General features: G+C 45.2%; 4 protein-coding genes across 5 annotated transcripts; 3 read left to right on the top strand and 1 right to left on the bottom strand.

Annotated features, from left to right (window-relative positions):
- Positions 1-14,105: 14,105 nt before the first annotated feature.
- LOC125707678 (uncharacterized) lies at positions 14,106-16,816 on the bottom strand. 2 transcript variants are annotated; one of them, XM_048974961.1, is made up of 3 exons: positions 16,413-16,816; positions 14,913-15,669; positions 14,106-14,852 (listed from the first exon to the last, which is right to left on the bottom strand). In XM_048974961.1, the coding sequence occupies exons 1-2, from the start codon at positions 16,418-16,420 to the stop codon at positions 14,952-14,954; spliced, it is 726 nt and encodes a 241-aa protein (XP_048830918.1). In that variant the 5' UTR covers positions 16,421-16,816; the 3' UTR covers positions 14,106-14,852; positions 14,913-14,951. The 2 variants fall into 2 exon arrangements, with proteins under 2 accessions (XP_048830918.1, XP_048830917.1); XM_048974960.1 differs by having other exon boundaries at positions 14,106-15,669.
- A 12,782-nt stretch (positions 16,817-29,598) lies between these two features.
- Positions 29,599-31,796, top strand: LOC125707671 (germinal-center associated nuclear protein-like). The gene is made up of 8 exons (XM_048974954.1): positions 29,599-29,688; positions 29,855-29,938; positions 30,013-30,403; positions 30,507-30,758; positions 30,842-30,971; positions 31,160-31,339; positions 31,435-31,585; positions 31,679-31,796. The coding sequence occupies exons 2-8, from the start codon at positions 29,888-29,890 to the stop codon at positions 31,763-31,765; spliced, it is 1,242 nt and encodes a 413-aa protein (XP_048830911.1). The 5' UTR covers positions 29,599-29,688; positions 29,855-29,887; the 3' UTR covers positions 31,766-31,796.
- A 57-nt stretch (positions 31,797-31,853) lies between these two features.
- On the top strand, positions 31,854-32,789 carry LOC125707674 (nuclear pore complex protein Nup214-like). The gene has a single exon (XM_048974957.1). The coding sequence runs from the start codon at positions 31,854-31,856 to the stop codon at positions 32,787-32,789; it is 936 nt and encodes a 311-aa protein (XP_048830914.1).
- Positions 32,790-33,010: 221 nt separating this feature from the next.
- LOC125707646 (germinal-center associated nuclear protein-like) lies at positions 33,011-42,789 on the top strand. The gene is made up of 28 exons (XM_048974914.1): positions 33,011-33,254; positions 33,336-33,565; positions 33,680-33,761; positions 33,890-34,028; positions 34,409-34,611; positions 34,700-34,839; positions 34,936-35,133; positions 35,213-35,481; positions 35,563-35,725; positions 35,809-35,963; positions 36,083-36,306; positions 36,401-36,597; positions 36,687-36,787; positions 36,880-37,011; positions 37,095-37,208; positions 37,294-37,446; positions 37,529-37,726; positions 38,715-38,783; positions 38,860-38,994; positions 39,097-39,250; positions 39,461-39,725; positions 39,878-39,975; positions 40,050-40,440; positions 40,544-40,795; positions 40,879-41,008; positions 41,197-41,376; positions 41,472-41,622; positions 41,716-42,789. The coding sequence occupies exons 5-28, from the start codon at positions 34,467-34,469 to the stop codon at positions 41,872-41,874; spliced, it is 4,173 nt and encodes a 1,390-aa protein (XP_048830871.1). The 5' UTR covers positions 33,011-33,254; positions 33,336-33,565; positions 33,680-33,761; positions 33,890-34,028; positions 34,409-34,466; the 3' UTR covers positions 41,875-42,789.
- The last annotated feature ends 11,110 nt before the right edge of the window (positions 42,790-53,899 follow it).

Here is a 53,899-nt window from a genome sequence, read left to right on the forward strand (position 1 = left end):
CGGTTTCCCCCCACAGTCCAAAAACATGCTGAGGCTAATTGGGCTTGCTAAATTGCCCATAGGAATGCGTGTGTGAGTGCATGGTGTGTGAGTGTGCCCTGCGATGGGCTGGCCCCCCATCCTGGGTTGTTCCCAGCCTCGTGCCCATTGCTTCCGGGATAGGCTCCGGACCCCCCGCGACCCAATAGGATAAGCGGTTTGGAAAATGGATGGATGGATGGATGGATGGTTCTTTATTTCTGAATGCCAGCTTGTCCCTGATAGACGTTCATTCATTTAAAAGGAGCTCTACCCCGTCCCAAGATGGCGGCTCTGTTGACGCATTCGCTCCCAAAGACGGCTGTATTCAACGCGACATCCAGTGTTTTTATCTCTGGTACTGATCTAGCTGTAGTTAGATTAAATACAGTACAACTCTTCACGTAAACCCGCATTAGAAACAGAGGTACAGAGAGAGTGTAAGGAAGCTAAACTTCATCCATTATTATAAAAAGAATAAAATACATTACTCCAGATTGCAGTGTTAGTTTGGCCTCCTTTGCATATTTTCCTTTTCCTTCACAATTCATTTATAAAAATAGATCCAGAAAAAGGAATAATTGGAATGTTTCCTTATAGAAACAGTGGGACAAGATAACACTGTGGCCGTTATGAAGCCAGGCGCCGAAAGTTGGTGACGTATCCCAGCTAATAAATGTTATTTATGAGAAAACTACAGTAATGTGGATGTCAGTTCTTCTTTATGCGTGAAGGATGGCGCAATGGCCCTGGTGGACGGCGTGGCCAATGCTGCTGACAGCCTTCGGCTATGATACAGTCCCAATGACCGAGCTGGAGCACACTTCCACTTTTAGGATTGGATGGAGAAGCAGCATACAAGATCGACAGCAAGACAACTTCACCTGTCCAGCAAACCAACCATGCTGAACTGGCCCCTACTAATGGAAGTGAGATGTACTTCTGCAGGGGGTGTTATAGGGGGAAGAACATCCTTGCGTCTGCCGGAGTGCCCCCTCAAGTGGCTGTGACCGAACTCGATGGATGCATGTACTATGGCTATGTTAAATGCCAAAATACAACGAAATAATGTTCAACGAATGTTATTGACATCTAATCATAGTGCATGGAAGCAACTGTGGAGTATTAGTTCTACTATGTGGTTACATCTAAAGCCTGAAATACCTCAGTGTAATGATACTTTATGCACTGGGCATGGGGGAATGTATAATGTAGCTACACACCAAGCTCAATGTAGATTCCACGGGTTGTCCATAATAGCTGGAGGGGCATAATGGTGTCGTGGATCGCCCAGGGGAAGCCCCTATGATGTCACGCGGGACTCCCCTGCCACACCCCCGCTGGTTTCCCTAGGAGGGAGTTGAGCAGCGGCCGTAGCGCTTCTACACCTGTCCCGAGAACCGGCAGGACCGGTTACCGTTTGCCCTCCTCTACCAGCTGATGCCCGTCGGGGTAATCGGCGAGCCTTTTTATTCGTGTTTGGCACACCTGCCGGTCTTCAGCCCTCCGTGCTAAGTTCCAGCGTTTATTCCCTGACCTGTCTCCACCTCTGTTCTGCCTCTTCCGCCCTTCGCTTATAGCCTAGCCCTCTCACTGCCGATGCCGATCGCCTGACCACCTGTCTGTTTTCACTACCTCGATTTTGGATTTTTTTTGTCTCTGTCCTGTTGCTCTCTCTCCCGGAGTTGACGGAGAAGATAAATATTGGACTGATCCGCTATAGCGTCCTCCTTATTTTCCGCAACCCCCGCCGTGATTAATGGACTCTACAGGTAAAGGGAGAATAGCTAGATACCTATACTAACAAAAGGTATGATATACGAGATTGTGATAAAACTGATAGAGGATATATATGCTCACTACGAACACGTCATACTAACCCATGTTTTGATACGAAGGGAAACGTGTGCCAATAGTACTATTGGCCCCCCCGAGATATGCTATTTGAAGTCGGTCCTCACATCCTTTGTGTGAGTACCATCCACGTCCATGAACATCTACCATACGTGCCGTATTCCGGATGTTAGAATAACACATATATTTGGAAATGGCAAAACAAAACATATTGGTTAAAAATTCGAACACCTTATGAAAGTATAAACCAAACGCAAATGTCACAAGCAACGCAGTTACTGAATATTTTTGAATGTGTGAAACTAACGTCAATATCTGTCATTACTTGTTGCACATGCTTGAAAATTAGTCAGAAATCTGTCCACTTAAAACTACGTAAATAAATTCTCTACTTGATGGGCTGGTGCTGAATGAATAGGCCAGCTGGCCAACTTGTGTCTGTGCCACTGACTGGCATCCTGACATATAATGACTTTTCCCCCCTCACTGTAAAAAGTCCAGACAGCAAATTAGTTAACAGTAATTAGTAATCACGTGTAGTTCTCATTTATCGTGATGTAAACTTCAAAACCTTTTCTGCACATTTTAATGATTTAATTAATATTACCTAATTTGTTTATCATTTTCTGCAATCACTGTATGTTAAAGCAAGTTTTAAAACTAGCTGTAAAATTATTGATGCTGTTGTTGAGCTGAAATTTGTTGCCGGAGCCTTAGGATATGCCTCTATACACAGGAGTGAGGGGATGGATACACTATTCTATGGATGCCTCTGAAGAGAATAATTATCCCGATTTTATATTGAGAGAGATGGTTAATTCCATTTTAATGCAGACTGGGTTCACAGCCCCTGTTCTGCCCTTGATCTTTTGCATGCATGCTATCATGTATTAGTTTACTCTGAATTTTGATCACATGTCAAACTAAATAAATTTTGGACTGGATTCCATGTTTTTACGCTGTAAGTTACATTTTTATTTCAGCATAATTATAAGATCCCGCAGGTAGAAAATAAGTCTGTTACTTAATAAATGACCATAAAGTAGTTGCTGCTGTATATATTCCATAAATATACTGAACTGGAGTTCTATGCATCCTTACAAAGTAATAACTGTAAGCGTTCTTTAAGTATGAAAGAGTTTAGGACATTGTCACCTGCAGTGGATGGCCACATGTCCCCATAATTATAACTTTAGATTATATTTCTGCATGACTGAGTATTCACTGAGTAACTGGTAGTGTTGGATGGTATTCACGCCTCATATTTACCATTTATATCAGTCTTCAAAGTGTTTAGATTATTAAGGCTGGTCTTGGTTGTTTTCTTGCCTGGAGAAACAGAAGTTTGATGCCATGACGCCACAGCTGCTCGCCGTTCCTGTCAGTACGGTGGAGGTAAGAGTTTGAAACGTTCATCAGCCTGTCAGCTACGCATCTCGCCTGGATACAGGACTCAGCTTTTATTCTTCCGTAATACGCCCTAAGCCCCTCACTCTACTCAATCTCAGTGCTGTTTGGTAGTAAATAAGTCATTGTCACTGACTGCCACAGATTACGGAAATTAAATGGCACAAGTGTAACCCTGTCATTTTAAAGAGGGTAAACTCTGATCAGGAAATTTACGATGTCAGAATAAACTGATTTTTTAAAAGAACTAACTAATGTGCCCTAATAAGGAAATGCATACAATCAGAATAAAATATCTGTGGTTTTTAACAGTGGTACAGTAACAGTCTGATAAAGAAAGGTATCAGATCAATATATCTATAGCATGTAATGGAACTTGCATGAATATATTCTCCCCTCCGGAATTCATAGTTCCAGTAGTTATCAGAAATTGCCGTTATTCGGAAAATTACAGACTATGAACAAAAACGGACAATGCAAGAAAATAAAAGAATGTGTATGACGGAACTCTAGAGTATTTTTGCAAGGGTGGGTACTAGCTGGTTTATGTACTAGCTCACATTCAAGAAACACCATAAATGCTACTCATACACAGTTGGGGGGCAGGGGTCAATACATAGACCAAGTCCTTGTGCCTGTAATCGGAAGGTCACCGGTTCAAACCCAGCCTCAGCACGTCTGCGGGTCCTCGAGCAAGGCCCTTAATTCCCCCCAGCTCCCTAGACGCCCCAACAGGTAGCTGCCCTTCACAGACAACTTACTCCACAAAGGGCATGTTGAGGGAGACACAAAAAACGCAATATCCCCACAGGGATTAATAAAGTATTGATTATTATTATTATTATTAGAAGTTGTAGACGATGAATTCCAGCTGAATGATGTTAATTTACACATTGCTGAAACTAAAGTGGAACACCTCAACATAAATGATCTAGAAGCAGGCAGTGTGAAGGTGTCCACATCACATGGCGATGTGGTGAAGGGGCCTCTGCAAACAACGTATGGGAAACAGAAGAAAGGAAAGAACCGGCAAAATTACACCCCACTGTCAAAAACGAGAGCCGGTGGCTGAAGCTGAACATCCTTCTCAGCCTGTTATTTGAATTTGTCAAATTGTTTTTAATCATTGTGGGATTAGCCCCATTGAACCCTTCACATACATACTTACAGCATCTCTAATATACTTTGAATTGTAAACATGTTTCTTCTCTACATCCATTTATTTCTTACCTATTATGCAATGTAAGGGGAATCTTACTAATGCTAATAATTACAACTAATATTGTAACTGTGTTTTGCTTATGTTTGGAAGTCCTGGGTTAAGGACGAGGAGTTTTGTGCGTGCATGCGTGCCTGCATGTGTGCATGCCTGTGTAAGTACCTACCTGTCTGCGTGCCTGTGTACATGTCTGCCTGTGTGAGTGCATGCGTGCTTGTGTGGGTGCGTGCATTCCTGTGTAAGTACCTACCTGTCTGCGCGCCTGTGTGTGTCCGTGTGTGTGCCTGCCTGTGTGTATATGTCTGTGTGTGTGCATGCCTCTGTGCATGCCTGTGCTTGCGTGCCTGTGTCCGTGCATTCCTGTGTGCTTGTATGCACCTGTGTCTCTGTGTGTCCTTGCATGCATGGGTGCCTCTGAGTGCCTGTGAGCCTACCTGTGTCTGTGCCTGCCTATGTGTGTGTGTGTCTGCGTGCGTGCCTGTGTGCGTACATTTGTGCGTGCCTATGTGTGTGTGTGCCTGCCTGTGTGCGTGTGTGCTTGACTGTTTGGAGGAGTGCCTTTATGCATGTGTGCATACTTGCCTGTCTGTGTTCGCGCGCGCTTGCCTGTCTGCCTGCCTACTTACATGCCTGCCTACTTACATGCCTGCCTACTTACATGCCTGCCTGTGTGCACCATTCACACTCATGGTCAACTTGTTAACTCCAATTAACCGCAGTATGTTCCCAGAGGCGGGTGGCACGGTGATGCAGTGGTTAGCGCTTTCGCCTCACACCTCTGGGATTTGGGTTTAAATGCGGCCCTGAACAGGAGAAGCCCCTGCGGCCCTGAACAGGAGAAGCAGTTTCAGAAGATGGATGGTTGGATGGTCCCAGAGTTGTGAGACAACAGTGCTAACCACTGCACCACTGTGCCATCCCCATGTATGGGATATATAGGAGAAAACCTGTTACAGTTATCCAGTGTGTAACATGTCAAATCATATGACCCAGCCTGTTCCTAAAGGGGACTCGAGAGATTCTGAGTTTAAGAGCCAATAAGGCACAGTTTAAGTCTCTGTAGTGTAAAAATAATGTAACAACAAACAGTTCTATCAACCTGTATGAAGCATATGCAAAATCAATGAACAATGCAAAAATAAGTGTAACTGTCCTGCACTATGTAGCGTATAGTATAGTCATATATACTTAGTCAGTTAATTTTTAATTAGTTACAATTTTGATACAAATTACTATACATTTTAGAAGAAAAATGTTCTATCTATAATTTCTCATGTGTCAGTAATGGCTGGCTGCTTTTGCCAGGTTCCATGTATAAAGTAAATAAGGCTGAATTTTACTTAAATATATGTAGTGCTGATATTAGGAAGAACCATCATTCTTTAGAATTCCACATCCTTTTAAGTTTGGTTCTAATTGTGGTTGAGGAATACCTTCTCTTAGCATCCAAGAGATAGCTTCATTTTCGATTTTGTATTTGTCGCTCCCTCGCTCAGACCTTTGTTCTGTAAACTGCTGTTCAATACTCTCAGCTGTAAGCTTTTCGTTGATCTTTGTAAATACCGTTCTGAATACGCCTGGATGGCTCTGGATAGCATCCAGTAGTCCACAGCTACGAAGCCCATCCTGGAACCTATAAAAAATTTTGATACATTGATCAAAAGAGAAAAAAAACATCCACTAATTTTGAATGCCCTATAAACTTTGAACATGGATAATACATGATGAGGAACATGCCTTTCAAAGTGTTTCCTTATCCTGAAGGACAAACCAATTAATGACGTCTTGCACCACTTCATTTTTATTACTGACAGAGATGCTTCGCAGACATCCAGCCAGCATCAGGTGGGTCTCACATCTTTCAACAGCTTTGTTCAGGTTTTTCTTAAACTCTGAAGCCACAACTTGACACTGGATTGAAAACATTTATTTTTACAGTGAATTATTTGTTCATGCAAACATTAATATCAAGCTTTTCAAATGCACATGAGCATAAAGAGAACTGACAAAACGTACTAAAGAATACGTAAACATTGCTATAAACACCATTTTAAAATTGTACAGCAGTCTGAAATGCAATTATTCACGTTCTTCCCCTACCTCTGACAGCAAGCTTTTTAATTCATGATCATGAATGTCCTCAATGTCTGCACTTTCTGCACCTGACACTATGGCTTGATACAAGACTGGAGCAAAGAAACGTGGGGATGGTCCTCCTTGAACTATGCCCATTGCAATCAACTCTCCTGCATAAAAGTAGCTGTTTTCTTTTAAAGCTACCAGAGAAAGATGAGAAATCATGCAATTACATTCTCAACAGTAACCAAAGCCTGACATATATATGAAATGTTTGATGGTTTCCCTCTGCAACACTTACACACATATATGGCACTCCAAAACTCGCTGGTAGTCAGAACCTGTGAACACTGGGCTCTGCCTTATATGTTGAAATGCAAGTCTGAAGAACTCCCTCATTGGGCCACCCATATAAACTGCTTCTACAGAATTTCCCTCATAAGTGAATTTGGCATCAATTCTCTTTCTGGCAGAGAAATTTGGTCTCCTCATTGTGCGGACAGCACCATCCTAAATGTTCTTCCGGTTGATGTTGAAGCGAAGAGCTTCATCCTTATCAATATTCCTTTTGCAGCATCTGCAAGACATCCTGCAGCCTGAAAAGACAGTCACACAACCAAACATAAAAAAACACTACATAACAAAATTGCGACATTTGAACATTAAACTCACTTGACATTTCTATCAATGACTCTTCTATAGCTCGACTGATTTGTTCATCCTCTGACTCACTCACATCAGAGCAAACAAGGTCCAAATAGTCCCTGAAAAAATTTGCTCATTTGAGGTTGTTCTTACATTTTCTATCTTTCTGAGACCTCATTTACATTAATCATACCTGTATGTACAAACAGATGGACTTTCTGTGTCTATAACAGTGGAAGTTAAAATCTGCGGGGTGATATCAGCTTGGATGTTAGCTAGTGATTGTGAAGTACAAGGTGCTTCCTCTGCCTGGCATCTGGTATCTGGCTGTTGGTTTTGCTTTACAAGAAGAAGAATATAAAGACATTTTCATTTAAATGATACATTAAAATCACTCAGCATACATCTAAATACTTTAACAAATGCTCAGCGAGTTTTAAAGTCCATTTAACACACATTGAAATAATGTCTCAGGTGATGCAAGACAAAAAAAGTCTAAATCATGTATTTTACCTTGAGCACTGTTCAACATGCTGAACTAGAGACTGCATGGGAATATAATTTCTACAGGTCTGACATTTTTCCAGCACCAATGCTTGGCCCTTAAGGTAGAAAGCATAACAGTTAAACACAGCATAATACAAACAAGACATATGTAAATCTCTGAACATAACTCTATTTAGTAATTATTTGTAGTAGTTTAAAGAAATTGAAGATATTTCGTAGGAGAAGTGAGATGCTTTCATGAAACATTTACAAGTGTACAAAAAAGGCAAGATTTTTTGTGACTAACCTCATTAAGCTTACACAATCCATCTGTGCTTATGCTAACTTGGACGGAGTGGACGGATATAGTCGACTGCCTGATTCAAACCACTCTCTGTTCTAAGGTATTTCACGCTATATCCATTGGGTGGTATTGGCAGAGGTTCCAAATATATTGATCTAAAACATGCCAAAATTTGAAATCCTCCAGAAGTATTAAGTGGTGGATAAGCTGCATACAGGACATCTCAGAGGTCTTTGTAATTGCCATTTTTATCTGGGAATGTTATTCGCTTCCTACCTAGGCCACAGTTCTGTAAATGACTATGTTCTTCTGGCAAAGGATGGACATCTTTTTCCGCAAAACAGAAGAAGTCATGTGTCCATGACTCTGTTGTTATACTTGCTCTCTATTTCACCCTTTGGTATGGGTCCCTTTGTCCTCTTAAAACGGTCATACAACTGGAACAGCTGGACTAGATTTCTTTCAATCTGGTCCTGTCTAGATGTGTTAAATTCAGAATGTGCAACAAGTGCAGAAAGACTGGCTGAGGTTGACACCCCAGGTGTTTGATTTGACACCAGTGATGCCGCTTCTGCTACAACTATGTCTGAATTTTCAGACTGTCTCATTAATATCCTTGCAGCTTGATGCAGAAGTCTGGCTAACTTTGGAGACTCGCCACTGGGAAAAAATGCACAATACAGTATGTACTCAGTTATCCAGACATAATTAGTCTAATGTCTGTTTCAGCAAAGAGTAGCTGTAACTGGTGATTGTGATCTCACACACTACTAAAACAAAAGTTTAACGAATAATATAGCATTAATAAAATAATGTCATATTAAAGTGAAAAAAGTACTTTTAAATCACATAGCTTTCTAAATTTTAACGTCAAGATATAGCAAGTTCGACCCAATGAAAAACATAACTTCTAAATACTAAGAAGTGCAGGGTGCTGACTACTTGTCATCTACTTAGATTTCCAAAAGGCTTTTGATGTTGTCCCCCACAAGAGGCTCCTACTTAAACTCAAAGTGACAGGTATTTTAGGTACCGTAGCCACCTGGATTGATAACTGGTTAACAGATAGGAAACAGCGAGTAGTTATAAGAGGCACAATGTCACAGTGGGCTTGCGTTCATAGTGGGGTACCGCAGGGTTCGATTTTAGGACCACTATTGTTCCTAATTTACATAAATGATATGGATACCAATATATACAGTAAACTGGTGAAATTTGCAGATGACACCAAGGTGGGTGGTGTAGCAGATACTGAATTAGTGGCTCAGCAGCTACAGCGGGATCTTGATTTAATTAGTGACTGGGCCGATACCTGGCAGATGAAATTTAAAGTCGATAAATGTAAGGTACTCCATCTAGGGAGCAGAAATATAAAGTACAGGTATTTCATGGGTGTCACTGAAATAAAGGTAGCTGATCATGAGAAAGACCTTGGTGTGTATGTTGATGCTTCCATGTCCCATTCTCGCCAGTGTGGGGAAGCAATAAAAAAGGCCAATAGGATGTTGGGGTATATCTCCAGGTGTGTGGAGTTTAAGTCAAGGGAGGTAATGCTAAGATTATACAATTCCTTGGTGAGACCTCACCTAGAATATTGTGTGCAGGTTTGGTCACCATATCTTAAAAAGGACATTGTGGCCTTAGAAAAGGTGCAGCGTAGGGCTACAAAAATGATTCCTGGTCTTAGAGGAATGTCATACGAGGAACGGTTACTTGAGCTAAATCTGTTCAGTCTCAAGCAAAGGAGATTGAGGGGGGACATGATCTAGGTATATAAGATTCTAACAGGTTTGGATGCTGTTCAACCAAATAGTTACTTCAGCATTAGTTTAAATACACGAACTCGTGGCCATAGGTGGAAATTAGCGGGAGAACATTTCAAGCTGGATTTAAGGAAGCACTTCTTTACGCAGCGTGTAGTCAGAGTATGGAATAGCCTTCCTGATAATGTAGTGCAAGCTGAATCCTTGGGTTCCTTTAAATCAGAGCTAGATAAGATTTTAACGACTCTGAGCTATTAGTTTAGTTCTCCCCAAGCGAGCTTGATGGGCCGAATGGTCTCCTCTCGTTTGTATAGTTCTTATGTTCTTATGTTCTGATTACTTCTGTTGCTTAGTTCGATGTTATTTTATTTCCAGGTGTGATGTGCCGAGTATGAAGCTATTCGCCGCATTATAAGTATGAAAAGAAGACAGAATATCAAAAATATCGAGGCAGAATTAATTCAACAAAGTATCAAAAATATTATTCAAGAAAATGAAACACTTCTTGCGACTGAAGGCGTCTGTCGTCGAAAAGCGAAGCATTACTGTCGCCTTTAAATCATGTCACATTTGCGACGTTTTACAGGAGGTAGTTAATCTTAACTTCAGGTTTGTCTGTAAAATATCATTATAAACAAGTAATGTGAGTTTTCAGTTTGCTTAAAGCAAGATAAATGAAGTTACACTTCCTTTAAAATGAAAGATTACAATCCGTGGCAGAGGGGCAGTTTGCAGCACAACACCGGCATTAAACATCAGCATAATTAAAGCCAAACTAAATGAGTTTAGCGTCATTCGGTAATTACATAGCACAATTATATAACTTAATACATACATATAATGTAAGGACTTCCATATATTGCTGACCAGGAAAAACTTTAAGTTCTAACACGCTGTCAGCGCGTGCCTCGGTGTCCCCACAGTGCACCCACAGTCCTTTGCATGCACCGGTGCGCCCTTAAAACTGCAGGAGCCTTCTTACAGGCATGATTTTTATGATCGCGCATTGCATTTGTTTGACTTTATTAGGCTAAAACTTTTGTTCTAACTCAGACTTTCAGTTTCATGATGCAGGCCCCAGGTGCTACACAGTTAATGGTCCCTGAGTGCACCACAGCTTTCGCTATAAAACAATCTCTCTACAGCCATATTTGGGGGCTGCCACAGGGGTGGCCAGAGGTTTCCAAGGAGGGATGTGGCCGCCCCTTGGAGGCGCCCTTGACATTAAGAGGTGGGGAGATACAGTATATTGTCACACTGGGCCTCCTGACCCTTTGGGCCAGTAAGGCCAGTGTCTCTCTCCGGTAGGCGATCACCTCTTTATGGTGTCTTTCATACTGCTCCATCAGGGCTGCCGGTTCCTCCCGGATGCCCCTCAGAACAGATATTTTTTCCACCTTCAGACCTGAGGAGCTCTTCACTACATTGGCAGCGAATGTTTCTGCACCAGTGGGCTTGAGTGCGTGGGGGGAAGGAGGGGCGTGTGGTGACAAGGAAGCAGGATGGTTGGGGTTTGGTGATCTACCAGACTGAAAGGTATTCTGGGGACTCAGGGGACAGTGTCGCCCTGATGTAGAGGGGCCTATAGGAGGGATGGCTGATGTAGAGGAGCCAGGTATGGAGGTGCCACACATTGAGGAACCCTGGTGATCACACTACAGGGGGACAAATGTTGGTGGGCCAAGAGGAAGTGGCTGGGGAGTAGAAAGCACAGATGTCTGGGAGGTGGGTAGACTACAGAGATTTATGCACCCCGGGACTCCCTCAAGTGCTTCTGAGATCTAGGATGGCCAATACTCGGTCCTCCCCAGGAGTGAGAGAATGCAGACTGGTGCTCCCCCCAGCCCACCTCACCTGCTCCCTCCAGAGTGCTGCAACCATCCTTTTGGTGATGCTGACATCGTCCCTGCACTTCCTCCTCATACCCTCTGCCAGGCGGCAGCAGCCATGGCCCGCAGAATGTATCTTTTTTCTTTCATCTCCTGCTATATATTTTCCTGATATATATTTGTCTTTTGCAAAGTGCATCGTGGTATAGGAAACGTACCCCAGAGCAGGACTTCAGACTAAACCATTTTCGGGAAGGGTAGGTGTGCTTGGGGTGAAAAAACTTTACATTAACTGGTGAGATAGATTAATTTTATCTGTACTTTTTTGAATATGAAGAATTATATTATTTTGGGGGATATCTCCCTATTTTAATGCTGGAGGGAGCCCCTCCCCCCAAATTTATGCCTGACCCACAAACCCACACACTGTTCACAGATGAGAACAGCGCAGACCCTGCACGGTCATGTTTGGCAACTCCTTCCAATTTTATAGCCCAAACCAGGAGTAAAAGATGTCGAAAATCAGACCCTTCATAAACTTTTCTATCTTCAATGATACTCCATAATGCTGCTTAAAATGAAGCAATGCACGCACAAGTTAAAGCTCTTTTCGTTTTAATGAATGAGGAAAGAAATAGTTTTGGATAAAGAAATGAATTAGTCTTTTTTTTCCATGTGAGCATCCTCCTGCAGCCTTTAAATATGGAAAAGTGGCTGATGGATGGACTTCTGAGTGAAACTCATTACCCCAAATTTTCTTAAATTGGCTTATATATTTACAACATGGTGACTGCAACAATAATACACCTACGACTGTGGTGTTCTACCTAGAGCACCACTAGAGGGAGCTCACACATTCTATTGTACTTGCCACAGTAACAACAGTGATGTATAGGAACAGTTAGAAGCCGGTAATTTATATATAAAAAATGTAATTTCATTAATCTGAATGGGTGGGCCCAGCTGTCAATCCCACCCAGGCCTATCCATAGCTCCGCCTCTGTGTCAGTCCATCTCTTTGCAGTCCAAGTTGTACATCTACCAATCTGGACAGCAAATTTACAACCGTTCTGTTTCGGTGGTTATATTTAAGGAATGTCACATTAGTAAATTCACGCTTTACATGAACATCTGAAATGGGCAGAGACAAAATCTGCAGTACAGGCAGACCAATGTCTTTAAAACTCCTTTTTCCTTCAGCACCCTCATACTGCAAAACCTCAATCCAAAGTTCTCCATGTTGTTCATCTCTGTGAAACTGCAACAGGAGAGCTCTCTCCACTGGTTTTCTAATTCACCAAGGGAACAGGAAAGGCCCTCTTTTGGTAGGCTGCCTACTGCAGGTAATCTTACCCGGGGATGTAGCATCTCCAGCTTACTCAAGTGACTCTGGAAGTCGCATTTGATACTGTGTCCAGAAGCAGTCCATGCTGCGCTTAGGAATGACGTCTGTTTCAGTGTAGAATTGACTGTAAATTCCTAGCAAAAAAAACTGCCAGAAAAGTATTGCAAAATTGCTGTTAATCACTGTAAAACCCCCAGCTCCATGGGTGTCCCTACAGGTGGCTGCCCTTTGCTGCCAGGCTTGCTGTCACCTTCGTCTGTGCCCATGTGTCAAGTAGGGCAAAATGGGGTAGGTGAAAATAGAATTTCCCCAAGGGGAGTAACAAAGTACCTTCATTTCATTTAGAAAAGAATTCCAAAATGTCTTTTACAGGTTTTGTCGTATGTAAATTACAGCAATTGTCTTTTTTAAACAGAAAAATAACAATTAACTGTAATCTAGTTTAAAATGTTATCATGTATTCTATTCAAATTATTGAAGTTACCTGGCAACTGGAATTGGCAAATACTATTGATTCCAATGAAACATTTGAAACCACAAAATCACATGAAGAAAACGTACGCTGACCGTTACTGAAACGACCTGGTATCTGTTTCATACCTCACTTTACAACACACAGGACTTTTTTTTAACAATTTAAAGGCACAAGTTATTTTACGTCATGGCCAAGCCACCTTTGCTAGTTTAATGGCAGAAAAATAGTCAAAGCCAGGCGCCTGGTCCACAAGGGATGTACTCAGTCACTGCTGTGTTTATGGTTTAAACATGCTATAAACTAATTTTTTCTAACATTTTCTTTAAGAGCTAGGTGCACTTGCACCTTGGTGGATTGCTATTATATTTGTGGATTTGCCAGGTAGAAGAAAAGAATGCTTCTCTACAGAGATACAGAAACAAATCTGCTTGTACACAATGTGAAAGCGTTTGAGCAGACCATCTACAACAACAGCAGGATTCCACCAAAGTAGAGGTCTGCATTCCCGTAGAATCCATGGCAATTAAGTGCAGGGCAGGACAAACTTTCATTTTTGAATGCAGGAGCACAAGGGAAGTGACTGATATCCTCGCAGTAAAAAGAATGAAACAAGTGCTTTTTGTTATCAAACAATTATTTATTTGCATGAGTAAATAGAAAATTACACAACAAAGTATAGCACGATATCACAACATTACATTGTCTCAAAGCGCTTTAGAGCACCCCCACCCAAAGCCCCCAGTGAGTAAGCCATAGGCGACAGTGGCAAGGAAAAACTCCCTAGAAGGAAGAAACCTTGGGAGGCACCAGACTCAAAGGGGAAGCCCAAACCTCCAGGGGCCGGCAGGGAGAGTGAAAAACACACACATCAGATAACTGCAACAGGTATTCTTCTACATATCCTATACATATGCATGGTACAGTGGTTAGCACTGTTGCCTCACACCTCTGGGAACATTTATCCATTTTCTAAAACCGCTTCTCCTGTTCAGGGATGTGGGGATCAATTTGCCTTTTGGAACAGGCGGTCAGATGGATCCCAGAGGCTACAGGCACGAGGCAGGGAACAACCCAGGATGGGACACCAACCCATCACAGGGCAGGCTCACACACACAGATCATTCTCACACACACACACACACACACACACAAACACACAAACTCACCATTCATTCACACACCATTCATAAACACCATTCACACACCAGTCACTCACACAGCATTCACTCACACACACACCATTCATAAACACCATTCACACAGCATTCACTCACACACACCATTCATAAACACCAGACACACACCAGTCACTCACACACCATTCACTCCCCATTCACACACACATAGACCATTCACATACACCATATACTCACACACACCATTCACTCACACACGCCATTACCACTCACACTCACTCACACATGCCATTACCTCACACACACCATTCACACACCTGTCACTCACACACACCATTCACTCACACGCCATTACCTCACACACACCATTCACACCCATCATTACCAAACACACTCACATACCATTGACATATACCACATTCCCATTTGATGTGGACACCTTCACACTGCCTGCTTCTAGATTATTTATGTTCAGGTGTTCCACTAATAATTTGTCCACTTTAGTTCCAGCAATTTCCCAATTAAGAGCATTCAGCTGGAATTCACTGTCTACAACCTCTATCTCCACATCCATAATTTCCAATTCAAATTCTGAATTAAAACCCCTCTCTGCAGTCTCCTCCAATTTGACCTCTCCAATTTGTATTTCGACAATTTCAAATTTATCATTTACACCATCTAGCTCAAACTGGCAGAGGTCGACCACTACGGCTCCTATTTTCAGCCTGTCTTGGTGGTCATCTGCAGGCTTTATGGAGACTGTCCTTTCATTTAACAGAAAAACCTCTAACCCATGCATGTCTAACCCCTTATCCCTCCCAGGCTGGTTGATGGGTGGAGTTGCTGGGGAGCACTCTCCTTCTTCACCCCAGCAGATGATCTCATCCCACTTGTCCCAGGCTGCCCAATACACATCATCCGTCCAGCTAACTGCCTTGGCAATTGGCTTTCGGGTGTGTGACACGATGGAACGGTCAGCCTGGTCAGAGGGTGATTCTGCTGGGGAGCACAGCTCTTCCTCATCTTCCCAGTCAATCACTTCCATCCACTTGTCCCAAGTTGCCCAGTATCGATCGTTGCTCCAGCTGACAGCTTTTGCAATTCGTTTGTTTCTGAATGAGGAAAAACACACAAGCAATACAATAGAGCTGTCAGTCACTCCTGGCACATGGAATTCAGTTCTGCACTGACACCTTCGCAATGAACAACTGCATTATAGCATAGGAAACTAGTTAACTTTCACATACAATTTACATATAATCAAGAAAGAAGCCTGGAACAATTTTAAATTTTACTAAATGGCAATATACTGATTTTAGTCACCAAACAAACTTTTCAGGTCTTGCTTCACTACTTTTATCTGTGTTTGTTGCAATACATCTGCCCTCTCCTGGTCTGCTGGAATATCATTGCTGTAGGCAGCACCGAGCGCAACCACCCGCATCCTCTTCCGAATGCAACATGAAAGCGCGGGAAAGCGCACGTGCAAAAGTGAAATATCATCTAGACTTTGCGGCACAGGAAACTAGCCGACTTGCACATAAAATTTAAATATAACCAACACAGTAGCCCGCAACAATATTCACTTTATTTAAAAGCAATGAACTAATTTACTCACAAGCAAGCGCAATTATTTACTTAAGCGCAGTAAAGCGCACGCGGAAAAGCGAAATATCAACTACACTTTGCGCATAAAATTTAAATATAATTAACATTGTACCCCGGAACAAAATCACTTTATTTAAAAGCAATATACTGACTTTACTCACCAAACATATTTTAATATACATGCAAATTTGACAGATACTAAATAAGAAAAATTATCCGATAAAATGGGAGCAGAAAAGCAACGTACCTCGTCATCTTGGTGCAGAAAACAAGTGAAGCTGCGTCTTTCAAACCGGCAGCGTCCCACGTGCCGAAGAGTCAAATGTAATCAAGCAACACGGCCCACACAATTAAATAATAACATCATAATAATTATAGCTCTTGTATAATTATTCTATATATTATTCTATAATTAGAGGAACAGACTTTTATAAGTTAACTTGTTCACCGAGAATAGTATACAACACCGTAAGCATATAACCCTTAAAGGATGATTAATTAAAATTCGCACATTCATCCTGCATAACATAAAACAATGACTTAAAGAGACTTAATATGAAATGAACGCTACTGTCCGAGGGCATTTATCTCCACAAATCGCTATGTAACATAATGTCTTAAATACTCTGATTTTCAGAATGACAGAATCTTAACATTTAAAACTTTGTTTTGCGATACCGATACGTAGTGATATTGGTATGTGGAACAACGTTATGTTACACACGCCTCCCACAATTCAAGAAGCTGTAGTTAGATTAAGAGCGTATTCACAATTTACCCGTTTGCCTTTTACCGTGACTGAGCACGATCCCCCACCCCAGCTGGTCTGCATTCCCCACATTGCAATTAACGATCCTGGCCTCAGCGCTTTTGTTACCGTGGGACTTTGTTATGTTGAAGAAAACATTAGAAGGGAACTTCTGTCGCACAACTGAATGAAATTTATGATTAATGCATGGCAGCATTCTCCAAGTACAGTGGGACGGACTCCCCAACGGACCGAGAGTGCTTGTGATGTAAAATACACTAAGATAATTCAGTTCCTTTAAAGAGCGGTTCTTTTAATACTCTGTATTATAATTTTCGTGTGCTGTCCCCTTAAAAAGCATATTACCAGTATTCCTTATTCAAATTGTCCCATTAAAAACTACAATCCCCAAACGTCAAATTGCATGCTTCTGCATGTCACCTACACTTCAGACTTCATCCTCAAAATCAAAGCAGTATTAACACAAGCGACATGTGCCATCACTTAAAGCCAATGTAACTTTTTTAAAATAAAGTCTGTTTCAACTGGATTTTTACCTAAGTAAAACAACCATTTTATGTTCTATTTATCTTAAAACTACTGAAACAAATAATTGGCTACAATGCAGTTCCGCTGTTTTGTTTGGCACCGTAAATTATGTCCTGCATTCTGTGGGAAAAAATGAAGGCTGAGGAATGTTACGTAACACAGTTAAAATGCAAAAGTTCTCTCTGGTGTAATTCACTGCATAAAACCATGGTCTTAAGTGTGGTGTCTTCTTCATAACACTCCCTGACTTTTGTATCCGTGACCATGAGATAGGGTGGGCTGCTTTTCTTCCTTCATTTTACTAGTGTTCCTCCCTTTCCTCCCAGCCTTGGCTGGTGGTTCAGGCAGCATCACCTTCTTTTAATGGACCCAGGTGTCATTTATTTTGAAGTGCAGAAAATGTTCTAGCAGAGGTCTTAGACAATTTCTGAATTACACAGAACTCTGACTTCTTCTGAAGCTGTGAGAAATTGTTCATCTGTAATTGTTGCATTGATATTTGTTGATGTGCGTGTGCCCTCCTTGAGCAGTAAAGGGGAGATCACATGCAGAGCTGATTTTCTGTAGTTTCTTAGTCTAAATAAAAATAAAATATTCTCTTCATATAGTCTGGAAGAGCCAATTAGTTATTTCTAGAAAAATAAATAGAGCCAATGAAGGAACCAGATGTCACAGTAACACAGGTCACTGTCTGTGGTGCTGGGTGTTGGGCTGGCGCTGAAGAAATAGGATAACTGGCCAAAGTGTCCGTGTGCCTCCACTGATTACAGGACATTAGTTAACAGTAATTAGCAATCACTTATAGTTCTCATTTATAATGATGTAAAATTATAAATATATATATATATCCATCCATCCATCCATCCATTTTCCAAACTGCTTATCCTACTGGGTCGCGGGGGTTCCTGAGCCTATCCCAGTTCCCAATGGGCACGAGGCAGGGAACAACCTAGGATGGGGGGCCAGCCCATCGCAGGTCACACTCACATACCATTCACTCTCACATGCACACCTATGGGCAATTTAGTAACTCCAATTAGCCTCAGCATGTTTTTGATTGTGGGGGTACACCGGAGTACCCGGAGGAAACCCCACGAGGACACGGGGAGAACATGCAAACTCCACACACATGTAATCCAGGCAGAGACTCGAACCTGGGTCCCAGAGGTGTGAGGCAACAGTGTTAACCACTGCATATATATATATATATATATATATATATTATGGACAAAATATAATCGTGATTTAATGTATCCCTTCTGCTCTTAAAAAAGCGCAATATGTCTGAATGACGAATATGTCTATTACGTTTTAATAATCTTGTTAATATTTGTTTACCTTTTTTTCTGTAATCACTCTATGTTAAAGCAATTTTTAAATCTAGCTGTGAAATTGATGATGCTGTTGTTATTCTGACTGTCTGAACATAAGTGAGGGGATGGATGCACTATTCTATGGAGGCCTCTGAAGAGAATAAATTATCCCAATATTATATTGGGAGAGATGATTAAATCAGAGCTAGATAAGATTTTAACAACTCTGAGCTATTAGTTAAGTTCTTCCCAAATGAGTTTGATGGGCCGAAAGGCCTCCTCTAATTTGTAAATTTCTTATGTTCTAAGACATACAGTACTGTGTGAAAGTCTTAGGCAGTCCAAAGAAATGTTTAAAGCTGTTTATCTGGGTAGCAAGTGTACTTTGACTTAGAATAAATGACACAATTTAACATTAGAACATGTGCAAATTAAGAGTAACACAATAAAAACTAGTAATAACTTCTTCTGTTTTCTAAAGCGTTACTGATATCTAGTTGGATGGCTAGATGAACACCGCTTCAGTTCCCAAACTTCTCCCCAGCGGCACCTCAGCCGTTCCATGATTTTGTTAAATTTCACCAACAGCTCAATTAAATAATTAATTATACTGGTTTAAAAAGTCAGTGACAGATTGACTAGCTGTACTGTATGAGGTGTGCTAGTGGCCAAGTCAAAAAATACATGGCTGCACTGGATGGTCGTTACAAATACTAGGATGATTTTAGCAGAGGTTCTGAAATGGCTAAGCTGACACACTTTGACAGGCATAATGTAGCTGAAGTTCAGCCTGTAGCTGAAGACCCTGCCCCACTGCAGAAGTTCAAGGGAATTCTGCTTTTCCTTCTCCATCACTTCCTGGATGGCCTCTTTCGAAGACCTCTTCATGCACACCCTAGCCAGATGCACTGAGAGGCTTGGCTGTGTCTTCTTGCACACGGGGCAGAGCAGGAAATGCCTGCTCGAAGCACTGGGGATAAAATAAAATTAAAAAAAGTCATAAATAAAGATTAGATTTGATTCATTACTTTTAGTTGAATAAAGAAACAGTCCAGTCATCATCAACACTGTTCGTTTCACAGTGGTTTGGATAAATAACATTTGCATATCCTGATGGCTCCTAGACTGAGTAAAGTACATAATCACAGCTATTGAAACATGTTAACTAATTACTTACATTTATATTAAAATAAAATTTAATTAATTAAATTAAACTTAAGCTGCTTCAAAATATTATTTTAGGTTTGTAATGTACATAATCATAGCTATTGAAACATGTTGACTAATTACTTACATTTATATTAAAATAAAATTTAATTAATTAAATTAAACTTAAGTTGCTTCAAAATATTGTTTTAGTTTTGTAATGGATGCAATTTAAGTTTTAACAATAGCAGTCAGTGGTCAGAGACTTTTGCACAGTGTCAGTAAAGTAGAACAAGTTTATCCACAATTTCTACAGATTCTAATGAAATGAACAGTCCATTATTGGGATGGCTGAGGTCCTTCACGATCTTCTTGGCCTTGGTCCAGCACCGCCTGCTGTAGATTGAGTGCAGGTCAGGGAGCTCGGTGCAGATGGTGCGCTCAGCTGATCGCACAACCCTCTGTAGAGCTCGTCTGTCCTGCATGGTGCTGTTCCCGAACCAGGTTTCCTCCCAGAGTACGTGCAGATCAGTTGCATTGGGGAGTCCATACTGTGATGCTGAGTGAGTGTAGTAGGAGTTTGAGAGATGAAACTCCTGATGATTTACTCCCTCGGCTAACTAACCAGAACAGGATCATACCAATACCAAAATTATAAGTTTATAAATGTTTTTCACTACCCTGATTCATTCAGTTATTTCTGTTTGTTAATTCCACCCCCCAAGCAAATACATAAACAAACAAACAAACAAATATTGAGGGGGGATGTGTCAGAGGTGATAGAATCAGTGGATGAATCTAAAAAAAAAAGTCATGATTTTTTTCTCTCCAAAACATAATGCACAAAAGTTAGGTAAGACATTGACATGTTATGACAGTAGCATGATGCAGAGGAACAAACAGAAGGAAATATCAAACTAAACCTGAGTCAACTAGGACTAATTACACTAAATTAAGTGGAACACACAAAATACCTAAAACCACTTAATAAACAAACAACAAATATTGCATTAGATAAACTATACTGATGCCTGAGAGAAGTTGTTGTGCAAGCTGCAGCAAGTACGTAAGGCACAGGTGCAGAGACACTACATATAGTGCAAACTAATTTAAAAGTATACAGTACACACAATGATTCCTGAAAAATCAAAATACCGTGGAATACTAATGAAATACTTATCAGGATGATGATGATGATGATGATGATGATGATGATAGAAATAATAAAGAATTAGTTTAAGGTATTATGCAATTGACATGTACAATTAAAAAAGAAATTGCACCAGACATTTCCTGTGGCAAAGAAGGGTTGCTTTGTGGCATGTCGCCGACAGGATGTCATGGACAGGAGGGTAGGCAGGCAGGGCAGCACAGGCAGAAGGGCTGGCGGGCAGCCAGAACTGTTTTGCCACTGCAGTTTGTTTTACAGTTTCATCTGCATTTGTTTCCCCAAGGTATAACAGCAGCTAATTTATGAACATGCTGCTTTTCAGAAAAGAAGTTTAATTTCCAGGAGCATGACCAGTGCACACATTTAGTGTTGACGGTTCTTTGTAAAATGGATGTCCTGTACTTTTATTGATCTGTCCGTCCGTCCATCCATCCATCCATCCATCCATTTTCTAACTACTTCTGATGAAGTTCCGGGTTATGGCGAATTGAACGTCTGACTCCGGTCAGCTGAGCAAAGTTGGTAACCTTGGTATTGTGTGTAGGAGATTCGGTATAACTATAATTTCGTTCTCCATTTACATGCCGGAAGTGTCTTTAAGTGTTATGTAGTTTTGCCTGAAACGCAAAAATAAAAGAAAGCAATTAGAGCTAACCAGTTGCTGCTGTAGTGATTGAAGAACTTTTGTCGGAAGTTGGATTCGAACCCACGCCTTACTTCGGAGAACAGAATACACCTTACTTCGGAAGGCTGTTTACGTTGAGTCGGACGAATGAGACCACTCGGCCATGGGGCAGTTTCCAGTTAAGGCTGGCTCGCTGTGAAGAGTGGGTGAGTCCTAGTGTGCGTTAGAGCGGGGTAGCGATTTCAGTCAGAAATTTCAGGGTAATAGCGGCGAAAAAAATGGATCATATTGCCAATGTTGCTCAGAATCGCAGTAGCCTTCCGATGGTATGCGGTGCGTTGCGGTAGATTACTGTGACAAGAAAGCAAACTTTCATTATTACCATTCTGTTTATATTAAATTACGATCTTCCATATTAATCAAGGGATTGTAAAACTGAGAATATTTCAGCTCCAGTAGTTTATATTAAAGTTGCCCGAGTCACAACATGGTCTTTAAATGGCAAAGACAGACATAAATCAAATGTATATGAGCAGCAACATAACTTAGCATCCGGACCCCCCGCGACCCAATAGGATAAGCGGTTTGGAAAATGGATGGATGGATGGAAATGTGATGTGGTGGCGAAGTCGTGCAGAAGTTTTACAACTGCACTATCGATTTATCACTTTATTTAGAAATATAAATTCAGTTCTTATCATTTTTAAAAGTTACTTTCTTTCACATTTGAATTTCAAGGTGTCCCTCACAGTGACACTGAAGGGCGGGGCTACGGGGGGCGGAGGTGGGGGACGCGGTCAGAATGGTATGTTAATTACACTTTGGCTCCTCAAATTTCACCATCCTATGATTCTGCTGCGCGTCCTCGTGACCCAATTTTAATAGTTTTATTAATATTTTTTTTTAAAATTTGCGAATACAAAAAATGTCGTCTTTACTGCAAAAAGTCATCCCTTATGTGTAATGTAATGCTTTTTTTTTACCACTAGATGTCGACATAGACCGTGGAAAGCCGGTCAAAGTAAGTGCGACACTTTGCGGCAATTACAATATTTATTGTTAAATCAATGTAAAAAAAATTAAATGTAATGACTTGTACTTTTTTATGAATTTGGATCTCTTTAGAGCAAACATATTCAAATGGTTTGCTTTTATAACGCTCCAAGTAACTGCGCAAGCCCCTCAAAGTGCTTTATGCCTCTCGCTTCCCATTCATTTCAATGGGCTTTCCCGACATTTGGGTAATTGTTTATTCCAAAGCCTCGAAAACACTCTGAACTGCAATTTGTCATGCAAAATGCATAATTTGTTGTATAAAATATGCTGACTTCTAAAAAACAATTTATTAAAAGAAAATAAAAAGGGCATGCCATTATATATTTGGTTGCTTTTTGCCACCGTTTGACCGTTTTCTGCTCAGTAACTGTGCCTGGTCCTTCCCTGCTGTAAAGCTATTTTTAGTACCTCTTGCTAGCTCACCATTTGGTCACTGACAAAAGATAAAAGAAGCCGACCACCCAGACAGGCAGGCGCCCAGAGTAATTACTGCCATAAAGCTATCACGTGTACGGGGAATGCAAAGAACGAAACTAAATGGATACAAACACCCCAGCCCATTTCAAAACAAAAACATTTCGCTGCTATTTTGCAACATTCTGGATATTTCAGAGCACAATGTTTACCTTCTATGTAAAGAGCTAAATCCCAGATGAAAAGCAAAGTCGCAAAATATTCCTGCATGAGCGCCGAAACCCCCTCCCCCGTTGTTCCCCCCAGTTCAGGAGTGGACGCTTCTGCTCAGAAGCTGCAAGGCTTTTGGCACAGCGTTTGGGGAAGCTCAGGGAAAGCAGCAGTCGAGCCCAGAGGACCCCCCCGCGGGAGTGAATGCGTCTTTTCCGGTGCTACATTGCTTTTGCACGGTGAGAGCGTTTGGAAAGGCCCAGCTCGGCGAAAGCGGCAGCCGATCTCTTTACGGACCCGCCCCCGCTGGAGTGAGAGAGTCTTCCACGGTGCTGCAAGGGTTTTGCACGGTGCTAGCGTTTGGAGAGGCCCAGCTCGGCGAAATACTAGGTAAGTTGAATCCTAGGTCCTTAGGACTCTGAGCGTATTCACAGTGGGCTGTCTTTTCGGAGCCTGCTTTTTATTACAAGTTTAGCTGTTTATTACTAGCTATCATTCTTTCATACCTTTAGCCCCATCCCTTCTGCATTGCCATAGCGCTTTGGTTTCATATCTGATTAGTATTTAGTTGTTTTTTTTTTTCATGGTAGTTGAATGCAGGCTCCGCTCCTAATCCCATTAAATTTGAGAAGGGTCTGGCTGCAGAAGGGACCTGAGAGCGCGTGTCCTGTCAGGCCCCATTCCATTCTCAAGCCCCTACGTCATTTCCGTTCGAAAGACAATCCATCTTGTCGTGCGGATAATTCTGAAGTCGTGGAATGTATGACTTAACTATTTAAAAATTAATTATCACATCGAAATACGCGTGTGTTGAACTCATCGCCTTAGTACAGGCAACTCATGTTTACCTTAAAAAAGTCCTAAGAGTAGTGCTCGGTCACATAAAAAAGTCAGCCAAAGACAAAGTAAACTTTATAGTAATCTCAGCTACTGTATATACAAATATATAGAGAGACAAGACGACGTGACTCCGACGTGACTTACCGTTATCAGGAGTGGCAAGATGGACTTCATAACTGAATATTACACTGAAGAAGAGAAAGATACCATTGTCTATCCCTTTTTATTTCAGTTTTCAAATGTTTCAAAGACATGCATTTGTTTTTAGAAAACACAGCCGACAAGAGCTTAATCGTGTTTTGTGGTTTAGCGTAGTAGGTTCACTGTACAGTACATTGTTATTGTCACAACCGATCGTTCAGACCTCGTGGACCACGCCCACCTCATTTATCTCGTGTGAATCCAGCTTGTTACCAGCTTTCCTGTTTGATCTTGTTTGTCTTGTGTATTTCAGTGTGTTCTATTTCATTCTCCAGATCTGTCGTTGTTGTTGCTACGTGCCTTGTTCCCTGTGATTCCCTTTTTACCCTGATTAAACCCCGTTTATTCGCATTCACGGCTCCCTTCGCCTGCTTCTCCGCACCCGATGTCAGTTATTTTATATATTAGTCATATATATGCATCTGTTTTTAGTGAAAAATCCTTAATCACTGATTGCAGTTGTCATGCCCGGCTCGTCCGCTCCTCCTGTGTGCCACGCCCCCTGATTACCCACGTGTTTTCTCCCGATTGTACCCAGCTGTGTCTAGTTAATTTGCTCAGTCCTGTGTATTTCAGTCCGTGTCTTGCCTGAGTCCATTGTCTGTCATTGTGGTTATTACCCTGTGAGCGTATTCGTGCGATGTTCCCTAGTCCTCGTCAGTTTAATAAATTCCCGTTTGCCCTGATCTTGCCGGCTCGCCTGCCTCTTTGCTCGTCGCCCCGTCCTTGCGCCTCACCCGCACCGCACGCGCGTGACAGCAGTACTGTAAATTATTGTATATTTTCAAAGATCTGTTATTTGTATATAGTATTTGTTGTCATTTTATAAAGTAGTTCGTATATTTAAGTGTTTTATACTGTATTCTGTTGACATCCTGTTTGGTTTGAAAAATAAACCTTTTGCTGTTTTGTGAGGATTTTTTTTATTATTATTAAAAACAACATAGTTTGTATATAACTAGAATAGTAGTTTTTCTTGTAGAAATTTAATTCTCATCGGTTCCTTAGAAAAAAATTTACATAGTAAAAATATTGTATTATGGCCAGTACCAAAGCACAACTTTTTACTGGCAATCGTTTATTTAAATTAGGCAATTATGCAACTGTTTCAACTTCACGTTATATTATTGTCTTCACAATATAATTAAAAAAAATTTTATTTGTTTTTTTTTTATTAAAAAATGACTGACTTCGTCATATGTTTACATAATATTAAGGTATGTTCTAATATGTGATATATAGTGTAATACACGGTAAGAAAGTTCTAATTAGCTATTTAGGCACACTAGACTCTACATCTATGTTGGAACACTGGACTCTAGACATCGTTATTAAAATGATGTTATTACGTCGCACATATCTTGGGTAAAACAAATACGTTTTGTCAATAACCAATAACGCACAAAACATGTTTATTAGATTATGACTTAAAAGTTTCCGTATAAACATTTAAATGCTGACATTATTAAAGTACAATATTTGACGGCATAAATATGGCACAAGAAAATGATTAAAAGTACATATTAGCTATAGTCTGATGTCTCACAATAATAACACATACAGTAGCACTACATTTATTTACACACACATATGTACAACTATATTGTTCAGGTTTGAGACGGATTCCCTCGTTTAAACAGAAATTACGTATTGGGGTTTGTCAAGACGGATTTGTCCACAGGACGGATTGTTTGTTTGTCTCTTGGAAAAAATAATCTCTCTCCAAATCTGCTGAAATATAAAGCAACAACACACAACAGCGTGTTCATGGAGGCAGCCATGTTTGAATGGGAGATCGTCACCTCGGAATTTCCGGATAATCTGTCGTTTTAACGGAAATGACGTAGGGGCTTGAGAGAGGAAGGGGCTTGACAGGGGACACGCGCTGTCAGGCCCCTTCTGCAGCCAGACACTCGTGTTAAATTTGAATACTGGGTCATTAGGACCCAAAGAGACTCACGGGCGCCATTTTGATGACGTAAACTTTTTTTTTTTTTCGCCATTTTGGTATCCTGCCGTCCTGAGATATGCCCCGAAACACACAAAGTCAGCGCGCTGCAACTGAATCCCAACATGTTTAAAAAAAATGCTTCTAAACCGCAAATTAAACTGGGTGACGAGGACCCTGTAAGGTGCCAAAGGAGAGGAGACCTGCACATGTAAAGTCACTCTACCTCTGCTTCCAGCGAGACAAGAGCTCCAGATTCTGTTGAAGATTTCATCTTTTGTTGAACAACTTCTCAAGAATGGCTTCCAAGTTGTAAGTTATGATCAATTTATTATTTCATTTGAATCTGTAGAAATTGTGGATAAACTTGTTCTACTTTACTGACACTGTGCAAAAGTCTCTGACCACTGACTGCTATTGTTAAAACTTAAATTGCATCAATTACAAAACTAAAACAATATTTTGAAGCAACTTAAGTTTAATTTAATTAATTAAATTAATTAAAGGCGATTGGCTCAGCTGAGCAGTGCATCAGACAAGCCTCCAACATCCAGTCTCTGTTGAACAGGGTTGTGAAAGCAGATGTAGGTTTTCATGATATATTTAATCTTTGTGATCACATTGCTGAAACTCAAGATGGCATTGGCAACCATCGCTCAATTTAATTTCACTTGTCTTGCTTTCACAAGTTGAGAGAAGACCATGTGGCAAAAGTACATACTCTCCAACTACAGACCAGCAGTTTGAGGAAGAAACTGTGTAAAATAGTACTGTTATAAGGATACTAAATACTAGACACAGAGCCTCTGTCTTCCCACGTCACAGGAAAGACACAGCTTCTGTACTGACACCAGTATATATTGCAGTTCATTGGCTATAGTTCTTGACAAATATATACAAGATGCCTGTGTGTATAGACCTGCCCTGTCTATAGTTATTTTTCCAAAAAGGAGGTAACTGGATGTTCATCTTTCATATTACCGTAAATGTAAAAAAAATAATAAAGTATTTTCCTTGTCTGGAAAATGTATTGTGTACAGTTCATTGACTATAGTTCTCTACAAGTCTATACAAATGCCCGTTGCTTTGGATAAAGGCGTCTGCTAAATGCTTAAATGCAGTAACGGTCCTAGCTGATGAGGCGCCCTAGGCGAGCATCAGCGCCGGCACCCCCCCCCCCCCAGGTGTAGGGAAACTATAGCGGAACTAATGTTGCGTTTGGGTTTAGGTCTGGTCAGTTTTGCTGGTAACATTTTCGTTTTGCTCAGTTATAAGTGCAGCATTTGTTATGCGGCTGAGAAAGTGTTTTAAGTTATAACGTCAATATTCATGGATATTGGAGTTATTGTATGAGCTGCAGTCATAAGTTAATGGCGTGAGCAAGCTGTAGCCTATTTAGGTTTGTGTTTGGTTATTTTTAGGAAAATGCCTGTGTTTTTACTGATTCATTTTTTGATGTATGTGCTTTATTTTATCTAGTTCTCACGGCATGCTCGACCGGATAGATATGTGAATAAATGCCCGTGATCAGAGATCAACTTGTGTTCGTTATTGAGGGAGGTTACAAGGGGGGGCGGCTCATAGGAAAGTTACGTATCATCATCATCATCATCATCATCATTATTATTATTATTACTTAATAGGCTTTGCTAAGCAGGTAAATTCATGTGGGCTTGTTCTTTTCATATTAAGACACATTAATACCAACTAGCTTTAAGAATAGTGGAATGTTACACTTTTTTCTTCCTCCGTTTGTGGCACCCCCTGGATGAATGGCGCCCTTAGCATTTGCCTATATTGCCAATGCCACGGGCCGGCCTGCATAAATGCACGAGTGGTAACGCAATGGGGCTTATCATGGAAATTACCAGGGTCTTTCAGCTAACATTGCTGGCCTTTTTTGTTGTGTTTTGTATTTGCATTGTTCTGCATGTAGTAGGAGAGTAGTGTATGTTTATTTCGAATGGAAGAATGAAAAAATACCTATATGTGCATTACATTTTGAACATAAAAGTAGGCTGTGTTAAGAAAACCCGCTTCTCTGTCGATTTACTCGTGGCTCGGTCGTAAATACATGTCTGACATTTATAATGAACCAAGACAATAAAAATCGCTTCTCAAATTTGCCCATTTATGGTTCTTTATTTCTGAATGCCAGCTTGTCCCTGATAGACGTTCATTCATTTAAAAGGAGCTCTACCCCGTCCCAAGATGGCGGCTCTGTTGACGCATTCGCTCCCATAGACGGCTGTATTCAACGCGACAACCAGTGCTGCTGCCTTCTGCAGGTTGGCGAAGATGCGAAGGGAAACCGAGCATCAGATGAAGGTCCACTTGTTCTACCAGCAGCTCCTGAGGTATGGTGCTACTGTAGAGTAGCTGTTAGCCATCCATCACTCTCCATGTGCTCATCTACATCTCCATCCACTTCAGCGAATCTGTGTGGGGGCCACTGGACCTGCTCAGTCTGGTGGCAGCAAGCGTCTCGAACCCATCTGACACAATCTTCTGGAAGGCAGCCCTCTTGTTGCCAAGTGATCATGAAAGAGATGCCAGTGTTGCTAACCAGTAAGTGGGGGAACTGGGTGTCGTTCGGGGAGGGATTGGGTGTTAGTTGGGTTTAGAGGTCCTGGAGCTTACATTTGTGCCCCCCTCCCATCTCTGATGCAGGATTTTGACAGAATGGCTGGAGTCCAAATTCGGTAACTCGGAGAAGCAAGAACACAGGGAGATGGTCCCCAACGGACACATGCAAACCTTGAGCATCAGCAGCGGCCTGCGGAGCGTGGGGGAGCGCATGCACACAGTGCACGTGTGTGTGAAGGTGTGGCAGATAGGGGGGAACTTGCCGATGAATATCGACAGGCTTCATGCCCCTGTGTTGCATGTTCTGTCATTAATGTTAGTCTAGCATAGCTTAACATAGCCTAGCATAGTCTGGCACTATGTGATATTAGCAGGTCCTGTGGTAACACAGATGTTTGCGAAGGGTGCAAGTGCAGGAAGTGAGGCCATGTTTCTCACTGTGGGTCAGGTGGCCCGCGGGCCCCTCAGCGAGGAAGGCCAGTTGGCATTGGAGAAGCGGAAGGGGCTGATGGGCATGGGCGCCCTGCTGATGCTGCTGCCCTCGGCAGTCAGTCCCGGGGCTGATGAGGAAGACGGGGACATCTTCCTGTTATCCGCCCTGCTGCAACTCCGGCAGATCCAGCAGGCTAATGCCTGGCCACAGGCCCTTCCTCTGGTGGTGGTGGTGGTCCCAGGGCAGGCTGGGCACAGGGCCAGCGATGAACGGCTAGAGGAAGGTGTGACACTAACCGTGTCTATGACAACAGGTGTCGCGTGGGATTCGCTTACTTTACTTATAGCATTTCTCTTGAGGCTATGTTTACGTATGCAGAGCTAATACAGTTGGTTTGTTCCTCCTGTCTGACCATCGGTTTCCTTTCCCTGTATGACCTCATGCTTCAGACACTCATTGAGGAAGGTTTGATTTCAGAGTACATGTTCGTCCATATCCCCGAGACCACGAACGAACCCCAAGGATCCGAGCAGGTGAGTGTGCATGTTGTCGCTGGCCTCGGTAAGATTGAACCATCCCATTGACCATCACCCCCGTCTCCCCGCAGATCCGCCATGCCGTCAGGTGGCTCGCTGCCCGCTCCACGGCACCAGCCCGGCTCGTCTCGCAGACGTTGGTGCAGGTTGTGGAGGCCGGGCTCTGCCGCGAGTTTGCTGGTAGGCTTCACCGTGATCGGAGGGACCGTGACATGGCGGGACTGCCCTCCCAGGGCCCTGCACCCGTCATCGGCCTCTACAACACTGTCCTGGCTTTCTTGGCTGGCCTTGTGTCGTCCCCGAGTCTGGCTGGCCTCTCCTGGCCCGTGGCAGAGTTCTCGGTGCCAGGGGGTGGTGACTGCCTACCACATCTGCTCTGGAACTCGGCTGAGCACCTGGAGTGGCTCCAGGGGGCAGTCCTGAGCCTGCGGCTGCCCGACTGGCCGCTGCCAGCCGTGGGGGGTATGTCCATGCCTCAGATTCGGAATTCGGACTTCTTGCTAAGTGGCTGCTTCTTAGTCTGTTTCCTTAAATTTCTGCTGCTGCCACCGCTCCCCCCACCCAGCTCCTTGGAGCCAGCTGGTTGCCTCCATCTTCCAGTACGTATCTCAAATCCCATGGTCCCGCCACAGCCAGCCACTCCTTATGTCCCAGTTGGAGAACCTTTTGGAGAGGCTGCGTCAGGACTGTGTGGGCCGAGGTGGGGGGCCGGACAAGGAGCCCACTTTCTGGGAGGTGCCCTGGGACGAAATTGTCATGCTCTGTGTAGAGCACCAACTCCGGGACTGGAACCCTCCTGGGTGCCCCGTGAGTGAAGGTGAGGGGGGTGGGGTGGGTCTGACGTTTGGGGGGGCCTACTGGGGATGCCATGCAGGTGTGAACCTATCCCACCATCTTCAGATGTCATCAGTGACGACGGAGAAATCTCGGTGTATTTCCTGAGCGATGGGCTGCAGGGCTTCATACCGCCGTCCTGCTGGGTGGATGCCGTAAAGCAGACGCACAGGGACAAGCAGCAGGGGAAGGCAGGGTAAGAGCCAGCCAGCCATGTAAATCTAACACATTCCAGATAGACTGTTAACAGTGACCTGCAGATTTAATGAATATTATTTACTATTAAATGGAAGAAGAGGGAAAGCCATCAGCTTCCAGTCTTGCTCATATCCCCAAGAGTGATGTACAATACTGGCTTCTTATCCAAAGTCTCTGCCATTGCAGGTGTCACCAGAGCATGTGGCCTCATCCTCGAATGGCCAGGCCACGTCTTCAACAGAAGCTGTTTCACAGCATGGTTGAGGACCCTGAGTCCGGATCCGGTGTTGCCCCTGTTTTGGATGCTGCCTCCAGCCCCCAGGACCTCCTGGCTCGCATTGAGGAGGAGAAAGAACAGAGCCGCAGGTCTGACGGAGAACAGACATGCTACACACGTGTACTCTCTCATGTGAGTTGTGGCATAAACATTGAGCCATTTCCTGTTTGACTTGGATCTGCAGGTTCGAGGACCAGCTGCGTACCTGGCTTGACGTCGAGTCCCTGGGCCCTTCCTCTTCCTCCTCACCACTTTTCTTGCCTTCTTTGTTACTGTCTGTACCGGAGATCGTAGTGCCCTCCCCAAAGATGGCTGCCCCACCTGCACTTGCCCTGGTATTGACCCTGTGCTACACAGTTGCTCACATTTTAAGACCCCAAGTACCCTGTGCTCATCAGTTGAGACTGTTTCTGTGCCCATTTTTGTAGCAGAAGGAGCGCAGTGTCCGCAGTGACCAGGCCAGGGGAGCTGCCAGTTTGTATATTTCCGCAGATGTGACACAGGCGCGGATATAATCTCCCAGGCCGAAGGACGCCGAAATCTACCGCGCTGTAAGAACTCTGTTTCGACTTTTGAAGGCCGTATTTTTGGGCTTTTTACACAATGAATCCGTCTGGGCTTTTCGGCAGAACACAAGGCGGAGCGTTTCAGTCTCCGCGCGCCCCGACCTCGGGGCTCTTTTCCTTCGGCCAGCAGAACGCCCCTTTCGTGCAGCCGCCTGCCCTCGGCCAGGGCACCGGCCAGACCTCGCTCTTCAGTACATCGTCTGCCTTCGGCCAGACCGGATCCCTTTTCGGGCAGCCTGGCGGGACGGCGTCTGGACAGGCCCCGACCTTCGGCATGCCCGGTTCTGGGAGTCAGACCCCGTCATTTGTACAGAGCGACACCAGGTTCGGCCCGCCGCCCTCCTTCGGGCAGCCGGCCGGGGTCGGTCAGAGCTCTGTCTTTAACCAGAACTCGGCTTTTCCCCAGACCTCTGCCTTCGGACAGACCGGCGGATTTGCTCAGCACACACCCGGCTTCGGCGGCTCTAACGCTATCTCCGCCTCCTCTGTTCCCCCCTCCTCGGGGTCTAGTCAACCACTGAGATTCGGACAGTTGTCCACAGGGTCTTCTTCGGTATTCTCCCCTGGAAGCGTTCAGGGCCGCGGATTTAGCACCTCAGAGTTCAGCTTCAAGCCGTCAGACGCAGCTGTGTTCAAACCTATTTATAGCGCCAGTCCTGAACCGGCTGTGTCCCAGGCTGTGTCCGAGTCTTTTGGTTCCAGCCCATCCAGCACCACCGCTACCAGTATGGACAGCAGTGGGCCTGCTCCTGCTGCCTCTGAGTTCCTTTCTGGAGCATTAGGTTTTAGCTTCTCACAGCCCATCGCAGTGTCCAGCAGCATCCAGCAGCATCCTCCCCACCAAAGATGCACATCCCAGCACCACCCAGGAGTTCAGCTTCTCGAAACCAGCAGCACCCTCCGTTGGTGCTGGCAGTGGCCTGGGTGGGGGGACCTCCCAGGCCGCCTCTGTCTCCAGGTACTCTGCCTCTAGCCTCCATGAGCCCCGGCCACTGTTTGGTGCTGTCAGCTTTGGTCCGCTAAAACCCAAGACTGACGCTGGGGTTGTGTCTGGTGAGGTCCGTGGGGGGGGGCGGTGAGGGGGAGAATGCAGGGGAGGCAGCGGCTAAGGGTACCAAGCGGAAGGAGGAGATGGTGGAGCATTTATCAGAGGAGCCCCAAGTTGGTGCTGACTCCGCCCCCAGGCACCCTCCCAAGAGGCCCCTGGTCCGGGGCCGGGGGCCTGTCAGCAGCATCTTTCGCAGTGCCTTGACCAGCATCCTGAAGACACCGGCCCTACAGACCCGGCGAGAGCCGAAGAGGAGTGAGGAGCCACAGCCAGACTGGGGGGAGGCGGAGCACCAGGGTTCGATGGCACCGACCACCAGCCACTCACCCTCAACGCCGCCAAGGTCACAGGCCCCAACCCGGGAGGTCCTTGAGAGGGCGGAGGAGTTGGGTGAGTACTCCCAGGAAGAAGCACATTGGGTTCGAAGCCAAGTATAGTCTGAAAAACTGAACTCTGTGACACTTGCCACAGATCCCGAAACTGAGGCAGCATCAACAGTGAGACGTGCCCGCCGCCTGGACAGCACAGACAGCCTGGGGGGGATGTCACCCTCCGAAGCCATGGTGCTCTAATGCAAGAACATTCCAGCCAGTCTTAACAGCAAGGACATCCTGGGGGAACATTTCCGCCAGTTCGGACGTGTGCAGCGGATCTTCTGCAGGCCCCAGAAGAACCTGGCCATAGTGCACTTCCACGACCATGTGAGCAATGGCTTTGCACACCTTTGGGGGGGGGGCTTGGTCGCTGTACTCATTAGGCTGTGGTCTCGTCCATGATCTCCCGGGCTTTCCTCACTGACTTTTGGTATCTTTCAGGCTTCTGCTGCCAAAGCCAAGAAGAAGGGCAAACTGCTGCGCAGGCATGAGCTCACCATCTTCTGGCAGAGGAAGAAGCAGAGTGAGTGACTATTACGGTGCTCTCTATCTGTGCATCGAGCCAAGGCCAGGGCGGGGTCTTTGTGACTCGTTGCAGCCTTTCATTCCCATGTCAGCTGTTTCGATGAACTGGTTCTGTGTGTCTCTTAGGTCCAGGAGAGAAGGGCCAAAGGCCTCCAGATGACCCTGATCCTCAGAGCCAGGCAGGAGGCTTTGAGTCAGCCCCTGTCTGCAAAGCCCTCTCCAAATCCACCTCCGGCTGGTCCTCCAGCTCATCCCTATCCAGAGGGTAATCTTGTCTTTAAATCATTCTCTTACCGTAAGAGTAAATAACTCAATTTTACAATAAGATGGCCGGGTCTTTATTAAATTAAGTTAGGGAAGAAAATCACCTTTTTGAAACCCAATGCAAGTTCTTTAAAAAAAAAAAAAAAAATCTGGATCACTCTGGTTTTTTATTATGTATACATTTTGTTTGTTTTTTTTCCAAGCAGCTTGAGTTATGTTAGGTCATCTGGTAATGAAACTCTTTACCTCAGGCTCGGATTCGTGACATTAAAGTCAAACTGAGTTCTTTGGCTGCTATGCCCCCTACTGGCCAGGTGTTCAAAGGAGCCCAGGTTTTGCCAGCTTTTAGAAGCTCTTCAGCCTTTGGTCTGTCCCTCTCAGGTCACCAGCCAAGAAACCCCTGGCGACAAAGGCCCTGCAGTTTGAGAGTGAGCCGCAGATGGAGCCCAGCCCAGACGGCCTCGAATCCGAACATCTAGCCAGCAGCCTCCCCTCTCCCCTCTTCCACCTGATTGGCCAGGTAGCTGAAACCGCAGAGGAGAAGTATCGTCTGCTAGAGCAGCGGGACAAGATCCTGCGACAGGGTAGGTCCCCCTAGGGTCACGTTGCTGAGCCACCCCCCCCTCCCACCCCAAAGTGAATCGCCAGCTGACACGGTCTCCTCTGGCACAGCTCGGCCCAAGAGGACCGACCTGGATCTGTCCAAGGTGTTTGTGGGTACGTGTCCTGACATGTGTCCGGAGAAGGAGCGTTACATGAGGGAGACCCGGAACCAACTGAGCTCTTTTGAGGTCATCCCCAACACGGAGAAGGTATCACCACCCCTGCCCCTCTTTCCTAATGCTTCCCCCTCCCCGCCATGAATTGACAGACCACAGGCTGCAAATCACCCTCTGCACCCCACGCAGGTGGACCACACTGCTGCCATTAAGGAGTACAGCAGGTCCTCTGCTGACCAGGAGGAGCCCCTCCCCCATGAACTGCGGCCCCTTACTGTGCTGAACATGACCATGAACTACCTGGTTACCCAGGTCATGGACCAGGGTGAGGACAACTACCGTGACTGGTATGACTTTGTGTGGAACCGCACACGAGGTATCCGGAAGGTGAGCAACATTAGTCCGTGTCTCATTATTCCTGTGCCCTGCGGGCCTCGCCCTGATCCTTTTTCTGGGCCATCTGCAGGATATCACTCAGCAGCACCTGTGCGACCCGCTTACGGTGTCCCTTATTGAAAAGTGCGCCCGCTTCCACATCCACTGCGCACACCACCTGTGCCAGGAGCCCATGATGTCCTTTGATGCTAAGATCAACAATGAAAACCTGACCAAATGCCTGCAGAGCCTCAAGGAGATGTACCAGGACCTGGCCAGCAAGAACATCTACTGCCCTCATGAGGCAGAGTTTCGGCAGTACAGCGTGCTCCTGAAGCTCAATGATGGAGACATCCTCCGGTGGGTGGCTGGCCGGCAGTCGGTGTCCCGTGTCACCGTGGCACCTCTCCAGCTGACATTTCATTCCCTCCCTACCTGCAGGGAGGTGCAGCAATTCCGGGCGGAGCTCCGAAACTCTCCGGAGGTGAAGTTTGCCGTCCAGGCCTTTGCCGCTGTCAACAGCAACAACTTCGTGAGGTTCTTCAAGCTGGTCAAGGTGGCCTCGTATCTGGCTGGTTGCATCTTGCACCGCTACTTCGACCAGGTGGGGGAGCCGTTGCTCCGCTCCCTACATCCTCATCAGCCCCAATACCTCACTTACCTGGACCGCTCTGGTGCCCCCTACAGGTGCGCCGTGAGGCTCTGCGGGCCCTGAATGTGGCCTACAGCTCCCGTGGTTCCACCACATTCCCGGTCGAAGACCTGGTCCGGATGCTCATGTTCCAGAATGCCGGCGAGGCTTCGGACCTCGCGCTGCAGTATGGGCTCGCGGTCGATGCAGGGTAAGGCTGGGCTGTGCTTCGTTGTCCCTTTTGTGTTGGGGGCAGGGTGGCTTATCTCTGATGGGGGTGCTAATCTATGATGGGTGGTATATTTTATTGAAGCTCTGCCCTCCCCCTAGCATGGTGGAGCTAAGCCGGACAGCGTACCAGGAGCCTGAGATCCAGCCACGTCCAAAGCGCTCTGTGGCCATCGCAAGGAAGCGGGAGGTGCTGGTGGGCCAAGTGGTCAACGGCGCGCCACTGCCCAACCCACCCCAACACACACCCGTCAACAGCTTTGACAGCCGCAACAAGTACCGTGGGGATGGGCAGCCAGCGGAGGCAGGCAGTGTGCCCAGGGCTGGTGCGTCTGCACTCCACCTTCCGCTAACTGTTACGCTTCGTCCACCTTCTGGCCTCTGATTGTAATTTTGTCATTTTTCCTGCCCACGCTGTAGCAGCCTCCCCTCAGAGGCCCCCCATTGAGCTGGATGCGCGGGCCCTCCAGCACCGATCCAAGATGCCGAGCGACCCAGCGGAGTCAGCTGGCCTCCCTGGTAGAGAGGAGAGTGGAGCACTTGGGGCATCTCCGTCGGAGGCACCACCAGTCGCCCCACCTACGCCTCCCCCACCGGAGCCCGTTTACACAGAGCAGGTGATAGATTGCTCATTGCTGCGTGTCAACCCAGTAGCAGTGTGTTGGTATTGCCATAGTAATGACAAATAACCCCCCCCCCCTTGCAGGACATCGCCACGGAGGTAGAGGCCATGCTGGAGGAGGTAGTGCAGGCCGAGGTGGCTGACGTGGCTGCCACCGGAGCCGAGTACATCTCTGCTGCACTCAGGTAGGAGCGTGAGCCAGATAGGGAGCAGTGGCCTCTAGAGGGTTGTCACACTCAACCAACACCAGTTTGGTGATGTGGATGGGTTGTTGCAGCATGTGCAACGGCCAGGTGGAGGCAGTGCTGAGTGAGGTGGTGGAGCAGATGCTGCGGGAGGTTTCTGCTGCCGAGATCCAGGCAGAGAGGGAGCATATCGCTGAGGAGAAGCGCAGGATGGAGGAAGCCAGGTAGGCCTCACCTGTCTGGGCTGGGGAGGAGGGGTGGGTGCATTTTGAGGGGATGTGCCATCTGATGGGCCTGTCTCTGTCAGGAGAAAGCAGGAACACGAGGAGCTCCTGGCCTGGCTCAGCAAGACACTGTGTGCCGAGATCACACAGGAGGTGCTGCGCGACTGCATCGTGGAGACTGCCTCAACAGAGATCAGGTACTGGTGAGCCAAGGGGGATCAGAGGTCATAGAGAGTGTTCAGATAACTGTATATAGGCTGAACGCATGCCCCTTCGTGCCAGGCGTGCCCAAGAAGAGCAGGCAGAATGTGTGGCTCGCAGCTCACAAGACGTGTGTGAGGTACTGCTGGAGGAGACGCTGTGTGGTGAGCTCACCCTGCTGGCCCAAGACGTCCTGGAAGCAGAGCTTCTGAGTATACGCAGGTTCATCAAAAGGTAAGGGGCAGTGGTAAGGGGACCAGATATTTTGCCCACATGCTCGCCGACAACCGGGCTTCACCCTGTGCATGTGTTGCAGGTGGCGTGATGTGGTGGCCGTGCGCAGGCAGCTGAAGCGACAGATGCGTGATTTTCCTGCTGCCCCTGGCTGTGTGGACCCCCGCTTCAGGCTGCAGGCCTTGGCCCCCAGTGCCCCCCCCTCACCCTGCCTGGACAGGCTGGCCCGGGGCGTGGTCAACCTGGGGCACGCTGGGGACCTCTCTGTTTCCTGCACCAGGTACATCTCTCTCACAGCATAATAATGCTGACATAATATTCATAATAGAGGTGCACCGATCCCACTTTTTCAGTGCCAATATAATCCTGATACCTGAACATAAAGTATTGGCTGATTATGAGTATGATCCAGTACCAAAGCTCTTTTTTTTTTTTTCCAAGCTAGTAAATACAAATGGAAAAGAAGTTTTAATTAGCCCACAAGAAACATACATAAGATACTGTTCCACCTCTTTTGTGCATCTTGTATTGAGCATTTTTGAGACATTTTGCAGTTGTTTGAATATCTTCACAAGTACACCCAAGTGGCATGCGTCACTTTTCACTGTGATAGCAGCACCTCGTGTATCAAGCTATAGCGAGTGCGCAAAACAGCCTAAGCTGGCTTCCAAATCCATCGCTTTTTTTCATATTACTTGCATTGCCTTAATTGAGTGCACTATTAGTGGGATTTTCCACTGAATGTTACTTTGTTTTTACAAAGATCGCAAATCGCTGTGCTACTGGTTGTTTCAAGCATAAAATTCTTCCAGGTTTTAGACATGTTAGTTTGCTTCGCAAGCATGCAAGTTGCATTTGCTACCATCACCTGATCCTTCCACTACAAAGGACATGCACATGACGTCATAGCAGGGGAAGTCACTGCACTCACACACACTGAGTGTCAAAAAACCGAGGAAGCGTTAACGTTCAGCTTGAATGCCACAAAAAATAAAAAAGGGGGGAAAGCTGTTGTGCGATTTGATTGTACCACTCAGTATAAGAAGAAATAGACTGGCAATAACTAAATAATTATTGAACATGGATCGGTCACATGTGGCCGATGTCCGATCCGTCTGATTAGGTATCTTGAATATTGGATCGGGGCACCTCTGCTGAATTAGACAGTACTTCCCAAAATGACTTCCGTCCTGTCCGTTTATTTTGCTGGCCATTGATTTGCTGTAGTGTTAAGTGTACCGATGCTGACACTCTGCTGCCTTCTGCAGGTTGGCGAAGATGCGAAGGGAAACCGAGCATCAGATGAAGGTCCACTTGTTCTACCAGCAGCTCCTGAGGTATGGTGCTACTGTAGAGTAGCTGTTAGCCATCCATCACTCTCCATGTGCTCATCTACATCTCCATCCACTTCAGCGAATCTGTGTGGGGGCCACTGGACCTGCTCAGTCTGGTGGCAGCAAGCGTCTTGAACCCATCTGACACAATCTTCTGGAAGGCAGCCCTCTTGTTGCCAAGTGATCATGAAAGAGATGCCAGTGTTGCTAACCAGTAAGTGGGGGAACTGGGTGTCGTTCGGGGAGGGATTGGGTGTTAGTTGGGTTTAGAGGTCCTGGAGCTTACATTTGTGCCCCCCTCCCATCTCTGATGCAGGATTTTGACAGAATGGCTGGAGTCCAAATTCGGTAACTCGGAGAAGCAAGAACACAGGGAGATGGTCCCCAACGGACACATGCAAACCTTGAGCATCAGCAGCGGCCTGCGGAGCGTGGGGGAGCGCATGCACACAGTGCACGTGTGTGTGAAGGTGTGGCAGATAGGGGGGAACTTGCCGATGAATATCGACAGGCTTCATGCCCCTGTGTTGCATGTTCTGTCATTAATGTTAGTCTAGCATAGCTTAACATAGCCTAGCATAGTCTGGCACTATGTGATATTAGCAGGTCCTGTGGTAACACAGATGTTTGCGAAGGGTGCAAGTGCAGGAAGTGAGGCCATGTTTCTCACTGTGGGTCAGGTGGCCCGCGGGCCCCTCAGCGAGGAAGGCCAGTTGGCATTGGAGAAGCGGAAGGGGCTGATGGGCATGGGCGCCCTGCTGATGCTGCTGCCCTCGGCAGTCAGTCCCGGGGCTGATGAGGAAGACGGGGACATCTTCCTGTTATCCGCCCTGCTGCAGCTCCGGCAGATCCAGCAGGCTAATGCCTGGCCACAGGCCCTTCCTCTGGTGGTGGTGGTCCCAGGGCAGGCTGGGCACAGGGCCAGCGATGAACGGCTAGAGGAAGGTGTGACACTAACCGTGTCTATGACAACAGGTGTCGCGTGGGATTCGCTTACTTTACTTATAGCATTTCTCTTGAGGCTATGTTTACGTATGCAGAGCTAATACAGTTGGTTTGTTCCTCCTGTCTGACCATCGGTTTCCTTTCCCTGTAAGACCTGATGCTTCAGACACTCATTGAGGAAGGTTTGATTTCAGAGTACATGTTCGTCCATATCCCCGAGACCACGAACGAACCCCAAGGATCCGAGCAGGTGAGTGTGCATGTTGTCGCTGGCCTCGGTAAGATTGAACCATCCCATTGACTATCACCCCCGTATCCCCGCAGATCCGCCATGCCGTCAGGTGGCTCGCTGCCCGCTCCACGGCACCAGCCCGGCTCGTCTCGCAGACGTTGGTGCAGGTTGTGGAGGCCGGGCTCTGCCGCGAGTTTGCTGGTAGGCTTCACCGTGATCGGAGGGACCGTGACATGGCGGGACTGCCCTCCCAGGGCCCTGCACCCGTCATCGGCCTCTACAACACTGTCCTGGCTTTCTTGGCTGGCCTTGTGTCGTCCCCGAGTCTGGCTGGCCTCTCCTGGCCCGTGGCAGAGTTCTCGGTGCCAGGGGGTGGTGACTGCCTACCACATCTGCTCTGGAACTCGGCTGAGCACCTGGAGTGGCTCCAGGGGGCAGTCCTGAGCCTGCGGCTGCCCGACTGGCCGCTGCCAGCCGTGGGGGGTATGTCCATGCCTCAGATTCGGAATTCGGATTTCTTGCTAAGTGGCTGCTTCTTAGTCTGTTTCCTTAAATTTCTGCTGCTGCCACCGCTCCCCCCACCCAGCTCCTTGGAGCCAGCTGGTTGCCTCCATCTTCCAGTACGTATCTCAAATCCCATGGTCCCGCCACAGCCAGCCACTCCTTATGTCCCAGTTGGAGAACCTTTTGGAGAGGCTGCGTCAGGACTGTGTGGGCCGAGGTGGGGGGCCGGACAAGGAGCCCACTTTCTGGGAGGTGCCCTGGGACGAAATTGTCATGCTCTGTGTAGAGCACCAACTCCTGGACTGGAACCCTCCTGGGTGCCCCGTGAGTGAAGGTGAGGGGGGTGGGGTGGGTCTGACGTTTGGGGGGGCCTACTGGGGATGCCATGCAGGTGTGAACCTATCCCACCATCTTCAGATGTCATCAGTGACGACGGAGAAATCCCGGTGTATTTCCTGAGCGATGGGCTGCAGGGCTTCATACCGCCGTCCTGCTGGGTGGATGCCGTAAAGCAGACGCACAGGGACAAGCAGCAGGGGAAGGCAGGGTAAGAGCCAGCCAGCCATGTAAATCTAACACATTCCAGATAGACTGTTAACAGTGACCTGCAGATTTAATGAATATTATTTACTATTAAATGGAAGAAGAGGGAAAGCCATCAGCTTCCAGTCTTGCTCATATCCCCAAGAGTGGTGTACAATACTGGCTTCTTATCCAAAGTCTCTGCCATTGCAGGTGTCACCAGAGCATGTGGCCTCATCCTCGACTGGCCAGGCCACGTCTTCAACAGAAGCTGTTTCACAGCATGGTTGAGGACCCTGAGTCCGGATCCGGTGTTGCCCCTGTTTTGGATGCTGCCTCCAGCCCCCAGGACCTCCTGGCTCGCATTGAGGAGGAGAAAGAACAGAGCCGCAGGTCTGACAGAGAACAGACATGCTACACACGTGTACTCTCTCATGTGAGTTGTGGCATAAACATTGAGCCATTTCCTGTTTGACTTGGATCTGCAGGTTCGAGGACCAGCTGCGTACCTGGCTTGACGTCGAGTCCCTGGGCCCTTCCTCTTCCTCCTCAACACTTTTCTTGCCTTCTTCGTTACTGTCTGTACCGGAGATCGTAGTGCCCTCCCCAAAGATGGCTGCCCCACCTGCACTTGCCCTGGTATTGACCCTGTGCTACACAGTTGCTCACATTTTAAGACCCCAAGTACCCTGTGCTCATCAGTTGAGACTGTTTCTGTGCCCATTTTTGTAGCAGAAGGAGCGCAGTGTCCGCAGTGACCAGGCCAGGGGAGCTGCCAGTTCTATGGCGAGGCGTCTACAGGAGCTGGAGCAGCTGATCTCTGCAAGCCGGGAGGAGGAGCTCGCATGTGAGCTGAAGCTAAGCTGCCTTCTGGACATTGTTGATGACTGAGTGTCATGTGACCCACCTGATGTCTGCCGTTGACTGCCACAAGTTGTCTCTCTTATGCCTGATTTCTGCAGTATATTTAGTTGTGTGGTACTTGTGCATATATTGCTTTGAAGAGTATGATGTACAGTAATTTACACAACATTGGGAGTGTTGTAACTGGGGGAAAAACATGTCATAGGAAATGGACAGTTTTTTAGGGTTTTTTTTTTTGTGCAAATTTTAAATATTAAAATGTTATTGTATTTAGAAACCCATGGCTATTTCTTTGTTTTTTTTCCATCATGAAACTTTGTTTATTGTACTTTTAAATTGAATCACAATTTGCTGCAGAATCTTTAAAACCTGTGACGTTATTTGCCCATATTAGACTCTCATACGTGGGGTTGTTACTGCTGTTTCTTTAACCTTGTGTATTGTTGGTCAAAATTAACAATTTAGGTAATATCTGCATTGTACACCATTGCAAAAGTATGTCTTTTTTTAGATTCTTAAAGAAAGTTCATGTAATTGAACTGAAGATCACAGCAGTTCACTAAGCAGTCTGCCACTGAGTTCCTTTTATAAACTGGCTGGCTGGTTTTTAAGAAAATATGCCCGTGGATGCCCTACAGGTGGCAGCAGGGAGCCATCTGCATATGTACAGACAGTCTGCTGGTTAAGAATATTCGACTGACTTGATGTAGCTAAGATATTTTGCATTTAAAAGCAGATGGCCATAGATCCTATCATACTAATTTAGTTTAAAACTATTTTTAATATCAAACATATGCATTACTTTATGATGCTCATGAAAACATCACCCTGCTTTATTCTTTCGTGGGCTTGAGGTACAGTACTGTATGCAGTTATTTTTAATATTACTGTACTATAATGTTCTGTAGTATTACTCTTCTCACACCAATAAATTTGACTTTAAGACTGACTTAGGATGGATCTTCTATTCTGGGGACTTCCTGTATTCTGTATGATGTTCATTATGAACTGCTTCCTCTGATATTATTTCAACAAGCAGAAAACTGTCTACCTGCCCCTGCGCTCACTGTCATGTAATTCTGTTATGCACTTTTAAATGCAGGGAGCAGATAATCCCTCCCCCCCCCCCCCCCTGCTGACTGTTCCAAATCATGGGTGCATGTTACAAGTCCGGAACATATTTTAACTTAGTACTAACTTAGCGTCATATTTGATCTGATTCGACTGAATATCCCAGGTTTCCATCTCTCATGCACCTGGTGTGACGTGTTTTCAGACTCTCAGGCTGGCGCAAAGAAGTCTTACGGGAATTGAACGTCTGACTCCGGTCAGCTGACCAAAGTTGGTAACCTTGGTATTGTGTGTAGGAGATTCGGTATAACTATAATTTCGTTCTCCATTTACATGCCCGTAGTGTCTTTAAGTGTTATGTAGTTTTGCCTGAAACGCAAAAATAAAACAAAGCAATTAAAGCCAAGCAGTTGCTCAAATTCTGCTGTAGCGATTGAAGAACTTTTGTCGGAGGTTGGATTTGAACCCACGCCTTACTTCGGAGAACAGAATACCCCTTACTTTGAAAGGCCATTTTCGCTGCGCAGGAGGCTTGAGACCGCTCGGCCATGGGGCAGTTACCGGTTGAACCCTAAGGAGTAGGTTAAGTCCAGCCTTGGCTTCCAAGCTGACGTTTTTCTACATATGTGCTTGTGTATCATGGACAGTAAGAGGGGGCAGGCAAGGAGAGAATTTCTCTCTTTGGGGATCAATAGAGTGTTGTTATTATAACGTCTAAAACGTATGATGGTCTGTCGATAAATCAATAACAATATCAATGAAGTCAATGTTTATGTAAAGAAATCAGAATTCAGGAAAAGCCAGGGGCCGGACCGAGTGTAGGGGGCGTGGCCAGAGACAGCCTGCTGACTGTTCCAAATCATGGGTGCATGTTACAAGTCCGGAACATATTTTAACTTAGTACTAACTTAGCGTCATATTTGATCTGATTCGACTGAATATCCCAGGTTTCCATCTCTCATGCACCTGGTGTGACGTGTTTTCAGACTCTCAGGCTGGCGCAAAGAAGTCTTACGGGAATTGAACGTCTGACTCCGGTCAGCTGACCAAAGTTGGTAACCTTGGTATTGTGTGTAGGAGATTCGGTATAACTATAATTTCGTTCTCCATTTACATGCCCGTAGTGTCTTTAAGTGTTATGTAGTTTTGCCTGAAACGCAAAAATAAAACAAAGCAATTAAAGCCCAGCAGTTGCTCAAATTCTGCTGTAGCGATTGAAGAACTTTTGTCGGAGGTTGGATTCGAACCCACGCCTTACTTCGGAGAACAGAATACCCCTTACTTTGAAAGGCCATTTTCGCTGCGCAGGAGGCTTGAGACCGCTCGGCCATGGGGCAGTTACCGGTTGAACCCTAAGGAGTAGGTTAAGTCCAGCCTTGGCTTCCAAGCTGACGTTTTTCTACATATGTGCTTGTGTATCATGGACAGTAAGAGGGGGCAGGCAAGGAGAGAATTTCTCTCTTTGGGGATCAATAGAGTGTTGTTATTATAACGTCTAAAACGTATGATGGTCTGTCGATAAATCAATAACAATATCAATGAAGTCAATGTTTATGTAAAGAAATCAGAATTCAGGAAAAGCCAGGGGCCGGACCGAGTGTAGGGGGCGTGGCCAGAGACAGCCTGCTGACTGTTCCAAATCATGGGTGCATGTTACAAGTCCGGAAGATATTTTAACTTAGTACTAACTTAGCGTCATATTTGATCTGATTCGACTGAATATCCCAGGTTTCCATCTCTCATGCACCTGGTGTGACGTGTTTTCAGACTCTCAGGCTGGCGCAAAGAAGTTTTACGGGAATTGAACGTCTGACTCCGGTCAGCTGACCAAAGTTGGTAACCTTGGTATTGTGTGTAGGAGATTCGGTATAACTATAATTTCGTTCTCCATTTACATGCCCGTAGTGTCTTTAAGTGTTATGTAGTTTTGCCTGAAACGCAAAAATAAAACAAAGCAATTAAAGCCAAGCAGTTGCTCAAATTCTGCTGTAGCGATTGAAGAACTTTTGTCGGAGGTTGGATTCGAACCCACGCCTTACTTCGGAGAACAGAATACCCCTTACTTTGAAAGGCCATTTTCGCTGCGCAGGAGGCTTGAGACCGCTCGGCCATGGGGCAGTTACCGGTTGAACCCTAAGGAGTAGGTTAAGTCCAGCCTTGGCTTCCAAGCTGACGTTTTTCTACATATGTGCTTGTGTATCATGCACAGTAAGAGGGGGCAGGCAAGGAGAGAATTTCTCTCTTTGGGGATCAATAGAGTGTTGTTATTATAACGTCTAAAACGTATGATGGTCTGTCGATAAATCAATAACAATATCAATGAAGTCAATGTTTATGTAAAGAAATCAGAATTCAGGAAAAGCCAGGGGCCGGACCGAGTGTAGGGGGCGTGGCCAGAGACAGCCTGCTGACTGTTCCAAATCATGGGTGCATGTTACAAGTCCGGAACATATTTTAACTTAGTACTAACTTAGCGTCATATTTGATCTGATTCGACTGAATATCCCAGGTTTCCATCTCTCATGCACCTGGTGTGACGTGTTTTCAGACTCTCAGGCTGGCGCAAAGAAGTCTTACGGGAATTGAACGTCTGACTCCGGTCAGCTGACCAAAGTTGGTAACCTTGGTATTGTGTGTAGGAGATTCGGTATAACTATAATTTCGTTCTCCATTTACATGCCCGTAGTGTCTTTAAGTGTTATGTAGTTTTGCCTGAAACGCAAAAATAAAACAAAGCAATTAAAGCCAAGCAGTTGCTCAAATTCTGCTGTAGCGATTGAAGAACTTTTGTCGGAGGTTGGATTCGAACCCACGCCTTACTTCGGAGAACAGAATACCCCTTACTTTGAAAGGCCATTTTCGCTGCGCAGGAGGCTTGAGACCGCTCGGCCATGGGGCAGTTACCGGTTGAACCCTAAGGAGTAGGTTAAGTCCAGCCTTGGCTTCCAAGCTGACGTTTTTCTACATATGTGCTTGTGTATCATGCACAGTAAGAGGGGGCAGGCAAGGAGAGAATTTCTCTCTTTGGGGATCAATAGAGTGTTGTTATTATAACGTCTAAAACGTATGATGGTCTGTCGATAAATCAATAACAATATCAATGAAGTCAATGTTTATGTAAAGAAATCAGAATTCAGGAAAAGCCAGGGGCCGGACCGAGTGTAGGGGGCCTGGCCAGAGACAGCCTGCTGACTGTTCCAAATCATGGGTGCATGTTACAAGTCCGGAACATATTTTAACTTAGTACTAACTTAGCGTCATATTTGATCTGATTCGACTGAATATCCCAGGTTTCCATCTCTCATGCACCTGGTGTGACGTGTTTTCAGACTCTCAGGCTGGCGCAAAGAAGTCTTACGGGAATTGAACGTCTGACTCCGGTCAGCTGACCAAAGTTGGTAACCTTGGTATTGTGTGTAGGAGATTCGGTATAACTATAATTTCGTTCTCCATTTACATGCCCGTAGTGTCTTTAAGTGTTATGTAGTTTTGCCTGAAACGCAAAAATAAAACAAAGCAATTAAAGCCAAGCAGTTGCTCAAATTCTGCTGTAGCGATTGAAGAACTTTTGTCGGAGGTTGGATTTGAACCCACGCCTTACTTCGGAGAACAGAATACCCCTTACTTTGAAAGGCCATTTTCGCTGCGCAGGAGGCTTGAGACCGCTCGGCCATGGGGCAGTTACCGGTTGAACCCTAAGGAGTAGGTTAAGTCCAGCCTTGGCTTCCAAGCTGACGTTTTTCTACATATGTGCTTGTGTATCATGGACAGTAAGAGGGGGCAGGCAAGGAGAGAATTTCTCTCTTTGGGGATCAATAGAGTGTTGTTATTATAACGTCTAAAACGTATGATGGTCTGTCGATAAATCAATAACAATATCAATGAAGTCAATGTTTATGTAAAGAAATCAGAATTCAGGAAAAGCCAGGGGCCGGACCGAGTGTAGGGGGCGTGGCCAGAGACAGCCTGCTGACTGTTCCAAATCATGGGTGCATGTTACAAGTCCGGAACATATTTTAACTTAGTACTAACTTAGCGTCATATTTGATCTGATTCGACTGAATATCCCAGGTTTCCATATCTCATGCACCTGGTGTGACGTGTTTTCAGACTCTCAGGCTGGCGCAAAGAAGTCTTACGGGAATTGAACGTCTGACTCCGGTCAGCTGACCAAAGTTGGTAACCTTGGTATTGTGTGTAGGAGATTCGGTATAACTATAATTTCGTTCTCCATTTACATGCCCGTAGTGTCTTTAAGTGTTATGTAGTTTTGCCTGAAACGCAAAAATAAAACAAAGCAATTAAAGCCAAGCAGTTGCTCAAATTCTGCTGTAGCGATTGAAGAACTTTTGTCGGAGGTTGGATTCGAACCCACGCCTTACTTCGGAGAACAGAATACCCCTTACTTTGAAAGGCCATTTTCGCTGCGCAGGAGGCTTGAGACCGCTCGGCCATGGGGCAGTTACCGGTTGAACCCTAAGGAGTAGGTTAAGTCCAGCCTTGGCTTCCAAGCTGACGTTTTTCTACATATGTGCTTGTGTATCATGGACAGTAAGAGGGGGCAGGCAAGGAGAGAATTTCTCTCTTTGGGGATCAATAGAGTGTTGTTATTATAACGTCTAAAACGTATGATGGTCTGTCGATAAATCAATAACAATATCAATGAAGTCAATGTTTATGTAAAGAAATCAGAATTCAGGAAAAGCCAGGGGCCGGACCGAGTGTAGGGGGCGTGGCCAGAGACAGCCTGCTGACTGTTCCAAATCATGGGTGCATGTTACAAGTCCGGAACATATTTTAACTTAGTACTAACTTAGCGTCATATTTGATCTGATTCGACTGAATATCCCAGGTTTCCATCTCTCATGCACCTGGTGTGACGTGTTTTCAGACTCTCAGGCTGGCGCAAAGAAGTCTTACGGGAATTGAACGTCTGACTCCGGTCAGCTGACCAAAGTTGGTAACCTTGGTATTGTGTGTAGGAGATTCGGTATAACTATAATTTCGTTCTCCATTTACATGCCCGTAGTGTCTTTAAGTGTTATGTAGTTTTGCCTGAAACGCAAAAATAAAACAAAGCAATTAAAGCCCAGCAGTTGCTCAAATTCTGCTGTAGCGATTGAAGAACTTTTGTCGGAGGTTGGATTCGAACCCACGCCTTACTTCGGAGAACAGAATACCCCTTACTTTGAAAGGCCATTTTCGCTGCGCAGGAGGCTTGAGACCGCTCGGCCATGGGGCAGTTACCGGTTGAACCCTAAGGAGTAGGTTAAGTCCAGCCTTGGCTTCCAAGCTGACGTTTTTCTACATATGTGCTTGTGTATCATGGACAGTAAGAGGGGGCAGGCAAGGAGAGAATTTCTCTCTTTGGGGATCAATAGAGTGTTGTTATTATAACGTCTAAAACGTATGATGGTCTGTCGATAAATCAATAACAATATCAATGAAGTCAATGTTTATGTAAAGAAATCAGAATTCAGGAAAAGCCAGGGGCCGGACCGAGTGTAGGGGGCGTGGCCAGAGACAGCCTGCTGACTGTTCCAAATCATGGGTGCATGTTACAAGTCCGGAACATATTTTAACTTAGTACTAACTTAGCGTCATATTTGATCTGATTCGACTGAATATCCCAGGTTTCCATCTCTCATGCACCTGGTGTGACGTGTTTTCAGACTCTCAGGCTGGCGCAAAGAAGTTTTACGGGAATTGAACGTCTGACTCCGGTCAGCTGACCAAAGTTGGTAACCTTGGTATTGTGTGTAGGAGATTCGGTATAACTATAATTTCGTTCTCCATTTACATGCCCGTAGTGTCTTTAAGTGTTATGTAGTTTTGCCTGAAACGCAAAAATAAAACAAAGCAATTAAAGCCAAGCAGTTGCTCAAATTCTGCTGTAGCGATTGAAGAACTTTTGTCGGAGGTTGGATTCGAACCCACGCCTTACTTCGGAGAACAGAATACCCCTTACTTTGAAAGGCCATTTTCGCTGCGCAGGAGGCTTGAGACCGCTCGGCCATGGGGCAGTTACCGGTTGAACCCTAAGGAGTAGGTTAAGTCCAGCCTTGGCTTCCAAGCTGACGTTTTTCTACATATGTGCTTGTGTATCATGCACAGTAAGAGGGGGCAGGCAAGGAGAGAATTTCTCTCTTTGGGGATCAATAGAGTGTTGTTATTATAACGTCTAAAACGTATGATGGTCTGTCGATAAATCAATAACAATATCAATGAAGTCAATGTTTATGTAAAGAAATCAGAATTCAGGAAAAGCCAGGGGCCGGACCGAGTGTAGGGGGCGTGGCCAGAGACAGCCTGCTGACTGTTCCAAATCATGGGTGCATGTTACAAGTCCGGAACATATTTTAACTTAGTACTAACTTAGCGTCATATTTGATCTGATTCGACTGAATATCCCAGGTTTCCATCTCTCATGCACCTGGTGTGACGTGTTTTCAGACTCTCAGGCTGGCGCAAAGAAGTCTTACGGGAATTGAACGTCTGACTCCGGTCAGCTGACCAAAGTTGGTAACCTTGGTATTGTGTGTAGGAGATTCGGTATAACTATAATTTCGTTCTCCATTTACATGCCCGTAGTGTCTTTAAGTGTTATGTAGTTTTGCCTGAAACGCAAAAATAAAACAAAGCAATTAAAGCCAAGCAGTTGCTCAAATTCTGCTGTAGCGATTGAAGAACTTTTGTCGGAGGTTGGATTCGAACCCACGCCTTACTTCGGAGAACAGAATACCCCTTACTTTGAAAGGCCATTTTCGCTGCGCAGGAGGCTTGAGACCGCTCGGCCATGGGGCAGTTACCGGTTGAACCCTAAGGAGTAGGTTAAGTCCAGCCTTGGCTTCCAAGCTGACGTTTTTCTACATATGTGCTTGTGTATCATGCACAGTAAGAGGGGGCAGGCAAGGAGAGAATTTCTCTCTTTGGGGATCAATAGAGTGTTGTTATTATAACGTCTAAAACGTATGATGGTCTGTCGATAAATCAATAACAATATCAATGAAGTCAATGTTTATGTAAAGAAATCAGAATTCAGGAAAAGCCAGGGGCCGGACCGAGTGTAGGGGGCCTGGCCAGAGACAGCCTGCTGACTGTTCCAAATCATGGGTGCATGTTACAAGTCCGGAACATATTTTAACTTAGTACTAACTTAGCGTCATATTTGATCTGATTCGACTGAATATCCCAGGTTTCCATCTCTCATGCACCTGGTGTGACGTGTTTTCAGACTCTCAGGCTGGCGCAAAGAAGTCTTACGGGAATTGAACGTCTGACTCCGGTCAGCTGACCAAAGTTGGTAACCTTGGTATTGTGTGTAGGAGATTCGGTATAACTATAATTTCGTTCTCCATTTACATGCCCGTAGTGTCTTTAAGTGTTATGTAGTTTTGCCTGAAACGCAAAAATAAAACAAAGCAATTAAAGCCAAGCAGTTGCTCAAATTCTGCTGTAGCGATTGAAGAACTTTTGTCGGAGGTTGGATTTGAACCCACGCCTTACTTCGGAGAACAGAATACCCCTTACTTTGAAAGGCCATTTTCGCTGCGCAGGAGGCTTGAGACCGCTCGGCCATGGGGCAGTTACCGGTTGAACCCTAAGGAGTAGGTTAAGTCCAGCCTTGGCTTCCAAGCTGACGTTTTTCTACATATGTGCTTGTGTATCATGGACAGTAAGAGGGGGCAGGCAAGGAGAGAATTTCTCTCTTTGGGGATCAATAGAGTGTTGTTATTATAACGTCTAAAACGTATGATGGTCTGTCGATAAATCAATAACAATATCAATGAAGTCAATGTTTATGTAAAGAAATCAGAATTCAGGAAAAGCCAGGGGCCGGACCGAGTGTAGGGGGCGTGGCCAGAGACAGCCTGCTGACTGTTCCAAATCATGGGTGCATGTTACAAGTCCGGAACATATTTTAACTTAGTACTAACTTAGCGTCATATTTGATCTGATTCGACTGAATATCCCAGGTTTCCATATCTCATGCACCTGGTGTGACGTGTTTTCAGACTCTCAGGCTGGCGCAAAGAAGTCTTACGGGAATTGAACGTCTGACTCCGGTCAGCTGACCAAAGTTGGTAACCTTGGTATTGTGTGTAGGAGATTCGGTATAACTATAATTTCGTTCTCCATTTACATGCCCGTAGTGTCTTTAAGTGTTATGTAGTTTTGCCTGAAACGCAAAAATAAAACAAAGCAATTAAAGCCAAGCAGTTGCTCAAATTCTGCTGTAGCGATTGAAGAACTTTTGTCGGAGGTTGGATTCGAACCCACGCCTTACTTCGGAGAACAGAATACCCCTTACTTTGAAAGGCCATTTTCGCTGCGCAGGAGGCTTGAGACCGCTCGGCCATGGGGCAGTTACCGGTTGAACCCTAAGGAGTAGGTTAAGTCCAGCCTTGGCTTCCAAGCTGACGTTTTTCTACATATGTGCTTGTGTATCATGGACAGTAAGAGGGGGCAGGCAAGGAGAGAATTTCTCTCTTTGGGGATCAATAGAGTGTTGTTATTATAACGTCTAAAACGTATGATGGTCTGTCGATAAATCAATAACAATATCAATGAAGTCAATGTTTATGTAAAGAAATCAGAATTCAGGAAAAGCCAGGGGCCGGACCGAGTGTAGGGGGCGTGGCCAGAGACAGCCTGCTGACTGTTCCAAATCATGGGTGCATGTTACAAGTCCGGAACATATTTTAACTTAGTACTAACTTAGCGTCATATTTGATCTGATTCGACTGAATATCCCAGGTTTCCATCTCTCATGCACCTGGTGTGACGTGTTTTCAGACTCTCAGGCTGGCGCAAAGAAGTCTTACGGGAATTGAACGTCTGACTCCGGTCAGCTGACCAAAGTTGGTAACCTTGGTATTGTGTGTAGGAGATTCGGTATAACTATAATTTCGTTCTCCATTTACATGCCCGTAGTGTCTTTAAGTGTTATGTAGTTTTGCCTGAAACGCAAAAATAAAACAAAGCAATTAAAGCCCAGCAGTTGCTCAAATTCTGCTGTAGCGATTGAAGAACTTTTGTCGGAGGTTGGATTCGAACCCACGCCTTACTTCGGAGAACAGAATACCCCTTACTTTGAAAGGCCATTTTCGCTGCGCAGGAGGCTTGAGACCGCTCGGCCATGGGGCAGTTACCGGTTGAACCCTAAGGAGTAGGTTAAGTCCAGCCTTGGCTTCCAAGCTGACGTTTTTCTACATATGTGCTTGTGTATCATGGACAGTAAGAGGGGGCAGGCAAGGAGAGAATTTCTCTCTTTGGGGATCAATAGAGTGTTGTTATTATAACGTCTAAAACGTATGATGGTCTGTCGATAAATCAATAACAATATCAATGAAGTCAATGTTTATGTAAAGAAATCAGAATTCAGGAAAAGCCAGGGGCCGGACCGAGTGTAGGGGGCGTGGCCAGAGACAGCCTGCTGACTGTTCCAAATCATGGGTGCATGTTACAAGTCCGGAACATATTTTAACTTAGTACTAACTTAGCGTCATATTTGATCTGATTCGACTGAATATCCCAGGTTTCCATCTCTCATGCACCTGGTGTGACGTGTTTTCAGACTCTCAGGCTGGCGCAAAGAAGTTTTACGGGAATTGAACGTCTGACTCCGGTCAGCTGACCAAAGTTGGTAACCTTGGTATTGTGTGTAGGAGATTCGGTATAACTATAATTTCGTTCTCCATTTACATGCCCGTAGTGTCTTTAAGTGTTATGTAGTTTTGCCTGAAACGCAAAAATAAAACAAAGCAATTAAAGCCAAGCAGTTGCTCAAATTCTGCTGTAGCGATTGAAGAACTTTTGTCGGAGGTTGGATTCGAACCCACGCCTTACTTCGGAGAACAGAATACCCCTTACTTTGAAAGGCCATTTTCGCTGCGCAGGAGGCTTGAGACCGCTCGGCCATGGGGCAGTTACCGGTTGAACCCTAAGGAGTAGGTTAAGTCCAGCCTTGGCTTCCAAGCTGACGTTTTTCTACATATGTGCTTGTGTATCATGCACAGTAAGAGGGGGCAGGCAAGGAGAGAATTTCTCTCTTTGGGGATCAATAGAGTGTTGTTATTATAACGTCTAAAACGTATGATGGTCTGTCGATAAATCAATAACAATATCAATGAAGTCAATGTTTATGTAAAGAAATCAGAATTCAGGAAAAGCCAGGGGCCGGACCGAGTGTAGGGGGCGTGGCCAGAGACAGCCTGCTGACTGTTCCAAATCATGGGTGCATGTTACAAGTCCGGAACATATTTTAACTTAGTACTAACTTAGCGTCATATTTGATCTGATTCGACTGAATATCCCAGGTTTCCATCTCTCATGCACCTGGTGTGACGTGTTTTCAGACTCTCAGGCTGGCGCAAAGAAGTCTTACGGGAATTGAACGTCTGACTCCGGTCAGCTGACCAAAGTTGGTAACCTTGGTATTGTGTGTAGGAGATTCGGTATAACTATAATTTCGTTCTCCATTTACATGCCCGTAGTGTCTTTAAGTGTTATGTAGTTTTGCCTGAAACGCAAAAATAAAACAAAGCAATTAAAGCCCAGCAGTTGCTCAAATTCTGCTGTAGCGATTGAAGAACTTTTGTCGGAGGTTGGATTCGAACCCACGCCTTACTTCGGAGAACAGAATACCCCTTACTTTGAAAGGCCATTTTCGCTGCGCAGGAGGCTTGAGACCGCTCGGCCATGGGGCAGTTACCGGTTGAACCCTAAGGAGTAGGTTAAGTCCAGCCTTGGCTTCCAAGCTGACGTTTTTCTACATATGTGCTTGTGTATCATGGACAGTAAGAGGGGGCAGGCAAGGAGAGAATTTCTCTCTTTGGGGATCAATAGAGTGTTGTTATTATAACGTCTAAAACGTATGATGGTCTGTCGATAAATCAATAACAATATCAATGAAGTCAATGTTTATGTAAAGAAATCAGAATTCAGGAAAAGCCAGGGGCCGGACCGAGTGTAGGGGGCG

This window comes from Brienomyrus brachyistius, chromosome 14 (genome assembly GCF_023856365.1).
Source record: "Brienomyrus brachyistius isolate T26 chromosome 14, BBRACH_0.4, whole genome shotgun sequence".
NCBI classification, from domain to species: Eukaryota; Metazoa; Chordata; class Actinopteri; order Osteoglossiformes; family Mormyridae; genus Brienomyrus; species Brienomyrus brachyistius.

Excerpts from the sequence above, each read along its gene's own strand:
- LOC125707646 (XM_048974914.1), top strand. The coding sequence starts at position 34,467 with ATGGAGCCCAGCCCAGACGGCCTCGAATCCGAACATCTAGCCAGCAGC. Across the intron at positions 35,726-35,808 it reads TGCACCGCTACTTCGACCAG|GTGCGCCGTGAGGCTCTGCG; the intron begins GTGGGGGAGCCG and ends TGCCCCCTACAG. Across the intron at positions 41,377-41,471 it reads GAGAAAGAACAGAGCCGCAG|GTTCGAGGACCAGCTGCGTA; the intron begins GTCTGACAGAGA and ends TTGGATCTGCAG.
- LOC125707671 (XM_048974954.1), top strand. The coding sequence starts at position 29,888 with ATGTTCGTCCATATCCCCGAGACCACGAACGAACCCCAAGGATCCGAG. Across the intron at positions 29,939-30,012 it reads AACCCCAAGGATCCGAGCAG|ATCCGCCATGCCGTCAGGTG; the intron begins GTGAGTGTGCAT and ends GTCTCCCCGCAG. Across the intron at positions 30,759-30,841 it reads TGGGTGCCCCGTGAGTGAAG|ATGTCATCAGTGACGACGGA; the intron begins GTGAGGGGGGTG and ends CACCATCTTCAG.
- LOC125707674 (XM_048974957.1), top strand. The coding sequence starts at position 31,854 with ATGAATCCGTCTGGGCTTTTCGGCAGAACACAAGGCGGAGCGTTTCAG.